Source organism: Glycine max, chromosome 2 (genome assembly GCF_000004515.6).
Source record: "Glycine max cultivar Williams 82 chromosome 2, Glycine_max_v4.0, whole genome shotgun sequence".
In the NCBI taxonomy this organism is placed as follows: Eukaryota; Viridiplantae; Streptophyta; class Magnoliopsida; order Fabales; family Fabaceae; genus Glycine; species Glycine max.
The window spans coordinates 49,764,928-49,821,578 of NC_016089.4; the positions used below are offsets into that span (position 1 = coordinate 49,764,928).

A 56,651-nucleotide genomic window follows, 5' to 3' on the forward strand; every position below is an offset into this window, starting at 1 on the left:
AAAGATAAAATTAAAAATTAATATTTTTAATAATCACATTTTCTCAAATTTTTGTATTTTTTTTTAAAGTTTTCAACACTTGTAAAATTTTAAATTTATCATATACCAAAGATGATTTTTTTATTAAAGAGCAAAAATAAAATTTGGTCATTTATTAAAAATCAAAAACATATTTAAACTTTTTTAGTTGGTTTGATCGCATAATTTTATTTTATTTTATTTTCTTCCAATGTTCGCTAGAGATTTTGTATATGTTTTTCAATAATAAAGATTTTTTTATAAGCTAAAATAATTTCATTGAAAACCAAGCTTGACACATGTAGTGATCAAGTTTGATGAATGATATTTATATTTCTTACTAAAAATTTATATAAAATTCATCAAAATTCATTTTAAACAATAATCCATCAAAATTTATATATTTTTTAATACTAATTTTTGTTAATTTATGAAAAATCTGAATTAAATATCATGGGATTTCTTTGTCCTCCTTAAAGAAAATTGATAATACTAATTGAATACTATAGAACTTAATTTTTTATATAATTTAAAAGTTTCAATAGAAAAAAAAAATCTTTTAAAATACTTCTAAATTTTGATTAATCCAATATACCCCTTAAAAAAAATAGGGTAGAAAACATAAAAGTATACGTACAAAACCTCCCCATCACATAAACTAAAGTAAAACAAAGATATGATGAGATCTTGAAAAGAGCGTGCGAACCGAAAACAAAACTTTCCCCGTAGCCTGTCTTTGGACTTTGGATATCGCGGAGGCCGAGCATTTCGTTGAAAAGGGAAATGATGGCTTTGACGGTGATGATGCCATCGTTGGAGGCGGAACGGAAGATCTTGGCCCATGGAGATGGTGCAGTCGCTGCGATAGTTCTCGAAAGCATCGGAGTGGAGGAGGATCTCCACCACTGCCATGCGGCCTCAACCATCTTCTTTTCAATTTTTCTATTTCTCTTTATATCAAATCATACATTAAAAGATGCATTAATGCTCCTATGCTATTTGAATTTGACACCTTTAGAAAAAAAACAAAATGAATAAATATATGTACGATAAGTGATATAATTTGATATATAAGAAAAGAGAGATAAAAAAAATAAAAATAATCAATTAGGTGCATATAACATTTGGGTGTAAAAAAATTGAAACTCGATCGTCTAAATTATATTACCTATAAAATTTATAATTTTTATATTTTTATATTTTTCTCACTATGTGTCCATCTATAATTTTTCTTAAATTTATGCATTGATATCAAAGTAAAAATAAAATTTTTACAACAACTAAAACTAGATAAAATTACAAAAACTTAAAATATATTTAAGTTTTTTTCTTTCAGTTATTTATGTTATCCACTTCTCTCTTTCATCTCTCTATAGATGTAGATTGGCACATGGATATTAATTTAACTTCTTTTTTCCTGTTCATGTTACGTATGATTACACTTCTCTCTTTAATCTCTATTTTGTTGATTATATATATAGTTTCTATATGTTATTGTGAGACCATAAGCTGTTGTGGGTGTTGAAGAGTAATGGCACCCATCTAACCTGTATGATAAAGAAAGATTGCTCAAAGTCAAACCACCCTTTTCAGAATCAAAACCGCACAACACTCTGCAAGTGCAAACCAAGGACAGCCGAGATTGAACATTTTTCAGCAACCTCGACGACGCTCCTATTGTGTAGCATTTTTCTTCAAAATACGTTGTAATCTCACGGATTAAACAATCTGTAAGAAAATACATTATGGATTGTATAATCCGTAATGCATATGCTATTACGGATTGCATACTCTATAATATGGATCAACTATTCCGTAAGTATATATTAATAACTACGAATTATGAAATCCGTAGCAACATATATACATTATGAAATGCATAATCCGTAATAGTGTATGCATAACTACACCAAAGATGGCAATATTAGGGACCGCCCTGTCCAATAATGTTGCATGCAAAAAGGGTAGAGGACCAATGTGGGAGCCAACAGGGATTTAATAACAGCATTGATTACGATTATTAATGGAGGCAGCGAGGAAGCAATTTTTATGGGAGATAAATGCCATTCAATGATTGGGTGATGTGGGGATTTTACACCGGTTTGAGGATAGGATATTAGGATCTCTTTGGTTAGTTAATATTTTCTCTATTTGCATGGAGTAAGTAAATATGAGCTTACCTTTAGAGGTTAATATTGGCTGTGACTGTGATTGTGTAAAGATACCCTTTTTCTAGTACTCATGGTACCCAGATTTTAATATATTTCTTATTGCCGATTTTTAAAAAAAAAATGTTCCACGCACCGCAATTGCCTCTGCCTCCGTCCTCGTCACGGTCGTGCAACAACACGTCGTGGTGGTGGTCTCAGTAACCGCAATTGCCTTAGAGAGAGGAAGAAGGGATAAGGGCATTTTGGTCCATCCAGGTCTCAAATTTTATTTATGGTATGCACCAACAAAAAATGAGATGCATTGGCTTTCCTCAATGTCAATGCAACTAAATCCAATTATCTTATTATTACAACCCACTGTTTTCCATGGCTTCAGAGAACACCTTCAGTTACTAAATTATATAATTATCATTCTGTAACACATTTATATGACCATTGCAGAGAACATCTTCAGTTACTTCGCTTTTCATGATCATCTTGGTCTAGACCGAATCAAGTGGATCTACTGTTTCAAAATTATCGCATTATAGAAGCAGAATGGTCCCATCCCATATTAGATTGTCAATCGATGAAAACAAGTATGAAATTTTCCATAAAACTACATCTTTCGTTACTTTTGATAATCCATTTTACTTTTTGCCTAGAAAATTACAACAAAAAATAGGGGTATCATTAACTGTTTTGTGATTTTGATCTTCTGTAATAACATTGAATTGTGAAAAGAGTAATTTTAAAACATATATTAAACAACTTTTCAATTAGACAGTTCGTCTAAAAGATTCTGTTTGTCGTGAATCTTAAAATGCCCAATATTTAATAGTATCTTTCTATTCATCCAATGTTGTTGTGGGGTACATTGCCAACAAAACTTGTATAGATTGTTTGTTACAGCTGAAACACCGGGTGGCCGATATTTGATTGCGATGGGATATGCTGGCCCATGTGAGAGAGGAAATCAATCCTTGTATTAAAATTGTATGGGTAATTATTTATTGTGATGGGATATTCGTATGTTTTCATGAGATTTTGAAAATTCATCATTATTTATATCTTATTTTGGTAAAAAAATCGTTTATTTAAATTATACTGTCATTTTGAGCTAACAACTGACTTTAGAATTCTTCATTGGTTTCTTACTTTTGTAAAAAAAAAAAAAACATTTATTTCAATTAATTTTAGCATCATTTTGCTTAAATGAATAATATTTGCACTACTAAAGAATATCCATTTAACATCATCAAATTAAATCGATTTTACCAAGTTAAAAACTAACAAAAAGATTTTAAAGCATCATGAAACACTAAAATGTCCAGCTAACTAATATGATGAACTAATTTGTTTTATCTTTTAGATTCGGGGAAAGATTTCCTGTTACTTTACAAGGCTGCAGGCAAATCCTACTGAGCAAACATTAACTTGATCAATTTCAAACAAACCAACTAATTAAAGTCTCTAACCTCAGTTTCTGGCCATCAAATAAACTCTAGCCTTTACAACAGAGCCATTTCGAAACTTAAACCCGGGACTAACTGAGAAACCAACAACCGTTCCAGGTGGCACCCTCCCGCCAGCAAATTTGACCACAGTCTCCATGTAACGAGGGTGAAACTCAGCTCCACTACTTGCCTCAAACTTACTTGGCAGAGGATCAAACGAGAACGCTAGCAAATGAAGCAACCACACTCCCTTTGCCACCCCCAAAAACTCTTTGTAAAACCGAGTCCTTGGATGGTTCCCCTCAGAGACTAGACTGTGCTGCACCAAATCACCAAACAGTGACTCCTCCATTTTGGGGTGCACAACCGAAAGGTACTTGTTGGAGCAGAATTTGCCAAAATGGCACGTTGGTAAAACTCCGAGGAGCTCAGAAGGGTCCGTGGACTTCATGTCGTGGTATTGGCTGAAGCAATCGCGGCGAAACTGAGCAGGGTTGAGGAGGGAGGAGAGGGTGTTATTGTCCATGTAGAAACTCTCGTGGTCGAATCCTTGGAACATTTTGCGGAAGATGTAGGATTCAAGGGCGTACTTGGCGTGAAGAGTTGAGACCGTAGTGGTGGAGGTGGCAGGATTATTATAGTATTTGTCAGAAGCTGCTTCGATGGAACGAACTGCGGCAGCCATGTCCCATTTTGCATCCTGCATGAGCGACAAGAGTAGAGATGTGAAGGACTTTGATGCTTCCTTTACTTGAGCCATTGTTGCTTCCAAGACTTCTGGGGATGGTGCTGCTACAAACCCTGCCTCTATTTCATGATACCAATTGGTAGGGTAGAAGATATAAGATGCTCTTCTTTTTCTAGACTTTGAACACAGTTTTTATTTTAATATATGTAAGAAAAAAAAAAAAATTAACAATAATTTGTTTTAACAAAATTACAACTAATTAAGAAAAAAAAAAGAGTATGAAATATTATTGTATGATTTGAGACTATAATGTGTCTGAAAAAATTATTACATGATTTCATATCATTATATCAATTTTGATGGGATATAATTGAGTTATATTAATGCTTCTTTTTTTTTTTATACTAAAAATTGACCCGTATAATAAGTTTTCATGTTTTCAATCACATAAAAAATGGTCGCCACAAGGAACCTTGATTTCTCTCATGTTTTACCTTGCATTTGACTATTGCAACCAAGCTTTCTCTTTGTGTAAGGGTGAGGCCTCCGAGCTTTGTTTTCATGACTTGTGAGGGTAGCAACACACCCAAGCTTCACTTTGTGCAAGTCCTTGGCCTTCACTTCCTTCTTCATCACTGTCTCGTAGGGCGCATTCCCTCCTCTCCTTCTTCTACCCTCATCTTCTTCAACAGTACTCACACTCCCATGGAACCCGTCCCTCAACAGAGCAAGCTTCTTCAGCTGCGCCACCACTGCCACGTCAGCCTCCCTCAAGCTCTGTGGGTCCCACGTGCAGTGTGCTTCCTGCAAGCTCACGTACGCACTCTTCATTGCCGATACCGCTTCGAACACCTCCTCCATTAACGCCCTCATCTGCTTCAATTTCTTTTCCTCTCTTGAAATTACCTTCAAACCCATCACCATCTTTTCTTCACCGTAATAACCTTGTTCGTCTTGGGGTTTGTTTCCAAATGAGTCGCTGTGGTATTCCTCCTCCCTATCGTCGGCGAATGAGTGGAGGAAGCAGGAGGTGGTGACCCTTTGGATCAGATCGGAGAAATTCGAAACCTTTCTGGTCATTGCTACGTGTTTGTGCGTGCGAGAGAGAAAGAGAGGAAGCAGAAGAATAAGTAAGAAAGAAGACGGTGGCAGCTGAGGTGGACCGCGGAGTGGGGTCAGTGAATTAATAATGCTGAACAAATCAAGCAATGGATGCTCAGAAATGTAACAAGAACCTGTCTTTTCACATGTGATTTTGGTGTTTATAAATACGGACTTTGTTTGCACTTATTTGTTATTTTAAGAAATTAACAAGATATTAATTTTTACTTTTAATATATTTATGCATGCTTTTATTAAAACCAAAGAATACTGTATTAATATTCAACATACTATTAAGTCATTGCCTAGAATTAAAATAATAAAAATATTCCAATTTATAGACATCAAAAGATTATTTTAGTCATTTTTTTTCTTAATTTCAAAGAAGCAAACCCATTTTTAGTGCTAAAGTAATCTTATTTTTTAAAGTTATTTCAAGTTACAGGAGTATAACACCAAAAACATATACTCGCTCTCTTCCGTCTTTATATTTATATAAGATACAAATTAAAAATGTAGCCTTTTTTTTTTATAAAGTCTAATCCAAAATGTTTTCTTCATTAGTTATTTTTCAGAGAATATCCTTAATTAATGTTAGACCAAGAACGACATGGCAATAAGAAAAGCATAACCCATTAATGATGGTTAGTTTTATTTATGGGATAGTTTTGAAAATATATATTCATTTAATACAAATTTAATGCTTTTAAATTAAATTAATTAATTTTTAAATCTTAAAAAATTAGTTAATTAAATCTTATAATAAGGACCAAAGGAAAGGAAGTATTTGATTCAATTTCTTAATCCTGATTAATTAGTTAATTGAATTTTATAATTAGACTTTAATCCTTATGAATTAGTAAATATTTGACTAATTAGTTGTTTAAAATTGTTCAACGAGATGATTCTCTTAAAGTGACTAACTTAAAAACGAGAATTTGCTTCTTAATAAGGTTTTTAGTCCAAAGAGCTTTTAGGAGTTATAAAAAGTTGACTATATTATACTATTATAAGGAAATATTGCACAAAAAGTTGTAAATGAAAGATAAATGGTTGAGAACCTGAATTACGCCGTATTTTTCAACTATTTATAGAGTACAATGGACATAAGTTGTTTCCTGTGATATAGCTATCCATGTCCAAAATTTATTAGCTTGTCTCGCTTCTAGGTTGTGTTCATTGTTTTCACCCCTTGTTAGCTGTGCCTCCATTCTGCTTCCAAAAGTTCGATTACAACGGTTCTCGTATCATAGAATTAATAGCCAAACCTTAACTGGTAACTTGGTGAAATCGTCCTTCTAGAGGGACTCCACAGGTGAATTGAACATGGAATTGTATTGAAAGAAAAGATTTAATCAATGCACTGACGCCATTCGCGAGCAAGATAATAAAGAAATTTTGCTACCCATTTTTAATAATTGCCACTATACTACGATTGGTGGCCTTTAAAGAAAGCAAAGCAAATTGATTTGCCAATCCAAAGTTCCAAGCCCATAACACCCAAAACTCCATAAATGAGAAACAATGCTTAATAAAAATCAAGAGGTGTACCAATTCCTCCACCTCAAAAAGTTATTAAGGAGTTCGGAATTATAATAGTCCCCATTAATTCACATTAATCCCATACTATTTAATATTTGTCCTCTAGCACCCACCAGTTCCATCAAGTCCGTGCTTGAAAGCTACAACCCATATAATTAATTAAGCTCGTGTATGTTAGAAGTCCATTCCTTTCCTTGAAGTCGTGATTCCTAAGTAGTAAATGAGAAGGCAACCTAGTACTAGTCAGTGCATAGGAAACTTTTAATTTAAAGAAAAAGTACAAGAATGCAGTGCCAACCATGTGATCAGCTTGCTATGGATCATGGATGCCACTCTTTTTTTCTTAACCGGGATATGTGTAAAATAACAATATACAAGGATGCCCTTGACTTTGAGGCATTTATTTATTTTACGTTATTTTCTTCTATTTCTAGCAATACCAAAGTGGAGTATTTATTTTCATATTTATTAAAAGGTTATGAAAAGAGATTTCGAAGTAACTTTTATTTGTCGCAAAGTTACATTCCTATTTTAGCTAACTTTTATTCTCACAAAGAAGAGTGGGAAGATGATATTCCTTAAAACAAACTCCCCCTAAGATAAGGGCACAATAAAGATGCACATCCACAAGGGATACGCAAATCAGGCTAGCAAGAAGAAGGGGGATATGGATCACGTGATTCCCAAATGTGTAGCATATATTAACTACGTACCCACTTAAGCACCAAACGTCATAGAAAGCCTTGAATAAGTTCACTCACTATCAGTCCAAACGAACTGTTGTTTTGTATTTTGAATACAATGAATGGCCATCTAAATTTTCTTTTTTACTTTTTGGGCTTTTTGCCCCAAAGTCGGCCCAGCATTTTTATCATTGTTTTATAACGAGGAAAAATAAAATAAAATAATTGCCAAGCCTTTTCAGGTGCAAGCTACCCTATTTTAAATGGTTATACTTAGTAAACTGTAGCTAGCCATAGCATATTATAGTTGTAGTAGTATTGAAAATTGGGGTAACACAAATACAATGGAAACATTTAAGAAAAAAGAAAATGTTGAAAAATTGAGAATGATATACCTAGAAATTAGAAGAGACCGAGACAAATGCAAGGGGATGAGATCTGAAGTGTCGCACTGTGAGCCAAGTGACAGTCTGAACGGTGCTCATTCAGCCTGTCCCTTTCATCTCCTTCGAATAAAAGAACGGTTCAAATTGCGAAATCGTTTTGGAAAAACCAAAACCCCTTCCCTCAGTCTTGCCCCCCTATAATTCGTTCCTTCCATTTGCATCTCTATTTCTTTGTCATATTTTTAAATTAAAAAATCATCAATCAAATATGTAATAATATCTCCACTACACGGCACATACACATAGTAGCTAACACCATTTGCATATTAAAGAGAGTCACAAGCCAATTCTGAACCACACACTCACTTATTTGTTTCTTTCAACTCACTCACAGAGTAATGGCATCCATGGCGGCTATAGGTTCTCTGAATGTTCCTTGTTCTGCTTCTTCGCGTTCATCGAATGTGGGAAGAAAAAGCTTTCCACGCAGCCTTTCATTCTCTGCATCACAACTTTGTGGAGACAAGATTCACACAGATTCAGTTTCATTCGCACCAAAAATCGGTCGCAATCCTGTAATTGTTACCCCTAAAGCAGTTTCTGATTCCCAAAACTCCCAAACCTGTCTTGATCCCGATGCTAGCAGAGTGCGTTCACCTCCATTTTCTTTCTTTCCTTGTTATTACATAAAATTAGTGAGAAATTTGAAATCCCCATTCTTATATTTCTTAGGGTGTACTTGTTGATCAAATTAGAAACATGAATTTTTTTTTTTTTAGATCACAATAGTGAATTTTGATCGTGCGATATTTGATTGATTCTGGTTCTGATTGTGATTGCAATTTGAAAATGTTTATAGAGTGTGCTTGGCATTATACTTGGAGGTGGTGCTGGGACTCGTCTTTATCCACTGACCAAGAAGAGGGCAAAGCCAGCTGTTCCTCTTGGAGCTAACTATAGGCTAATTGACATTCCTGTTAGCAACTGCTTGAATAGCAACGTCTCCAAGATCTATGTTCTCACTCAATTCAATTCCGCCTCGTTAAACCGACACCTTTCTCGTGCTTATGCAAGCAACATGGGTGGCTACAAAAATGAGGGATTTGTTGAGGTTCTTGCTGCTCAGCAGAGTCCTGAGAATCCTAATTGGTTCCAGGTAATGACCACATTGCCTTGTTTGACTCTAAATTTTGATACCTCGCGATGATGACTTTTCTTGTCCCTTGATTTTATTTTTTAACAAACTTGGTGTGATCATTGCAGGGTACTGCAGATGCTGTCAGGCAGTATTTGTGGCTTTTTGAAGAGCACAATGTTTTGGAATTCTTGGTTCTGGCTGGTGACCATTTGTATCGAATGGATTACGAGAAATTTATCCAAGCGCATAGGGAAACTGATGCTGATATCACTGTGGCTGCATTGCCAATGGATGAAAAGCGTGCCACTGCATTTGGCCTGATGAAGATTGATGAAGAGGGGCGTATAATTGAATTCGCCGAAAAGCCAAAAGGAGAACAGTTGAAAGCTATGAAGGTAAGCCCATATAACATGTATTATATGTTGTTATTTATCTGGAAATTATTACCTGAGCAATTGCTTAAAAATGCCACTAGGTTGATACTACAATTTTGGGTCTTGATGACGAGAGAGCAAAGGAATTGCCTTATATTGCTAGCATGGGTATATATGTTGTTAGCAAAAACGTGATGTTAGACCTGCTCCGTGAGAAGTTTCCTGGTGCAAATGACTTTGGGAGTGAAGTGATTCCTGGTGCTACTTCTATTGGAATGAGGGTATGTGTTCCTTCTGGTTATTTAATATTACGAAAACTTTCTTGTCATTTTCTTGCATAGCAAAATTTAGCATGCAATTTTTTAGAATGTTGTATGGCATGTTTGTGTATATTCACAGGTGCAAGCTTACTTGTATGATGGCTACTGGGAAGACATTGGTACAATTGAGGCTTTCTATAATGCAAATCTGGGAATCACCAAAAAGCCTGTGCCTGACTTCAGGTAAATTATATAGGCTATTTAATATATCCATCATATTGACAAATGTATTTCAACGGTAGTATATTGTGGTTCTGATGTTTATGTGTTCATGCATTTTGGCATATTGATTGCAGTTTCTATGATCGTTCATCTCCAATCTACACCCAACCACGATATTTGCCTCCCTCTAAGATGCTTGATGCTGATGTCACTGATAGTGTTATTGGTGAAGGATGTGTGATTAAGGTAAGTATTTCAGAACCTTCACATTCTACTGATCTGCTCTATAAATGAGATTTATACAATTCTTAACAAAGATGTCAAATATAATGAGATTGATTTATTTATAGGAAACTAACTTTGTATTCCATATTTTGTTCCATAGAACTGCAAAATTCACCATTCTGTGGTTGGGCTGCGATCTTGCATATCAGAAGGTGCAATTATTGAAGACACGTTATTAATGGGGGCAGATTATTACGAGGTAATAATGTGGTTAAACAACTTGGCCAGTTACGCCTAGTATTTCCAAGTTTTAATAGCCAAGTTTTCACGTGTGAAAGTGGTTGAAACACTTGGATATTCAATTCATCGATTATAAGTTTGCAATTGCATGTGAATAAGGTTAATAGGATTGACTTTAGTTAGACTAGCAGTCCTAACTGCAACATTGGTTTTCTGATCGTTGTGTTCCAGACGGAGGCTGATAAGAGGTTTCTGGCTGCTAAAGGCAGTGTTCCAATTGGTATAGGCAGGAACTCTCATATCAAAAGGGCAATTATCGACAAGAATGCTCGAATTGGGGAAAATGTCAAGGTTATAACATCTTCGATCTTTAATTATATACAATTCTGTTCCTTGTTTTACATTCTAAAGCCATTTTTTTCTCAAGACAACAGGTGAGGCGCGGTAGCTTAGGTGATTTTGGTATTGTTTTTTGAATCAAAAATGGAGTTTCACCTCAATAACTTACACAATTAAGGTTGATGGTTATTGAAGTCAAGCTCTAATTATGATTGAAGAAGAGTATCAAAACCACTTAAGAAACTATCTCTTTTACTATATTAACATTGATTGACAAGTTTTTGGTTATGTCCAATAATTGATAATTTTAGTAATGATTGCATATTTAATTATAATTTTTGTTTGATTTTCTTTCTTTTTAATTAAAGATCATGTTAGATTTGTAATTAAATATGAAATCTAAATCATTAATTTTTCTAATGATTGTGGTTAATTATTCTCTTTTCTCACAATGATACAATAATCAAGACTTTTAAGTGATCATGTGACTACTAGCTAACTTTTAATCTTGACCATTTATAGATCTCATTTTTAAGTGATCATGTGACTACTAGCTAACTTTTAATCTTGACCATTTATAGATCTCATTTCTCATAGTAAAAAAATAGTTTTCATTTGATACGTCTATTATATGTTTGTGTGAACATATCGTTCGAGAAAAGAATAAATATTGACTCAGTAAAAAAAAAAGAATAAATATTGACCTATATATCTCTTGAATGATCAAAGATTAAAAAATACAAGTCTTGTGTTTTTTTTATAAAAAAAAATCATGTTTTTTCAAAAAACTTTTAATCTCGATCGTGAGAATGATCACTCATATACAATTGTATGACTTGGATTTGCTCTTCATTGGGATAAAAATGGCTTTCTCACTAAATATATCCATATTTTCATTCATGTGACATGTTACGAGATATTTTAAATCTAATCTATCGTTTGTTTCCAATTCTCAGATTATTAACAGTGACAATGTCCAAGAAGCTGCAAGGGAAACAGATGGGTATTTCATAAAAAGTGGGATTGTCACAGTAATCAAGGATGCTTTAATTCCTAGTGGAACAGTCATCTAAACACCACCACCACCCCAAAAAATTTCTTGTACCCCAAATCCTAATGGTGACTGCAAAGCTCATTACCACCGCTGGAGAGTTTATCAAGCTATGCTTCCTCGTCTAAGATAGGCTTTTGTGTTTCATGATATTTATTTTTGGGCAGTGGCTTGTAAATTATAGCGGGAGAGAAGGCCCGCTATGAGCAATCACGCTGTAAAGTTCATTATTCAATTGAATAAAAGTTTCTTCGTTTCGTACTAATTACAATTGAATCAAAGATGGCTGGCAAAATCAAAAATGCAAATAATTACTAGAGCGCCTAAAACACTATAATATTCCGCCTATGTTATTTGGGACGTCCTCATAATCAGAGCAAGGTGGCCTCCATCAAGGTTTTATCATCTTAAATAATTGAAATATTATTATAAGTAAATATAATATTGCCATGTTAAAAAGTAGAATTTAAATTATATTGTGAGAAAGTATTTGAGGAAGCGTTACAAAGATATCGAAAAATCTTAGATTAAGGAAACAGCAAATTCTATACGGCCCAATTCGGTGATCCAATATCCCCGTCCAACAATCATTCGCCACTCTATCCAAAGATCATATTGAAAAAGAGGGAAAATTTTCTAACAAGTTAACAAGTATTTAATCCTATAAAATAAAAATTTATTGAAAAATAAAAAACAAATATTTATAGTTTTTAGGGGTCAAATAAGTATTTAATCCTATAAAATTTACTTATTGTCTATTATGAAACTTTTGAAGCATATTTAATATAGTACTTTTTAAATTGATTTATGAGATATATCATATACTAAATAGTTGTCTAATTCTTTATTGATTTTAAATCTAAACCTGTAATGTAATCTTTTGTTTATTCTAGGTTTTCTTTATAGTTTTTAAGTTATGATAAATAAAAAAAAGGTTATATAATATTAAAAAATAATAGTTACGTTTAATTAAAAAATCATGAATACTTATTTTATTTCATGTCAGAGACCGCTCTAAACCTTTTTCCTTTGACCCATTTGACTTGGCCTTTTCTCTGTGTATGGACTGCAATACGATATCCGTGTTGGTCTATTGTCTGTTCTGATTTTGAATGTTCATAGTGTATGTAAAGACTGTACTTGGTGTACCTCACTCTGTAAAATGAATTGAATTGAATAGTATAAACAATTTATGTAACTGTCATTTTTTTCTCTTGTCATGCGAACGAGGAGTACGATAAATTTGGCTCCGAATTTTAACTTTCTTGTTAAGTACAAAGTTTATAGTAACATTTTAGAAGCCAAACAGTACTATCATCTTTATTTGTTATGTTGCTTTGAACTATATAAACCAATTAATAATAAAACAACATTATGTTTTTCTTGTTTTATTCTTTTACAAATTTACGATGCAATACCTTTTATTTAAAAACTAAATGCGTGTTTGGTTTCATATTTGACATTCAGATTTAGAAGAAAAATCTTATAAAAAACATGCACAAACAATTATTAGTTTCCCTTGAGATTCACGTTTTACAATTTTTAACGTGTTCCAAACATATTATAAGTCTATGTTTATTTTGATATTATAAATTATTTTTAATAAAAACACAATTTAATGTGAAATTATAGTTTAAGTACATTTTAATAGCTTAAAATTAATTTTATCAAAATTAATCCTACTTAATTTTATAACGAACAGTCACAAATTGACGAATACATCGTGACAAAATAAAGAGTGTTCTTTACATATATACCATGTAGTACGTATTCCGATATCACACATATTAAAGTCTTAGCTGTGCTACAAGGATCCAACAAAAATAAAATAAACCTATGGTACTTCCACTAAATTGACAAATACATTGATGACAGAATAAAGGAGTGCTGTTTACGTAAATAGAAAGTCATAGTACGCCAATATTCTAGTTTTAGCTATGCTACTACCACTATATGACAAAAACTTATCATTGTGCGTAGAATAGATGAAAGTGACTCTGAACATATGAAAACATTTGACAATTTTATATTAATACACAAAGGAAAAAATAAATCATTATTTTGTATTTACAAATAATACTTAAATGGTCATTTTGATAGAGAATGAAAAAGAAAAAGAAAAGAAGAGAAAATTTGAATGAGTCTCACACCTTCATCACAATTTTGAATTAATTGATTGATACACTTTGTGATTAATAATAAAATAAATGTTAAAAGTGTTGCAAGAATATTAGTTATGAAATTAAAAAAACATAAAATAGAAGTGGATTGGTAAAGGCGAAAAAGAAAAAGAATAGTAGTAGTATAAGTATGAATGAGAGAGACAGACGCTCTCTAGTGCCTAGTCTCTCCCCAGCCAGCCCTGCTTGTCTTGGCTCCACCTTCTCTTAAGAAATCTAATCTTTTTTCTTCATCCTTCTCATTGGTCTTTACAATCCCTATTGCCTCTCCTCTCAACTCTCACCTTGCATTGCATCTTCCCACCACTCACAAAACTACATGTGTGTTTTAATAGGTATTACCAAAAGTGATTTTCAAGTAATATAATTTCATATTTCAATATTTTTATTATAAAATCAACTTAAAATTAAAATTTTAGATATTATGTATAAGATATTGAAAATTACTTCAATCATAGTTAATTTAAAATTCATAATTAATTCTGAATTATTTTCTAATATAAAATTAAGTATATAAAAATATATCCAAGATTAATAATAAAGTCAAAATTAATTTCTCAAACATGAAACCAAATCGGCAATATACCACCCACCGTTAAAAGATCCACAACAACAACTGGGATATTGTATTTAAATTGTAGTGATAAATTTTGATACCAATATTACATTAACCTTAATAAAATTGGATTCTGATCGCTTTAAGTCAAGTTTTGAGTTTGTACTTTATAAATATAGTTTTAAGTCAAAATAAGATGTATCATTGAACTTTAGATGACTTAAATGTAAAATTAAATATTACATTTTACTAGATGAATTTTAATTGAATAGATACATTAAAAGTTGTTTTTATTTCAACTTCCAATAGAGCTTATTTATTATAGTTGGTGGTAATTTTCAATGTAAATAGAGAAATACAACACATAAAGAGAGGGAATCAGTGAGAAGAGAAATTGTGAAACAAAGTCACTTTGTTGAGAGAAGAATATTTTTGTGTGAGAGCATTGAATGAGCTACTCGGGTTTGTAGAGTGATACACTATTCTGAGTAGGTTATAATCTTGTAATCATTTTTGTGATAGTGAAATATTTTTTTTTAGTCGGTTCTGTGGACATAAGCAAGAGATGTCAAATCATGTAAATTATTTTTGCCTATAGTGTAATCTTTGTTGTATTCTCACTATCTTTTATTGGTGTGGGTAATTTTATTTGCGAGAGCGTTAATTACCCAACAACAAAAATTGATGCACAGAACCTTATATTAAATTAATATGAAATTTAAAATCTCATTTTCAATATAAAAAAATGTGTTACATAATTACTCTATTAGAAAAAATAAGAAAAATTTGATAAACAATTAAAATCCTACTTGGGTTAGTTGTAGGTGTTCTTTTTTAGTCTTTAAACTTCAAATTGAAAATAAAATTTATTTGGATAAAAAAAGAATGGAAAAAGATTGTTAAATAAATTTAAAAATGTTCTAGTTTTAATTTTTTTAGAAATTATCTCATATTCTTTGATATTTTCCTCCGCCCCTCCTCACCTCTCACTAGTATTCAATTTAATACATAAAGGTGGTAAAATAGTTCGAATCAATTTACCCCACCTGAACCCACGTGTTGAGAAATATATGGTTAAACTTTAAATTTTGATTGTGAATTAATTTGAGCTTTTTTATTAGGTTTAGGCCACAAAAGTCCAAATTTAATAAATTTTCAGTGCAATTGAACCTCATTTTAGAAACTCAAATTGAATTTTGGCTTTTTAGCTCGACTTGTTATAGATTGTAACTCATGTTAAGCAAGTGAATGACCCAACTTGAAGCACGTTTAATGAATTGTAGCCTTAAACTTAAAATTTGAGTACAAATTAAATTTAGTTCTTTTAGCTTAATTTAATCATGGACCAATATGGACTTAACCTATAAAAAATCTATACAAACTGATATTTCAATAGACTTGGACATTAATTATTTTGCAAGTCTTAAATCTAGCTAAACTGTTGGTTTGACCCTTTGTAGCCACAGCTAACTTGATCTCAATTAATGCAATGTGTAGATTGATACTTAAATTTTGAGTACAAATTAATTTAGGTTGTTTTAACATAATCTAGTCTTAATTAGCCAGCAAAAAGCTTATGCAAAACAAGCTTCCACCAACCCAGTCCAGTTAGCAACTAACTTGACCCAAAGATGCCCGATGTATATAGGAATCGAACTTAAATTTTTTAGTATGAATTAAATTTGGAACTTTTTACATTAATCTGGTCATGACTCAATCTAAAAAAAAAGTCATGCGTATATGCTTTTGTTGGATTTTGGCCTCATTTTAAAAAAAATGAATTGAATATAAGTTTTTTTTTTTTTTAACTTACCACTATATCCCATAACTTGCATCAAACTTGCAACATGTGTGATGTGTGATTGTGTAACCCTTTCTTGTTTGATGAAATGCAAACTTAAGCTTTAAATTTTGAGTACAAATTGAATTTTTGGATGGTTCAATAAATGTATGTTTCGGGCTTAGCTCACAAAGGCCCAAAAAACTTAAATATTAACTTAAATTTTATAAACTTTAAACAAAACATTATCACAAAGGGAACCTAAATTCAAGCACGGATCTACCCCTCCGGAATTATATATTGGAATACATATTTAGTCTATCAATAAGTGGTTGTTAGTTCTAGTAAAATCGAGTTTATTTATTTATTAATTAAAGTTTTGAATTTAAATTTTATAGTTAAAAAAACTTAATTGTATTTTATATTTTATCTCAATAAATAAATTTGATACCTTTTATCACTAATTATTAAAAAACTTAAGCAATTTATTGTCTATTATTTATCAGTTAATAAACATAAAAATTGAGGTAAAATTTATAAAAAAATAAAGAATTAGAGTAAAAAAATCGTTAAAAATGAAAATGGGTGTAAAATTTGCCCAAAAGAAAATTAGGGATAAAAATGATAATTATGTTAAGAATAAAAGGATGAAATATAAAATTTATAAATTTCTTAAAAATTAAAGATAAGATGTGTAAAGTTGATAAAAAATTTTAAAAAATTAAAAATAAAAGATATAATTATGCCTTAAAAATGTGAATGATTATCCAGAAAATACATAATTATATATATTAATATTATTGTTATGGATAGTTGTTTCCCGCATGGAACTCCTGTGTGGCTATGAAAGCTGCTCACGAGATGCATTTCAGTGGTCAAGACTCGAGTGATCATATTTTGATTCTTTTCAAATGAAAGAACGATTCGATGGGTACGTAAAAAGAAAAAAAAATACTTTTCACACATGACTGCACTTGCCTCTATCAATATCGTACTTTTTTCAACAGAATAAAGTTTAGATTCAGAAAAAACTCGTCGCATATGAGAGTAAAATAAAAGGTTAATTATATTTATTTTTCTTTTAACCTGTTTCCAAAATAAAATAACTTTAACAACAAAATAAATTCACAGGGATGCGAAGGTTCAAATCTTTATTCATCTATTTAAAAAGAAATAAATGTAATTAAGCAAGGGTTAGATATTAAGTAAATATAAGATGGTATGTATAAGTGTAAGTATGTGTATGTAGTGTTGTTCTGTCTAATGGATGAAAACAATATATTTAAATGTGAAAGAAATATCGCTAGACTCGTACATCAATCAGAGTAAAATTGATTTTAAGTTTAATCAATAATTTTAATTTTTGTATGCATAAGTTTGACGACATTGCTTCCGCATTTGAAGCAATGAGAAAACAAGAAAAAGTAACTTTCACTTAACTGGGCCTTCAACATGGAGAGAGAGAGAGAATGGACTTGCATTAGAAAATTAGTTTCAAACATATACTAAATTTTGGACATGTAATTGTGTTAGATATTCCTAGGAAGAATTTATTATGTGTAATAATATTACTTGATTTGAATATAATTATGTTTTATGAAAGATATATTTAGTACGAAAAAATTAAAAGAAATAATTATAAAAAATGAAAAGTTTGAAGTGAGAGTTTCATATAAAATCAGTTTTTTTAAAATACAGGCTCACACAATATAATTGTATTTAAACTTAAATACTTAAGAAAATGTACTTTTATGAGTTGTGTCACGAAAAAAGAATGACTGTGAAGGGGGCATGAGATTACGTTGTTTGGAGGTATTTAGGATGAGATATATATGGCTGACCCTTCACCCAAGAGAAAAGAGTATAGAATGGAATTTCAATTTCCCATTTTTAATTTTGTTTTTTCTCTTGTGGATGTGGTATTGCTATACGTATGGGTTTCTTCAAGATTTATGCAGGATCTAAAGCTGCCTGAGCGGTAACTTTCTGATACGTTTCTTTGTCAATCAATATCTTTATTTTCCATTGTGTACCTTTGCTTTTCTGGGTTTTATTCAATTGGATACGTAGAACTAGAATATAAAATTTTAAAAAAAATCAAGTAGATATACCTATTCTTGTTTTCTTTTGAATTTATACAGCACTTAAAAATTCTAATTTTTAAATATGACGTTTATTGATGAATGTGTTCATCAATCATCACCACTATTTTGAGATTAAATTTTTGAATGGAATATTTTCAAACGCAAGTCATGTTTCAATGGAGTATCTATAAGAACTTTGAGGCCAGTATACAAAAAGATTATAAATATTAGAGGAAGTACTCCATATTCTAAAGGATATATTTATATATAGTGTAGAATGCATTGGGGGAGATCGAGGAGTAGATGGAAATTATTTGGTTATATATCGACTATATCACATCATATTTAGGGTGTTGCGCTAATCATATTAGTGTGTTGTGCTAATAGTATTGCTAGTAATATCCACATATTGTTTGTCATGACATGTTCTCATGAGATTTGAAGGATGTGCATTTACAAAACAACTTTAATATTGAGAGGATGGTACAATCGTAGCTAAATCCACAAATGTATCGAAGGTCATTGCAAGTAATAATTAAAATGCTAAAAGACTTTTTAGAGATTAGTTAAAGGATGCTTCGCAATTTATCAAGACCATTCTAATAAGAACCGAAATGAATTATTTATAATTGATTAGATTAAAAAAGAATTTAAATTAAAAAAAAGTGTTGAAGTTTTAACTTTTAGGTTTTCTAATTTAGCGCGTACGAATACGAGAAAAAAATGGTTTAATTCAAATGGGGGAAACATTGGGATTACAGTTCGTTCTATTTCACTATAAACTCCTAGCTAATTTGAGTTCTTAATTCAATTTTATTCCCCCCTTTGTGTACTAAATTTTTTAATTTATTGAAATCTCAATTCCTTGAGCGATTAAACCTTTACCTTAGTTAACAAGTTTAATATCTTATGTAAAACTACACGTGAATAAATATTAAGATTAAAAATCTTCATTCGTTTAGAACATCTAATAACTATCCTTAACCAAAATAATTCGTAGGTTTGTATCTCAAATAAAAAGTGTCAAGCAAGTATCAGACTTGACTGAAAAGTAAATGGAAAAATGCAAATTAAAGGCTGTTAGATAGTAACCACACTTTTTTTTTCCTCAGAGAAACTAGCCAAACTTTGACAAAGAAACGTAAATGATTGAAGTGTATAAAGTACTGGAGAGGTCTCAAGTTTTGACAAAAAAATGTTTGAAAGTAAAAAAGGTGTCAAGCAGGTAACGATTTTTGACAAACAGATCAAATGAATAAAATGAGGAGTTTGCTTGTTAATATATTTTAATATACATTTTTTTGTAGATGAATGAAATTTATATTCGTTTTACTTTTCATTCATTAATTTATACTTTTTATTAATGAATTTTATATAATTTTATCTATTAATAAAAAGTAAAAACTATACTAAAAAATGTGCTATTCACATTTGTCTTCCAGCTAGTTCTTTCATTATATCTAAACGAAGTTGGTCACAAAAGTTTGTCCGTAATAAAGTCCTTCATTCATTTTTGCACTGAAAATTCCCACAAGACAATATTTGAAGAAATTTTCACTTTGTGTATTTTAACAACTTTGTAATTATTTTTCATAACAGCAAAAGAAATATATATTTTCTTCATATAAATTGTCCAAAGCCAATGTTTAATTTCAACTGCTCTATCACAAACTTTGTCTTTTTTTTGTTAGTAAGCTAAAATGATCCGTGAAATAGTAATTTTTTCCTTACGCGATTAATATAAATTTGCAGCAGTGACAAATGGAGAACCTTAGTGTTGGTACTGGAATTTTTTTTTCTCCTTCAATAGAAATTTCAGGGAGACAAAGAGCAGAGGGTAAAGATGTTATTCTATTCAAAAGTTTCAAAGAATAAAAGGTAAAGGTGATAGGATTAGAATCTTGACTTCACCAAGATTTTCTAATGATGTAAAAGTGAAGAGACTAGGTCCAATAACGGACTTGAATAAGTAAAAAGGTCCAAGACTTTTTTCTTTCTAAAGGTTATATGTCCACATTCTATTGAAACCTCATTCTGATCAATATAAGTAAACAAGGTACAGAAAAAATTAAGAGCATTACAATAAATCAGGAAACCTTTGTTCTCTGTCCGTGTACTTACACTCAAGAAAACTCAAAGCAAAGGGGAAATATAAAGGACATTGGCCGCTAGAGTTGCAAAGTTATTGATCTTTTTGCTGTTATGCATGTGCTTGGAACATCAAAACCTGAAACCCCATTTTTTTTATTTTTCCAATACAACAAATTAAAACTATCATTGGAAAATATAACTTTTCCCCCCAATAGATTCTATACTCTAGACAGTCAATTGTGAACGGATAATAATCATTGCAAAAATGAGGCAGTAAATTCACGCTCACTTTTTTCACTAGTGTTGTGCTTTCCTTGAATGATCGCATTGCAAAAGTTAATTGTAATTTTCGGAATGAAAGACAGTCAAGTGTGGAAAGCAAGGCCAGTTAGATATTGCACTCTATTACCAGAGAGGTGCTAAAGGAGAAATCTTTGTTCTTTGAATTGTATGAGAATTGATCGTTATTAAATATTTCACTTAAAATTAACATATGATGCTAGTTAATTTAAGATTGTCAGAATTGGTATTAAGATAGCACATTGGAGATAATCAAAGAAATTAACTTCTCTCAATACATATCTTTGATAAACAAACTTAATATCAAATCCCTGATCATATACTTAACAAACAAGATTATTTGTTAATTATTTTATAACTAGTTTATATTTAGTATAGAATTTAGAGTTTATGGTTTATTAACAAGAGTTAAGAATGATAGAACAAATTGTTCATGAATTTATGATCAGTTTAATTTAATTTAGGTTTAATTATTTGTTTGGTTTTCTATTTTATTTTTTTAAGTGTAATTTAATTATATTATCATTAAATTTTTTAATTAGATCGTCTGTTTTTAAAAATATTTTAAGTATGCTCTTTTATTTTCAGATATTTCAATTAAGTCTTTTATTTTTATTTAAAATTTATTTGCCCATGATCGTGAAGATCAGGTCAAGTTAGTTGCATTGAATCTTCCCACCGAAAGTGGGGAATATGTGTCGAATCTCACCTCTCCTTGGTACAACTAAATCCCGACCCATTGTTCCATATGTGGAAAAAAATATATTTTATAAAAAGTGGATAATTTTTAGAAAGAGAAATAATTATTATCGTTTGCTACTAGTAGTAGTACTTTTAACGCCCTCTCTCTCTCTCTCTCTAGCTCATTGGTCTTCTCTAACAAATGAACGCAAAAGCTAAATAATACTCTTGTAAGTTAAGTTGTTATTATTAATACAAAGGTGTTTCTTTTAAATTATGCCTCAAACACCGCCGACAATTTTGTAATACAAACATGCGCCTCATCAATTGAACTGAATTTACTTTTAGATTTTTAAGTAGTGATAAAATTGTATAATGCTTGTATTTATTTCATTTGGATTATTTTTTCATACACTTAAAAGATAAAAAATATTAATTAAATAATTTATTCTGAGTTATAAATATTTTATATAAAAAGTTATCTCACACGATAAAATAAATATTTTTCATTTAACTTTAAAAAAAAGATTTTTTATGCATGAATTAATTTGAACTTATGGTATATATATATATTGAAATTTTAGGAGATTCTTACAAAATACCAATAAATACCATAAATATATTATGTTAGATTATCAAGAAGAGTCTTAGAAATACTTAAATTCATAATGATTGATCAAACAAAGGTAACGAAATTTGAATTCATAGGTAATTTGTGATTTCATATTCTTCCTCATTCAGAACTTTTTTATTCTTTAATAAGACCTTCTCAACTCTTCAGGGAGAAGATTAACTATATGTGACGGTTTGGTATATTGGAATCATAACCTTCATAGTATGTTAACCTAATTTAATAGGGTTCTCATTATCTTTCAATGAATAAACATTGACATCTAGTTCATATCATTTAATTTAATTGTTTAACGTGCTCACTTTAATTGATCATATAAAATAAAATTCACTAATAAATAACTAATATAATTATCTTATAATATTAATCCACATTAATTATTAGAATAGAAAATTCCAACAATATATTCTAGCAAGTATGGTGACAAATTAAATTTGATTGTGTAAGGAGTCCATTTAACCTATTTTCTTAATTGGGTTGAGACAAAAGTATCAATTCATCAACCTGTTTTGGTTTGTCAAAAAGTGAGTTTATAGTTGAGGACACGAGTCAATGTGTTCCCTCTATAACTTTTTTTTTGAATTAGATAAAAAATTATAAAATATTAATATAAAATTTTGGATTTTTATTTTTCTTTTTATAAGAAAGTAGTGTTGTGTTTAGAAATTAATACTATATGTTAGGAGATATTTTTATTTTTTATTCTTTAGATTTTTAATTTTTTTTATATTTTTGTGAGTCAATCCTTAAGCCAAGCAAGCTGGTATTTTTCAAAGTGTATATTAAAAATAAGCCAACTCCATTCCGGCCTGTTTTTGGCAGATTAACAGCGGAGCAAACTAAAATGGGTCGAGTTGTCCATTTTACTACCCTTACTTATAGATATTTACAAAAAAAAAAAAAAAAACTTATTCAAACAATCGGTTTATCAATTTTATAAATATCTACCAAAAAAAATTTATCCAAACAATCTGTTTATACATAAAACTGATTGGAGATAAAAAAAAAAAATGACAAGTTCTTATGTTTTATAAGACTATATGATTAACAAATTAAAAACAAAGTATGGTTTTGTTGTGAACAGGGAAAATAAAGTCTATTTGAGTGTGAATTTTTTGACACCTACAAATTTCAAATACCTAGTTAATATTTTTATTTTTTCTATTATTATTAAATCATATCATATTTTATGACATCTTTATCTTTTTTCTCTCTCTCTCAAGGTGTAACAATAAAAAAAAAAAGTCTATTTTTTTATTATTTATACATACATGCCTAAAACCACTTTCATCATGCAGGTGAGATCTTTCAATTCACATGATAATTTAATCATAAAGAATTTAAAAATAAATTAATCTAGATACACGCCAAAAGTTTTAAAAATAATAATAAATTTGACCAATCGAAAAGTGATCGAGCTTAAAAACAATAAATTAAATTGACGAATCAAAAATGCACTTGACGACAAAGTAGAAGATGAAGAAAAAGAAAAATTGTAGAGAAGAGGGAGAGTTTGAGGAGGACCACAACCACGTTGCATTTGAAAAACACCTGAAGACCATGGCACCGGTTGAGTTGCTATAGCTGGATTTAAAACCAACGCATAGCCGTCCTCACAGTGGGGAAACATCTCCAGAAACCACCAATATCATAAATGTAAAAAGCATATTATAGCAGAGTATAGTATTAATATATTATTACTATTATTATATTGTTAGTAATAATAATATTATTATTTTATTGAAGAGTGGTACAAATTTGAGGGAGAAAGGTGTATGCTGTATGCATAGGTTTGGTTTTTAAAGTGATAGCTAGGTATGGAGATTAGAGATACACAACACAAGACATAGTCATAGTATGATAGTAGTATAAGGAAGAATTCCCAGACACCTCCTTTTGGGTCCCCCACTTTGTGTCCTTATCTCCAACCTTTTTGTCCTTGTTCCTTTCCCCTTCCCCGGCCCACTTTTATAGCCTCCACACTTCACTCACACACTCATGTCTTCTACTTCTTCTTCGTCGTCGTCATCATCATCATCTACTTCTTCTTCAACTCCATATGACGCTGTTGCCCCTGATATCCCTGGCCCTAGTACGAGGAGAACCGGTGGTAGTGGTCAATTTGAAGCTTCTTCCTCCTCTCAACGTCAACGTGCTATGAACGAGGTCTTGCCTGAACCTTTACTTGAAGCTTTGGCCACCCAACTTGCCCTTGATGCTGCCAACTACAATGGTCGTCTTTCTGCTGCTTCTGCCCTTGCCATTTTATTTCAGGTAGCTACTTTCCTTTCTTCTTCTTCTTTGTATATATCCCCCTTAATTTCTTTACCCCATTTAACTATTTTGCTTGCTGTAAGAGTTGTTAATGAAGATAAGTTTTTTTTTATGATTGCTCATATTGGATGGTTGTGTTTGCCTTGCTAAATCTGATGTTGGATTCTTAGTTTGCTTAAATTGAAGATTTGTAGAATCTTCAGCATGTGTAACTGATAGATTTTTCAGTTCCGAAACTGGACAAAATATTGGTCAAGTCAAACGTGAACCTAGCATTGCAACCTGCAGATGCTGATTCTTTTTTTATATTTTATACAAATAATATTATCGACATTATGGATTTAACTTAATTAATAATATTATGTGTGTGTGTATATATATATATATATATATCCGTTTCTTTTTACATATTCGGTATATTTTCTTTTTGTGCTGTTTAAACTTTAGAGGCATCCATACATTGATTCAACTGAACGGATAAGGGGTGATGAGTGCCGATTTAGGTTTTAGTTGAAGATGCTTTCAAGCATCCGAGAAGAAACTGTTCCGCGAAAGCAGCTACTTTACGTGGGTCTTTTTCAAACTAAATGTGTGTCCCTTTCAAAAAAGGGTGTTTTTTTTGTTCTTCTTGCCAATGTTTGTTCTTTCTTACTCTTCAAAAATGTCTAGTTTTGGACCTCCTTTTCACAACCAATGAAAAGGCTTACATTGGCTTCGATTTGCTGTTTCCCTTTCTTGGCATGAACCCTTTTTGACTGAGCTTTTCCCTTCTACCTAGGCTAGAAGATCCATTGTATGCCTTTCTATCTCAAAATATGTAGATACTAGCTTTTTTTACTTTGTTTTAAAAGAAGTTGCTTTCTTAAAAAATAATAACATAAGGAGGGAAGCATATGTAGTTATTTACGTCTCATTCCTAGCGTCCTTGCAAGTGTGCCATTTCCATATATAGTTGGAGCATTAATGTACAATTTTTTTTATCCTGCTTGTTTCAGCTTGGTTGCATATATAATATATAATATTTAGGAAGGACACCATTTCGGAAGCACACCATTTTTTTAATATATATTATCAAGATTAAGATAAGATTGTTGATAGAAGGTTAACTATAGTGTGAAAGTAAATTAGCTTTCTCTAATCATTCGTTTGTGTTCAAAGAATAAGCTTGCCTGGCTAGACTAGTCAGTCAATGTACTTCCAAGCATTCGAAATCGGGAAATAGATTTGAAGTTACATTACTTCGTTCCTTAAAAATAATGATAAATTTTCATTGCATTCTCACAAATAAAGAAGAGATGCATAGTTACATTAATTAGTTAGAGTGTATCCTTCTACTCTATTTATTTTCCTATTGATAAATAAAAAAAGTTCCTTCTACCCTATTAGTAACAATATATATTTTTTCTGAAAAAAATTCAATTGCATTTGGATGCAGGATAAACTTTGCACCTTCTCTAATCTCAATTAGGGTTTGAAACATTTGAAATAACCGGTAATTAGTCGTTGGTTTAATATTCTATAATCTATACTGGCATGTATACATGCGGTCAAAAAGCAGCATTTCTGCATTTGTATAATGCCAAAAGGCACATGGAGCCCTATTCTTGTCGTGGCGACACTCCATTCCTTTTGTTTCTATCTGAGAAGTTCACACTTATTATAATTTTTAGCTTTCTTTCCCAATAAACTAAATACTAATATCATATGATGTGTACTATATACGTTATGATAATTGCACACACACAACATAGTTGGGACATGGGAGTTGGGGCGTGCATATTTTTAGTTGTACTTGGAAACTATAACAGCTCTACCGGATCTTTTTGGATAAAATTATGTACCAAAGCCTCCTATAAACATAAGTTTATAATTGCCCATATATAAAATACTCATAAACATACGATTTTTTTTTATTTGTTAAAAATTTCACCTGTACCTTTATTATTAAAGTATGGAAAATTATATTTAAAATTTATTTAATCACGGTATTTAATTAAGAATAGTTCGTCCTTTATTTAGTTCGTCTAAGTTTCCCTTCAGCGCCCTTGGACTGGTCCTTGTGTTCGTGGATAGAACTAGAGATTCGCTGTTTGGAACAAGACAGACCCCTTGGCGATACCTTTCTTGGAAATGAAAGTGAAATGTTTGTGGGGAAGCACGCTTTTCATACCCATGTTTACATTATATGCACACACATGCCTACACGAACAGGAACTAAGATATTGACTAGTTTCATTATCTAGCCGTATGGACCACATGCATACAAGCCATGATCTGATCTCATCTGTGTCTTCTTTTCACTCATTTGCTAGATCTCTCCACTCTCAATTCTAATCCTTCTACGCATATTTATTCTATTAAATTTTCTTTTCTAGGGCAAGTTGATCCTTTTGACCCATTTGACATTGACTTAACTAGGTCTATGAAATAGTATATCCATAGAATATATTTCCTCTGTGCCGATTCTGGTATGTAAAAATTGCACTTCAGTTATATATATACACTTGACATTGTTACAAATTAATTTGTCTGTGTCGCAATCACACGAGCCATTTGAAATAGAATTTAGGGAATATATATGACAAGGTTATGCTCGCTTATAGATAGGTAATTCCATACGTAAGGTATTGCATATGAGAGTGTTATCATTACTATCTAAGATTCTGAAGTATCTAACTGAAAATAAGTACACTGACATAATAATAAATGAGAAGTCATTCACTAGCTATCCTGTAAGCTTGAATTTGAATGCTAATAATCTCTAGTCCCGAGCATCTCTGTGTGTATTGCTTTGAATCCTGACGCGGATGATGCTAAACTCTCTGCTAGCTTTAGCTAATAGTAGCTAACTGCTTCTGCCATCCTCAATGTTTCTCTCTCCACCTTTTCATCCTTTACTACCTACTTATAGTCAGGAAAAAAAAAAGCCCCACACAAATCAAATATACACACATATTCTTTTGTTTTTATGCAACAAGAAGATTTTATAAACAAATTAAAGAATTTTCCCTGCTTTCTATTTTTGGATAAATAATCTTAGGGAAATGCTTAATTTATCAATCCAGCTCTCGTGCATTGGAAAGCAATTTTAACTTACAGCTAGATTGGTTGCTTCAAAATTGTGCATGCAGGTTTGTTCCACGTGGCGAGAGGTGTCGCGGTCGGATCTGCTGTGGCAGCGGCTCACGAGACGCATCTGGAGACGCACCTATCAACTGAGGGCCACGTGGCAGCTGGAGTACATGTATTGGCATCGGACGGCCAGGAACTTCTCGACAGGGAGACACAGGTTTTTCGACCAAGCAGTGTTCGACCCTTCGGATCATCACCACCATCTGCTCTGTCGCTGCCTCGCCCTGTCCGACACTCACCTGGCGTGCGGCTTCGTCGACGGCTCCGTGCGTCTCTTCGACCTCGAAACCCGAGCCCACGTCACCACCTTCTTGTCTCTACACGGCCACCTCTTTGGGCCCTTCTCGCGCTCCGTCTCGGGCATCGTTATAATCAACTCCAGCATCACCTTCGCCAGGCTGGATGGGGATATTTACGTGGATAATGTGGACGGGCCTGGGCCCATTCAGGCTCGCCGGGCCGTGGAAGGTGACGTGGTCAACAACGGGGTGTTGGTTGGGTTCGCGGGAACGGGGCGGTGGTGGGTTGGCCTCTACGCGGGAATAGCGGGCCGGGCTTTTCAGATATGGGACGCGCGCAGTGAAGAGCGCGTGTTCGTTGGTGGGTCTTTGACGGATCCAGAAACGGTTATGGGGTGGCACATGCTGACGGAGCTAGTTGAAGCCGTGGGTCGCGTGCGCGTGACGGAGCGTGAGTATGTGGTGGCGTGCACGGCTTCGAGGATGGTTTGTTTCAGTTTTCGGAACCCGGAGGTGTTGTTGCGGGACGTGGGGTCCACGATGGGGTTCGTGGTGAGTTCGCTGGACGCGAGTCAGGAGGCCTATGTAGTGTTGGAGAGGAACGGCGTGGGAACGGTTCGGCGAGCGAGCACGTATGAGCGGTTGAGCCGGTTTCGGTTAAACCGGTTATGGGTTCGGGGGTTGTGGGCCTGCATGAACCTTGGCTACGTCTTAACCTATTCGCCTGCGCCTTCTCCTTCGCCTTCCTTGAGGGTTTGGGACATTGAGCAAGCCATAGGACGCTTGTGTGTCACTCTTGGGGTCAGAGCTGGATACGTTAATAGCTTGGTGGCAAATGACAGACACGTCTCTATCTCTTCCAATGACAATAACATTAACTTATTGGATTTTGGTGTACAGGATCCTTAGCTTTAGGAATTATTATTATGAGTACTATGCTCACATTCATTCTAACTTTCCATTCCTTTTTGTACCTATCTCTCTCTCTCACAAAAATCACATCCATTGTTACTGTTCTAATTTAATCTTTCTTTCTTCTCCCATGGTCACGTAGAAGACAAGTAGGCACCTAGGTGTTGATGTAGAGAGTTTAGTAAGTCCAAAAACATGGGAATCTAGCATGCATTCCTTCACTTCGCCCGATCTTCCAATAGTAAATTATACAAATTGTTATTGGACCTTTTTTTTTGGCAAACCGGGTATTGTGAACCTGATACCCCGATGTTTATACTAGTTAATTACTGTATTTTATTTGGCATTGAACTTGGAGGGAAAATAATAGTTTGACACCGTTATTTAATAAGAAATAATAGTTTTATATTTATCAAGTTTCGTTTGTTGAATAGTTTTTAAAATAAAACTATTTTTAACATGGTTCTCAGGAGTTTATTATATTACATGTGTTGATCGCATATGAGAAAATTTGATAATTTTGACCCATAAAATTAAGTAAAGGAAGTTTCTTTAAAAGAACCTGATCAAATAAAAAGAAATTAATTGTTCAGTCATTCAAAAGCAAACTACATTTGTTTTTATTTTTCTTTTTGATCTTCCACTCTAAACAGAGCAAAACACCTTTACACAACTGTCTAATGGAGTACTATTCTTTATACCTATATATCTCAAGCTAGGAATATCTTGTTCTATGCTAGTTTTATAACCTATTATTAATCACCATAACAATCGAGTAAAGCATCTTATCCAATCATTTGAGTATGTGGCAAAGATGGTGTTTGGAATTTACTTGGTTTTAATATGGTGGTTATGAATGGAGAAAATACAAGCAACACATGACAAGTTTCATGGTGTGATTAACATGGTGGCTCAAGGAACTTGTAAACGAGGGTATATCAAAAGTAGTTTTGCTTAATAGTTAAAGTGATTTATGAGAAATTATGAAGGTTCTAGCTTTGAACAATATCATCATAACTTAAGGTGAGTATGACTTGTGATTGAATTTGATGAGTTGTTTTTTTTTTTTTTCTATATTGGTATGTATAAGAACTAAATATTTTTCATATAAGAACCGAATGAAAAAAATGCATAAAGGAAAAAAAAAGTTTTAAGTATACTCCCGTCAGAAATCTAAAAAGAAAACGGTAGTTACTTCATATTTATTCTAACACGTTTATAATACAAAAACAAATCAAAAACGGTTTTTCGTCCATAATTTTTTATAAGTAGATCTATACCTAATCAAAACTATAAAATACATTTATGCTTAGAGATTAATGCTTATGCATTAAGAATCTTCATCTAATCACAAATTATTATTTAAATTATTTTAAAAATAGATAAGTTTATCATATATAATAAGTTCTGATTGAATAAGTGTCAAAAATCTTAAGCTGTGATTTATAATCTTTTTTCTCTTATATTTATAAGAAGCTAATCATCATCTGATTTAATGTTGATCACACGTGTGATTTCTTAAAAATACCCCATCATTTACTATTTATCACAAGATCATCACGTTTGCAAGGGAGGACACCATCATGGTTCCAAACTTGACTCGTTGGTTATAAGCATGGTTCTATTAATTAATTACAAATACTGTTCACTACGTAAGTGTAAATGCAAGAGACGCCGCAAGTGCAAGTAAGCAGGAAAATAATTTGAAGTTTTTACTTATGTAAAATAGCTAAAAATGTAAATGCCGTACATGGAATGAACAGTTACAAAATTAAAAGCTTATTATGATAAATAAATAAAAAATGAATGGCAAGAGTTGTTTATAAGGGCATTTAAAAGAGGGAATGAATGAAGGACAAAGTGAGATAGAGACATGGTGGTAGCCTCTACTACTGCTCTCTGGTTCCTAGTCTCTCCTGCTTCTATGCTTGCCAATGCTTTTCTTCTGCGGCTGGTCTGTCTTTCTGTCTGCCTCTGCTGCTGCTGCTGCTGCTGCATGCTACTGCTGCAATGCATACCTTAGCTATACCCTAGCTATATATATAGACCTGCTTCTGATATATAAATACTAGCTAGTATATATATTGCTGGCTGCACCTTCGATGTTTCTCTCTGCCTCATATTTAATTTTAGGCTAAAGGCCTCTATGCGCATGGCATAAATTGATTGAGAATGGAATGTAACTTTTGACCATGTCTTTCCAGCAGCTTCATCATCTCAAGAAGAAACTATGTCCTTTTGACTCTTCAAGGAGCACTTGAATAATGGATTAGTCACTTTATGACTTGATGGTACAATTCAAATGTAGGAATTTAGGATTTTTTTTATAATAAATTAAAGTACTAGCTAGCAAGAATATTATTTATTCATTCCAATTTGCAGAATATAAGTGGAACTGTGTGAAAGAGATGATTAGCTGCAATTACTTTTCCGCTTATTTCCTTCACTAGAACCCTTTTTACTTTATTTTTCTTCAGTTTTTTCAACTTCAATAGACAATTATCAAAGGACTATAGCGAAATAAGTGAAAATTAGCCTTAATAGAGTTTTGAGCAATAAAATTATAGAAGGGACCTCAAAGATTAATGTAAACCTGAGATGTAGAAATATTGATGTATAAATAAAAGGTTGAAATATATTTTCATTTCTATAAATATTAAAATGTTCAAATTCTATTTGATATGTGATAAAGACCTAAGGTTGACATGCAGGGTTGAATATCCAGAATTTAATTCAACTCTAAATTAATATAACACATTTATATTTTGCAAAAAGACAAAAATATACTCCAATTTTTATAGGGATAAATTTCATACATATCAATATTTATAATGATGAAAAATATATTTTAATTAAAAAAATAACGCCTATTCGCGAAACCAAGGGGACTTCACAACCCCACTAATTATTCTTCTTTATTCTGTACTGTTTAGTGCATTACCTAAATGGTCTGATAGGTGGGAATGCAATGCAAGAAATTGATAGAAATTAGGATTGAAAATAAAAGAGAGATAAGAAATGGAGTCTTTTATAAAGAAGAAATAAGTATGAAGAAAAATAAAAAGATCAGAGTCTCACTATTTTATTTCTCCTTGATAAATGAGTATAAATGAATAGTATTTTTCTTTTATTTCTTTTTTCTATTTCTTTTTTATTGTTCTCAAACCATATATTTTTTATTTCTATTATATTTGTTATCTATTTTCATTCATTCTATTTCTTACTTCTTTCTTTCTTATCAAAGAATCAAGTGATGTGGGTGATAACATGATATAAATAAAAGTAGTGTAATGTTTTTTCATACACTTCACAACCCCCAATCATGTAAACATGACATCCGTGATAATTTTTTCCTATTTTTTTTTCCTCTTATCATATTATATTTACTTGTCACGTCTATCTTTTTCTCTTCTATTTCTTTTCTTTTTGTCTCGTTAGGTATCTAAAAAAGGCACGGAGACTAGAGAAATTATCTTATCGCCTGCTGGGTTGCTGCATATGGTGACTACCGACCAGTGAAACTCAAATCAGAAAATGAATTTATTTGTGTGTGTTTTATTTTAATTAACTTTTAATTCTATCAAAATCAATTTAAAAATCAAGTTAAAAGGCAAAAGCAACAAATAGTTACTTCAGCTTTTTCAATTTTTCATCATAACTTTGAGAATTAAAATTAATTTTAAGAGATATCCAAACACACCATAACATTTGGATTTCAGTTGAAAAATCTTAAATTATATTTGGGTAGAAACTTATCTTCTTTTTTGTTTGATAACTTAAACCGTGATTTGAACATTTCCAAACTGAAATCAAAAGATCTGTATAATAGTGACAAAAAGTTAGGTTCTCATGCAATCTATTAGAACTCTACCACTACGTTTTTTGACTTGGTAAAGCTGGGCTTCATGGAAAAATGAGGAGATCGAATTTTTACAATTATATGATTTTTTAGGCTTAATAACATATTTTATCATTCAATTATCATCATTTTACTAATTTTATCATACAATTTTTTACAAATTTTATCACTTAAGTTTTCAACTTTCACACATTTTATCATCCAAATTTTTATTTTTTGTGCATTTTGCTATCATGTTGATAACAAAACGATTTTATTTTACAACAAATAATCACTTTTTTAGTGACAGTATTTGTAAAATGCACAAAATTTTAAAACTTGAGTAATAAAATTAAAAAAATTAAAGTGAAATATGTAAAATAATGAAAGTATATGGTAAAATATGCTATTAATCTTTTTTTAATGTATAAATTGTTCCAATAAGCCAAAAACTAGTAATCAAGGTTAAAAATAATTTATAAACGACCTCCCCCATAACCTATATAGGCTTGAGGTAAATGAAACTGGATCAAATCGAAATTCAGAACTTAAAAAATACCCAAATTACAAAGAGACCCAATTTAGCCAGCATGCCAAATAAAGAGCCCAATCGTATTAAAAAAAATCTTGATTTAACCCAAAAATTAAATCGAGTGACAATTTTTGGGTTATACAAATTAATCTAAACTGCATGCTAAAATATTACATTTTTTTTTACAAAAGGTAAAACATTAAACTTTATTTTACAGAAGGTAAAATATTACACTTAAATTTCTACTATGACTTGAAGCTAATCGGACACGGCTGCAGTTAATGTATAACTAGAATCTTCCAATACGAATGTTTTTTTGACTGATACAATACGAATGTTAATATTACAAACATGTAGAGCCATAGGTGCTGAGCCTGAGATTTGTTACAGAAAATTCTTTCCATAATATATTACAAGCATCTTATGGCATAACTTGTCTACAAAAATTACAGCGGTCTTTTGTATGCTTGCAGAACCTCTATAGCCGAAAATATAACCAGTGGCACGCCTTGTAAAAGTTTGACTGCAAACGTGTGCACAAGCTTCTCCAGTGTACAGTCATTCACCTAAAATATTCTAAAGATCAAATGTCAGCACCGCGGTAAGTATACCTTGGCCTGAAAGCTACACATCAACGCCAATCCAGCTGAAGGATCCTTAAAAATTACTATAAACTAAGGATGCATTTAAATAAAGAATTTCATTAACCACTTATTTAATAAACTCCTACCAAATAAAAATTTGTTCATAAAATTAACTGAATTACTGAAATAGGTTAAAAAAAAACTTACTTCAACCAGTTTCTCTGTAAATCTTGTTAAAATAAATTGAAAAAAAAAACTTACAAAAGTTCTGAACTACTTTCTCACAAGTCCAATTTTTTTTTTCAAGCACCCCCCAACATATCATTATAATTCTGAAGATTTCTTGTGCTACATATAGTATGCTTGTAAGTGCTTGCTTCTACAAAAATATTTGCTAGCTTGCTAAACGATACAACTATTTCATTACTGAAATCATCTCATTCTTAATCATGAATAATAGAATTCAAGTCCTACTGGCTTCAACAATGTCTCTCGCATCTCAAATCAAACTGCCAGTTAAGCAACTTCAAGTAATCAAAGAACATATACATGCAAAATGCCATAGATAAATATGCAGGACCAATTTTAATATAAAAGAAGAAAAGGCAGGTGAAAGAATCCATTGATCACAGCATAGTTTTTTACTTGTAAGACCCTAATAGAAGGCCGCAGGACATAAACAGAATGATAACAGATGAGCAGGATAAAAAACACGCCAAGCAGAGATGAAAAGAAAGCAGCAATTAGACAGGCCAATTTGAAAATCTGTTACCAATAAATTCTCCTCTAGCATTCCATGGGCGATTTTCAAAGGACTTCCCAATAACATTGCCTTTTTTATTTAGAGTTCCCTCTTGACAGCAGTAGCGTGGAAAATAATCATTGAATGTTTTGCTTCCTAGTTCATCAACTCCATTAAAGAGAAAGCTTCTCAGCATATCCTAGTATAAAACAGGAAGTGAGGATCTGTGGAACTAGGATGTAGAGGAATTAAATAAATCGAGCACAAATTTGGCCTACCTTGGCAAGTGTGTCACCAATCAGCTTCTTCAAAACACCTTGTCCTGGATCCTACTTTCAAGTATGTCCATGAACCAGGTCCATTAAAACTGAATTAGAAATAGATTATGGAGAAGCTTTTTCATTTTTCCTTCTTATTTTCTTCTCCTAGAAGTGTTTTTTAGAGAAGTTTATCCAAACAGGCCCTATACATTCTAAATTAAAGTCCTGATAGGATTGGCTGTCCCTTGTTTATATAGTTTGAAGTTCAAAACTTCATTTCAAACTTATTTGCCAATTTTATTGTTGAGATTTGAATGCAGAAAATAACTGAAGTTAGGTTGGTTTTTTGAAGACATCATATTCAAACAGAACCATCTTTGTTAATATTATCATCTAAATTATCTTCAACCGATGCTAGCTGAATGAGTGAAGATCCTTGATCAATTAGAAAATCCTAAACCAATTATACCTGGGACAAATATAAGTTTGCTTATGGCTAGATCACCAATCATATTTATGATTGGCTGTCAAAGAAAATTTTAGCAAATGTGAACTACCTTTTCAACTCTCCATGTTAGATATCTATGTTGTGCTTCGAGGTTGTGGAAAATCTGAGATTCATCTGTCTCTTTATCTGCTTTGCATATCAATTTCAACCATACCTGCCAGGGTAACAGACATCAAGATAACAAAATTACACATGTACAAGGTCAACTTTATTAAAGTTCACTAAATGTATTAATACTCCCTCCATCCTTATATATAAGACCATTTTCAGAAAATTTCTTGTCCCTTTTTATAAGACCCTTTTCTAATTGTCTCTTGTATTATTTTTTTTACTAAAATACCCTTAATTAATTAACAAACTTTTTAGCCAAGAAAAATAAATGCTGGAAATTAATGAGATAAACTCTCTTATTAGGATTGGAGAAGATGAGTAGCCACAAATTACATAATCATTATTCCATCCCCAAACATTAATTAATTAGGCGAAAAGAAATTAGGTGGAAAGGGAGAGATGATTAATTTTAAAAACATTAAGGAAAATTATAAAAAAATATAAATTATTGACAAATTTAATGTCACTAACTATATTAACCAATTTTATTAAAGAGTGTGAATTAGTTCAAAGGTCTTATATATAGGAACGGAGAGAGTATTTAGCAAAATATGAATTGTCATTCATAAAGTTGATCATGATGCTGGGGCTATTACCTTGTAATATTCCCTAAATGCGGAATACAGAATATCATATTTTTCTGGGTTTGAGGTAAACTTTGTCCAGATGACAATTGGTGAAAAAAAATTTATGGACTCACTTGTGAGCTTCCCTCCCCATGGAAAAAGCTGCATAAAGTCTGTGTTAAGTCAACTCACTAGGTCCTTTAAGAAAGAATCTCTATAATTTACAGAAAAACGGAGATGCATCCATGAGGACTTCAATGAATCAATACTAAAAGGAAAAGTAAAAAATATAGAATTCATATTAAAAGTAAATCCAGTTTTAGAACAATGCATCACTCATGTGGCTAATTAGGTCAATAAGTAGCTGTTATTAACAAAACTTTTCACATTGTTATGCAGTCGAGTGATTAACTTTTTCTAAAATATACTTCTACCAATAATCCTTATAATTTTCCCTAAAATATTTGCAGTTACCTCAGCATATTTAAGGCCGAGAGGAATTAAGCTTTTAAAGTACTTCTCCTTGTACTCATGCTGATTGATGATATCATGCAAGGGGTTAAGGTCCCTGGCACAATTAATTCAAGGTTAGTGCTCTGCATTACATACAGTAATTTGTTCTTAAATAATTTTGAAGCTATAAATAGCACAGTGGGGAAAAACTTTATCACATTACCAGTGATGTCGGTGAACAAATATTAGATTTCCAAGACGTTTAAGGTGTAAACAATATTGGGGAGAAATGAGCACTACAGACTGTCACAGATTTTTCATGGATTTGCTTTAGGCTTTATTTCTTGCCAAAGCTTGGTCTTTTCCATTATGTTAATTTTGGACAAGTATAAACACCCAAGTACCATTAAATTTGCACATGCACTGACAATATGACTAAACACAATTAAATTGAGGGAGAAGTAATGCGACCTAAGAAAGCTAACAGTAGATTATCTAAAAGGATGACACTATAATATTCTTCCACAGCTGAGTAGGTGGCAAATTTTAGTAGACATGCAACACACATTAAATCCTTGAGTTTCTATTTACTGATAAAGAAAGGCATTTTTTTTCTCATTTATTATAAGTTTATAACAGCTTCACCAAATAGTTCTTTCTAAGATTGGATGAAGAGTCAATACCAATCATCCAAAAGCCTATAAACTCAAATTAAAGTATACATCAACTTCAGATCTAATTTTTTTTATTGTAAAGCTATAATACATAAGAAAATGAAAAGCAAACGCTAATATGGATATAACAAGGATAATTTGGTATATATAACATAATTTCAAATAGTCAATCAAAGATGCTTTCAATCCTAAAATCTCCTTTACATAGAATATGACATGATATCTTAAGAAGACAAATATAGCAAAATTTACTGAACTAAGGTTTTAGGGTCCTTTATTTACAAGACCACATTCTAAAGAGAATAAAATAAGCACTGCAACTCTGAAAGTAAAGAACTGTGATCTTTATTATGCTGATTAGGGCTAAACTTCATCTTTTTAAAGGTTCATAGAAAAAAAATAGCAAAACCAAAGGGCTGGAGTAAAACAACTACTATTTTCTCGCTTAAACTAACATTGAGATCTAGGACATCTACTCCTAAAATGGTAACTTCACTCTGCCCTTCACAGCTCGGTTTGGTTCATCATGTGGACAATTCCTCCACATTCAATCTTCTTGTCTGGAAATGCATGCTTTTATTCAATCGGGAATATACCATAAAAGAGACATGAACCCATTTTACAAAAGAATGAAACATCCTTTTCAAGTGATTATGCAAGTAAATTTACAACTAATGAAATATGGTATTTTCTTTTACCAAGTACAATCAAATACCTGCTGCTGAGGCTGGTTGATACTTGATACACCTACTTTGGTGTGTATTACTAGGCAATGAAACATATGCATTTACCACACCCAAATGAAGACATAAAAGTTCTATGTTGTGTGTACCTCTTGAAAGTATATATCCACATAGATCAGAGGCTGGCTTATTTTTTAATTTAAAACTGAATGATTCCCACTTCGATTTGCAAAGCAACCCAAGATAGGTTTTCATAATTAGTGGTGAATTCTTTTTGGATGGGAAAATATTGCATTGTCATACATAAATTTCCATAGCTGAAATGCAGTTTAGGAATAAGTTTAAAAATTGCAAACATAGAACACATTGCTAGACTTTTCCAAAACTAAGAGTTAAATATAAGAACATCTTTTATACATTTATATAAGTGGATAGCAACAGTGGAAAAAGATGCTAACTTACAACACAACAATGTTTGTTTTAGCAGAGGTGAAAAAGTTAGCACAAAATATGGGTATGTCATATTCTGCTTTTGGAAAGACAGTAAAATCCAAAACCTGCATAAGAAGTTGAAGACATAAAAAAAGAGGCAGTAAGCATATTGTAAAACAACCTTTCCACAGACAGGTCACAAAAGACAGCAGAACACTTCAGCAATGACATGTCAATTTTTTGCATGTGTTGTTGAAATGGAATTGCAAAACATAAAACATTAGGAAAATGGAAACTGAGAAATCACATTAGCTAATCCTAAGAGAATTTCTAAGATACTCTAAAATATTCTGAGATATAATATGGATGTTATGAGATATTCCAACAAGTGTTATACCTCATGGGGATCAGAGATTGCATATTGAAACAGATACAACAGGATGCTTACTAATTCTGTTAACATCATAACATGCATTGTTTTAGATGAAGGATCCTTTGTTGGTAAAAGAAAAAGAAAACTGAGACTGGCAGAAATAAATACAGACAAAGTCAAATTTTGAAATTGTTATGGCTATAATAAATTACAAGGTACCATACAAAAGGCATATTTTGTTAAGACATGTCCCAAAATGACTGCAGTTTTAACCTTTGAAAAAATTCCAAATTGACTGATGTTCTCACTTTTCAATGAGATATTAAAACATCTATTCCAATTTTGTCTTGTAATAAATAATGTTGTCTTGGAAGACTTAATAGTACATTTATTGAAATTAAGAGAGAGAGTAAGGATATTTTAGTAAAATTGTTTCCTACTAAATGTTAATTCTCTTGGAATACTTGCTTTCTTGGTCTGTGTGAAAAAACCTTAAACATCAGCCATTATGGGACAAAGGGAGTAGTAGATACCAACCATATATCAATTTGACAATTGATAGGCATTAAAAAAAACACCTGCATTGTTTCTGTCTCAATGATCAAACTTCGTAGAAGCCTAATTTTGGCACCTTCAAATGATAGCATACTAAGAGTTCCTTTACCATCCTTGGAATTCATGAAATTGTACTTTTCCTAGCAAGACAACATAAAAAAGTATAGATTGAAGATCTATGCACACAAATAATGGTGGAGAGCAAATTAAGCAAACAAAGCAGAGGAGTGGAGAACAACTAGGGACAAAAAATCACAATTAAGAATCTGCAAAGAAATTATGTGTTCAATTTAACTAAATTTAAAATAATACCATAACAAAATATAAATGAAATTGAAAGTTGAATAACTCAATACCAAGAAGAAACAAAAGAGTTAATGGCTTATTAATTGAAGAGCTAGTTCTATTCTGAGAAGCCAAGACTTGGTGATTGAAACAGTACACCACATCCTCAACAGGGCAACACAAAAATTTAAAACATGAGGACATGAAATGACACATAGTCATAGTAAAACTCTTTTTCATCTCATTTTTTTCTTCCAAATTCACTGGAAGATGTTTATTAAACATTAACCAAACCAAAGTGATACTTCATTTATGTTTATTAAACACTGCCATCCAAAGTATGGTAACAATCTTTTGGTTTTGAGAACTAACCCAGAGACCTTGTTTTATAGAGCAGTTCATTCAATTTCTTTTTCTCCTCTTCCTCAGGGTCGGCCAAAGGGTAAGCCTACTAAAGTTCAAGTTTTAGGCCTACAAATAAAAAGGCCTAACATATAACTCTCTCATTTAAAATAAAATAAAAAATTCTTTTTATCAAAATTTGCTTCGGTTTTGTACAGATGCATCAGTAAGGTAAGGTAGCATTTGGTATATAGACAAAACAGAATGAAATGTTGCATTTCGTTCAGATGTCCTTGATTTCACACATTGACATTCTATAGAACCCCAATGGGCCTTTGTTTCAACTTTAAGTCCTGTTCTATTTCTAAAATGCAACATAAAAGGAGAATTCACATAATTATGTTTTGTCAGTTTCAGCTGACACATATACCAAACACTGCCTAAATTGGCTTGAAGATATCTGCAAATTAAGTTTTAAAAAACTACAAAGCGGAAAATTCACTTTGGATTAGGGTTCAGTGTCAACAAACGACAAAAGTTCTAAAACAGAGTGGAACTAACTAACCCTAATCAACCATTACAGGTCCAACACACACAAGGATATGGCAATAATTAAAGAAAGGAATAAGAGAAACCTGTAAAGGCGAAGGGATCAAGTGAGTGTGGAGTGTGGTTTCATCCAAAGCAAACTCAACAAACTTGCGATAAGATACTGAACAACTCGGTATGCAATTACTCCTCCTCTTGAAGCCACGAGTGGAAGTGGCTATTGCTGTTAACGGAGGAAGAAGCGTACGTTGCAAACAAAAGCATGATGAAGAGGAGGAACCGCTAATTCTAAAACCCATTTAAGTTAAGCTTAAGCAGCTTCTTCTGCTCTCAATCACTATGCACTGCAACTCACTCTCGTCCAAGCAAGCCACACGTGCTCAGCAAATTACTCTGTTTCTACTTTTAGGATGCTTTGGATTTCTCAACTGTGTGGTCCACCCTTCACGTATATTAACAGCCTATGGGCCTCTTCATATGGCCCAAATGCAGCTGCCTCCAAAGTCCAAATTACCCTCCTGTCTCTCATACACTATTCAGTAGCCTTTCACTTTTCAAATTCAATTACCAAATGAATAAAACTAATTACCAATCATTATTAACTTTCCATCATAATAATATTGGTACCAAGTATTCATTATATCAATTTATGTGACGTTGCTAGTAAAATTTTTAACAAAAATTTGTTATAACAAATTATTATTTAAAGAAATATACCGAGAGACTTTAAATTAAAATGTGTTTATACCTTAAAAGAGATAAGAGGAAAAAAGACAAAAATAATTAATATAACTAGTGCAAGTGTGTGCAAATACAAAATATTGTGATTTCTTTCTTTCCTTATCACTATCACAATTCAAATTAAGTGCATGTTTCGATCCTAATCACTCATCCATGTTTTACCAAATTTTACATCAAAACGTATCAAAGCTAGTTTGTTGGTTTCTTAGATGTGATTTTCCAAGTTTCAAATGTCAAAAGCTAACGATTATAACTTTCACAATCTAAACATAATTCATTTTCTCTTAAAGAAATTCCAAACACGCATTTCTAGTTATTTCTCAGATGTACATCCAATTTGTGTGAATGAAAATCCAAACGTGAACAAGTAACTAATCTCAATCTTCCTACTACATCCGGAGATTTTAATTAGTTAATGATGGCAAATGAGTGTGCTGAGTGAGTGTGCTGTGTGTGTGGAGTTAGAATCAGAGGAAGAAAAATTCTAACGTTAGTTTACTCTTTATCATTATATGATTATAAATAATAAAGTTTGTTGACTGGCTGGAATAGACAAAACACTCACAAAGGGGTAGAAATTGGCACCAAGAATTCTAATTGTTGAGTTGACGTGACAAGCTAATATAAATGTAAAAAATTTGGGTTAAAATTCATAAAAAGTAGAAAAATTTGAAGGTAAGATTTGCTAAAGAATAAAAAAGTGTAATTATTTTAATGTGTCATGTTAACTCAACTAACACAAAAGTTAAATTTGAATGTGTTTTTTAAAAATTAAAAAATAAAATAAGTTAAATTAATTTATTAAGATAAAAATTTTCAAAAAACAAGGATAAAATATACAATTCGCGGAATAAACTATGACCCAATTTTAGACGCGAGAACAGGTAAGAGATTCTCCTCTTACCTTAATAGATCTCGGACTAACGTGACAAGTCCTAAAATTTGCTCAGGTTCATGCTTTGCAAATTACCCTCTTCTTTTTCCTATTGACTCAAATTAGTTAAACCTATTTTTACATTATTTAATGACATTTTATTGAATACTTTCAACTCAAAACTTATAATTGAATTAAAAAATTTTATCATATAGATCAAACCGAAATTATTTGATCTTTTTGATGCACATCAAAATTAACCTAATACATATTTTAAAAATATATGAAAATAAGACATAAATAATTCAAGTAAATCTTCTCTTAGTTGGTAATTTCCTAGCATATATCAGCCCCTTGCCTACACAATTTTTATTCATATAATAATGTCCCGGCACTGCCCTTTCTGTTGGTGCAGTTTTTATTCGCACAAAACAGTTTTTTGTCCACTTTCCATCAGCTTGAATGATTAGGGCTTAAAGTTAAAACTGCCATAAACTAGTGCATACATTAGTATGTAATAAGCTGCAATGCAAAACAACTCTGACTCTCTTTTGGACAGCTTGGGAATTGAATGCTTATCCAGTTATAATTTTACCGTGGGACAATTTAACACTAATGAATTAATAATTTTATGGTTAACAAAGTTTAATTTTGGATCCACTTAATGTAACTTCTTCCCTTGTGCTTGTTATGACTTGTTGGCATCCTCTGAGCCACATAGTTATTTGTTTTTATACTTAACATCAGTGTTTTAAAGATGCCTTGTCAGAGCTAGCTTCTCACTCACGTACCCAAGATTTGTGATAGCAGGCTAGGAATTTAGTGTCCAGATTGAGGAAGTTTCTTCCCTCCCCTTGATCATTGGGAACGAATAATGAGCAATTAATAAATTAGTCCTCAATCCCATGCAAAAGCAAAGACACAAGAAGAAAAACACAACCCATTTAGCTAAATTTTCAAATAAAGATCGGATTCCACAATTACCCACTTCTAGCCAAGAGAGTAGATAGGAGATAGCGTTGATTTAGAGCCCTGGCTGTCATTGCATTGTTTGCTTTCCCCCTCATCTTTCTGTTTACCTTTTACTTGCTTGTTTGCTTGTTCTGTGGATGTTGTTTAAAGCTTTTATCACTAGATACTAGTGCTAATTGATCACAAATCATTATTATGCTATAATATCTGTTCTCTGACACTAATTAATTATAACCTTGTATATATAATATTGATACACCATTAATAACCACACAATACTTTATTAGTTTATTCTTTTAGACAAAAGAAAAAAAGGAGTAATACACAAAGAGAGATACCCAATTGGACGTACTTCAGAGCAAAATAGGCATGATCTCCGGTGGCGATCTTTGTTTTTGTCTTTTTACCAAATTTGTGCATTTTGTTTTTAAAATTACTAAACTAGTGTACTATGTAGTTTTTAAAATTTAACCACATAACATAAGTAAGTCGCACTTCATGAATATGGCTTCCTTTAAACTTTTTATGCAATTTTTTTTACAGTTTATAATAGTAATTAATGTCTGGTAATTTTGAACAGTCATAAATGTTTTTGGCATTTAGTAAAAAATAAATAAATAATATATAAAAGCAAGACTTAACCATATTGATTTTTTTTAAAAATAAACTATATTAGTTTAGTAATTTTAAAAGTAAGTAAACTACTCTAGTCTAATAAAAATCCTGCTATATTCGAATTTAAAAACTTAAACGTCGTATGCAAAATACTTTTTTCTCTCGCTCAATATACATTTTATTACGGGTATGGAAATCGTTTCTATATGTTTGTTTAATTGAAAATTGAAAAAAAAAACAATAAAAAATTACTTGGGAGAGAAGTGGAATTAGAGTGAGATTCTTTTTCGTTTATCAAACCTCTAAATTATAATTTAATTGAGATAAATTATCCAATTATTGATTGACATATGATAGAAAATTGTTCACTTTTATAATAATTAATTGCTTTAAACTATATATTAAACTCTTTATAGATTATAGGAATAATCAAATTTGGTGAGATGAACTACAAATGAGGTATACTCCACTCTTGACAGAACCGTCTCAGTTATTCTTAACCAAACAGGAGCCGGATTGGAAGAAAAGATGTGACTACACATTTTGACCTTTCCTTCATATTTTAAGCATCATATGACTATTATTTCTTTATAGCCATTAGAATATATTTACGATTTACATATTAAATATTCCCCATATGTAATGTTTTAGTTAGCCAGTATGTTACATAATCTATCTACAATATCTTTGAGGATAGATCACAAACGATAAAGAAAACAAGAAACGAATACAGGAGAAAGGTAAGTGAAAAGATGAAATTATATAATCACATTAACAGTGGACCACAGTTCACGGATGATTGGCTCTATAATTGAACTCTGGTATATGTTGACGTATGGTCATGACAATGGTAGAATCTCTGATCATATACTAGCTAGTTGACCAATTACAAGAACAAAGTACAAAGGATATATAGTTGATGGGCGAGATGCATGAAAAAAAAAAATAATATTGGTGAAAAATATTTTTGGTTGCAAACATTACGGGCATCTCCTTGTAGTTTTGCAGTTATCGAGTTGCTAAGAGCAAGAATAGGGAACAGTGGTTTCCCTGGAGTGTGTCCAAGCTAATAAAAACAAGTCTCTAATATTGCAGCACTGAGTGAGTTCTCCACACACACAAGCCTAATTAATAAATCAAATGTCAATTTCAAGCCCCCTAACTAAATGATATTATATTTTATGCTTTCTGTCTCAAAGGACTTGGGGCTTTGCTTTTCCTTGTGCGAGAAAATCCAACCCCGTGAGACATTTGAAATAGTTATTGCCTCACCATCATCTGAAATCCCTTTTTCTTTCTTTGTTGCTATTCAAATTCAACATCAAATTGCTGTACCGTCACTTTTCTATTCGTATGCCTTGCTATGGAAGGAAATTACTTTAGGCACTGCTTTGGTGGAGCATGATTCCATCCATTTATTTACTCAAACCATTCACCAGCTAAATTTCTTTCTAGTTCCAGTGCCTTCTCTTTTTGTTTCTGAACTGCCCCTGTTGGTGTTCAAATGCCAACCCGATTGCAAGGGGAAATACAAGTTCATCTTATTGTCTTCAAGTTAATACAGCATCTTTCTTAATTTCCTGATCTAAGCAAATTATATTATTTGCATCGATCACCATTATATTTGTTCTACTCTACATTAATTAATTAATTAATTGTCAATATTAAGAGTATATTCTATCAGATAATTAATTAAGAAACGCAGTTCATCGTGCCAAATACAAAGATATCCGCATTTTGCGTTGCATATTTATTAAGATTTGAATTTTATACTAAGTTTAATAGAAAAAAGAACGGAAATTATGACATTGCTATGAACAAAATTATTAATTTTAGCCTTAAATACATTTTTAGTCTTTTAAATTTCAATAATTATTTTTTAATCCTTAAAAAGAATTCTATTTTGATTACTTCCTCAAATTTTTGATGATTTTACATTATCATAATTTATTTTAATGGTGTTATAATTTATGATGATTTTACATTGTGTTAAATAGTCACCAAGACACAACTTTATCGCTGCACCAGGGCTCGCCCTCTTTACATTGTCTTAAATATTTTTTTAATTTAATTTTTTTAAATGATTTGTGACAATTTAAAATTACTAAAATATGCAAAAAATTACAACAATTTTATATTCATGTTTTTATTTTTCCTCTTTAAAATCATTAAAATATGTAAAAAAAATCACCAAATCATATAGTAAAATGTTTTGGTGATTTAAAATGGTCAATTTTTTTTAATAATTAAAAAATAAATTTTAGTGGTTAAAAACCATCCCAAAGAATGACTAAAAATAATTTTTTGAAAATTTGAGTGACTAATAAAAGTAAATTTTTTTAAGGATAAAAAAAAACAATTACTCAAATTTAAAAAAATAAAAAAATATATTTAAGCCTTAATTTTAATACCATATCATGAGAATGAAACATTGACTAGAACTAAGAAAAAAAATGTAATAAAATTAATAAATAACTTTATTCTTTAAATATGTGGTTATGATGACATTGGGTTCAATCCCTAATAAGTATGAAAGAAAAAATATATATTAAGAAAAATTAATTTTTTAAATAAATATTAGTATCTCAAGATTAGACATTTATTTTTTATTAAAAAATATACTTTGGTTTCTCAAAAATTAACGGAGCAGACTAATTTGTATATTTTTAAATTACATCAGTCCATCAATTGTATCTTTGTTTTTGTAATTAAATGAAACATTTGGTAGAATCTGTCCAAGGTATAAGTCAAATTAAAAAGATAATTTAACCAAATCTTGAAAACTGATGGAATGCAAAGTTTTGCTTGGAGCGTAGGAAAGGGAAACAATGTTACAAAATTATACAGAGGTCTGATCATAGACATGGAGGTCAACTCTTGGTTGATATTGTACCTAGTTACTAGTTATGCATCGCGTGAAATGCAGAGTTTTCAACTCAAAACGAAAACTATTTCCTATGACTTTTAGAGCATGTGAAGTTTCACCTTGAATGAAACTATAAATTATAACTTCTACATCCTTTATTTGTATTTGACACAATTTTATTAGATAAATACATAATTACAACTACATTGTTTAAGATTCAGATTCTCTAGCAAGCGTCAACCAGTAGCTACAAAGTATATAATTTCTACGTGTGTGTTTATAATAGTGTTGAGTTTAACACAACACATACAGAAACAATTCTACCGATAAAAAAAATATAAAAACAATCCGAATATTGCTTTGGCTTATTTGTCTCGAAATGTCAAATTTTTTCATTGGATGCCATTGCATCCCTAACCACACACAACTTACATCATTTCTTTTATTTGTATTTGACACAATTTCATTAGATATGCATGCATAAAAAGTATAACCAAACACATTCTTAGTTAAACCGGTATTTTAAAGCAAAAATAATTTTATCCTAAAATATCCAAACATTTATATTTTTACAAAATTAAGCTTTACGGAATTCACAATCAATGTTTTCTACTATGAAATGAAACACACTCAATAATAATAATAATAATAATAAGATACGCCAACCAACTTATTCAAGTGAGAGGCTTCTAGTTTATAGGTGCCCAATTTTTAGACTTGTAGGCTGATCTGATAGATCAATTTTTGGTGATGGCATGGTCCCATAGAAAAGGTAGGAACACTTGAGTACTTGACTATAACCTATAGTACTACTTTATTTTGAAAAATGAAAAAATGGTCCAAAGTCTCGTCCAGAAAAAAACACAAAACGTCTGCATAGACTGGGTGACAATTCATGCAAAAGCACGACGAAGCATATATATATATGAAAAAAATTCAAAGTTAGCGAACTCATTTTCTTCTCTCTTTGATGATCCGCAACGGTCCTCAATTGGAAAAGAATGCAAACAACAACAAAAACAACAAACACCAAATCTGCTCACCCCAAAACCTATATAGAAAAGCAACAAGAGGAAAAAAGCACCGCATTGGTTCCAGTTCTTTGGTTTGGACCTTTCTTTTGGCTCCTTCTCTCCCCTCGATACTCACAATTTACCTTCTCTCTCTCTCCATGCACATACAACAAGTCCAACCACAACAACAAACAACAATCCAACGTAGTAACAAATGCAACAAGTTCACGTTTATTCATTCGTTCCTTCTTTCCCCAAAGTCAAAATATACTTCTCTTCTCACCCCCCACACACACCCCTTTTTATCTTTTTCATGAAATCTTCTTTCTTAATCATATTTTTCCTAATATTTATTATTTATTATATTAAAATTGGGACTTTACCTAAAGAATCCAAATACAGTTTCAATGCAACAAACCTAATATCGTTACCCCACATTTGTGTTGCTTCATCTTTCACATGCCACGCTTTCTTCTTAAACCAACGATTCCATTTCCACTAGCTAGAATAAATCTCTATCTCTCTTTCTCTTTCTCTTTTTCTCTCTGTGTCTGAGTCCGCAACTATGGTGCAGCAGCAGCAGCACCGCGTAGAGCAAGAGAAACGACCACGGTTCTTCATAAACGACAACATTGACATTCTCAGGGAAATCCTTAAACGCCTCGACGGTCCCTCGCTGGGAGTGGCGGCGTGCGTGTGCCGCCTGTGGTGCAGCCTGACGAGCAACGACGACTCGCTGTGGGAGCACCTGTGCTTCCGCCACGTGTCGTCTCCGCCACCGGCGTCGGTGAAGGCGGTGGTGGTGGCGCTGGGCGGGTACAAGAGGCTGTACATGGTGTGCGTGAGACCGGTGCTGAGTCGACTCGGAGACTCGGAGCGGGTGAGGAAGCGAGTGTGGACTCGGCACGAGGTGCAGCTCTCGCTCTCTTTGTTTTGCATTGACAGCTACGAGAGGCTCGGGAGTGGAAGGATCCCCAGCGACGCGTCCGCATCGTCCCTCATGTTCCTCTGCAACTCCGTCAACGTCTGATCTCATCTCATCACATCACACTTTTGCTTTTCTTTGATATCATACTAAAAAGTCTTGGGCCCTGTCTTGCCATCCAAATAAGAAGCACCATGCCCCGGTATTAATTTGTCTATCATACACCAAATAAAAAATATCACCAATTTCTTTCTTTATTCTCATCTCTTAATTTCCTTTATAGTAGGACATATCAATAAAAAAAAAAAAGCTTGTAATAAGCGTGGATCAGTGACTCGTTATCTTTTTATATTTACATGTAGCTAGCTAGTTCATTTCAAAATCAATCAATTTTGTTAACCAACATAATTAGTTCAACTAGTACTCTATTTTAAACCTTGCTTAATTACCTCCTTTGAGTCCTACCTTTTCCTTAATTTGATTTAACCGGGAACCTTTTCCCTTTTTTTTAGTTGCCCTTCTTGCTTCCTTCCTTCAAATTACTTACCTTCTTTTTTTTGTAGCCAAGTTAGTAACCAATGTAGCATGGTAAGCATTTTTTTAATTTATGTAAAATTAGTAATTCTTCTACTATTAGAACCGTACGGTTGAATGCTGATATTCTATTAAGACATTCAAATCTAATAATTTATTATTTTTTTAATAATATTACAGCAATTGGGGGAGCTTAAGCCCAGTTTAGAAGTGATATTCGTACATTCTAAAGGCTCATACACGTTGAACTTTTTCAGTAACAATGTGTTTTTTTCCTCCAAAGAGTTTTTTTTCGGTGAATAATTTTTCCTCAAAAGAGTAATGTTATTTCTATAACATAAATTTATCATAATTTTACACTTTCACTTTTTTTTAATCTCTTTTTATTACTTTTCCAAAATTTTAACAAATTAATATTTACTGATATCATCTATTATTTTAATTGTTAAAACAAATAAAATGACATTAAAATAGATACAAATATATATGTTATAAATATAATTTATTTATGTCACTATAGAAAATTAATTTTTGTCTTCGAATTGAAGTGAAAATAGGTTAAGTTTTACCTCGAACCTACCAATCATACCAAATATATTATCAAATCACAGAACATGGTTTATTAACTTTGATATTATAGTCTTTTAAGTTTCAGTATTATTTTTGGGTTTGGTTACATTTTTAAGTTTTAGTTTTTTTTTATAGTTGATATTAAGTATCTACTAATTTTGATGATGATTAATATTTATTAAAAAAATTGATCAACTTTAATAACATCTTTCTTTGAGAAGTTTTAAATTTTAGGATAACTTTTATAAAAGTTGATGCTAAGTTTAAAGAATCTTCAAAAGTTTATTCTATCGCAAATTTTTTAAATAAATAAACAAACCTACATCTACATGCACTAAAGTGGCTAGCGAATCTTAACTTTCACGGAAATTATCAAGATCGACTAAGTTCATGAATAAGTTAATAAGCATATAAATTTGAGACATTCAGAGAAATTTTTTAGTACAATATGAGAATATAAATATTAATATTATATTTTATATTTACTTATAAATTGACTTTTTAACTATAAAAATCTTTTAAATAGCCTAAATATTACTCTTAAAGTTAAAAAGATGATAAAAAAATTATTATCTTATGTTAGTTAGTATTAAAAAAGTCTACGTCAAATTGAAATTAATGTGAATTGAGTTAAGTCCAAATGCTTTGATTGACCTATTTGCATCACTATCTAAACTTTAAATTGAGTTTACTTGCTTTCTCAAATGAAATTAATACCTTTAAAGCTAAGATTCAACTGAAACACTTATAGAATTTAACTCTTTCAAAGTGAGATATACATTAAAAAAAAAGTAAGAACAAAGATGATACTTTTTTCTTCTACTGATGAGACATTCAAATACTTGAAGTTATAAACTATTGAAAATATTTGTAATTAGCAAATTGTACAATACATTTCAGATACTCTTAAAGTGTAATATTTTTACTGATGAATCATGGAAAAAATACGATATTATGTCAAATTTTTAAAAAATATATGTTGAATCAAAAGGCTTGTCAGATTTCAATTTAGAATGTGAAATGTCTATATAATTAAATTAAATTAAATATAAACACATACTGTTGTCATGATTACTTCCTCCATTAAGAAAAAAACGTCTTGAGGGGACGACACAATTAAGGATTTCAAATCTCAATATTAATTTGGATTATTCTCTTCATTTACTCTATTTGACTGGATTATATGATATTTTGTTGTTGTTTTTTCCTGAAAGAAGCCCCTATTAGTGGATAATCATATACTCCTACAATAAGACGGAGGCAAATCAAGGTGAAAAATTCTTTGCTGAATAGTCTATTTTTGAAATGGCTGGGTAAGGCCACCAAATTTTCAAATGTCAAAATCAAAACTTCCCTCTCCTTCGTTGGTAAATTTAATTCACCTCTGTATAAGATTATTTTTACAGTATGAGTAGTGTTCAAGAATACGAAAAAGTGTCCTTATTGATTGAGACAGAGCAAACAAAATCAACCCAGTGGACAAACAAACATGTGACTGTGATCATTGACTCAAAGTATGTATCCAATCCAACCACTTCAATTTTTGGCACAACCAGATTTTTCAAGTTTCGACTGTTATCCGTTTGATTCTGCACTCAACATCATCATTTCATTTCAACCGTTACATTAATTTTATTTTGGTCCATCATTACATTAATTAATTTGGTTGTTACTTTCAGAGACGAATGTTATTGGGCCTTCCCCATTAGCCCAAATAAGTATTTCAGAGACCCCATACTTTTGCTGGTTAAGTCCAGATTATTCGACATTGACAACTTGAAATCAATGTCAGAACTCAGAAGCCTTAAGTAGAACTCGACCTAAAAAATTGCAAGTTCAATTGCACAAAACTGGTTAAAAATTGTAAATCCAAGTGAAATAAAATGGTTTAAAATGTCGCATCCAAAAAAGAAGAAGAAAGAAAGTATTTTTCTTTGTGTGTGTAAGAAAGTAGTAAGTCAAGCACACACAAAAAAGGGAGTTTAGATTACTCAAATAAAAGTAGATAGATTATACACCCAATATCAATTATCACATTAATAAATTCATCTATGACAGCATAAATACGTATTTAATGCTAATCAATTAAATTGTCTACTTAAAATCTACAATAGTGGCAATCAAGTTTGAATTTAATATTTCATATAAACTACTTAAATCTTGCATCACTAGGCTAGTGGGTTGTTCCTCTAAAAAGAAAAGGCTAGTTGGTTGTTTTAAATAATTTTATAATACCTTAAATTAATTCTATTTTTTTATAAGATGGGAAAATATTAAATAATTTATTATTTTTAAAAATAAAATATAAAAATTATCAATGTGGATCATTCACAAGATGCCCAATGTCCATCACTAATAATTCTCCAAATCATCATCCAACCTCACACCAACTACAGAACACAGTCTCTAACTTCTAAGCTCCGCAAAATATATAAATTAAAATAAACTTAAGCAGCAACAAAAAAAAAACATAAAACAAAGGAAAATACTAGTTATTTAAAAAAAAAAACAAATAATAAATTTGCTATGCAGTCATTAGTTATTACGCACCTACGGTGCACGTTAGCTAGTTCCAACCACCTCAGTAATAACAGCGTTTACTTGCTCTGAAAATTATCATCATTTTATTTATAATAATTCCTATTTTTATTTTGGTGCCTTCTCTTTCTGATCGGCGATTGTCGGAAGCTCCTATTCATCGCCGCCACCTTGCTCCGAATCGGACCCACTTCGGATCCGAGAGCCACCCGAATCCTTTGTTCCCAGCTTTTGTTTTTCTATAACAAAGCCTTCACCTTTACCATTTACCACACACACACCACTCTGTCCATACAAATCGGGTTCTGTGTTTTCCTGTTTTTAGCGAAGCGAGATTCACACCTAATTTTGCTTCATCTCGTAACTACACGTGGCGATCTGGCTCTTCTTCAACACCCCATTATCGTCTCCAATCTCAGTTAGTCTTTTTTTTTTTTTAACTGTGCTTATTTTTATTGCATCTGTTTTTTTTAAGAATAAATTTAAATTATGAGTATAAATTTTGGGGGTTTTAGTTAAAACCTTCGATCTATGTGCAAAAGTTTTAGGTTTTGTCAAATTTAAGTGAATTTGGTGCTGATTGAAAGATGGGTCACCTCTCCCCTTTGATTAATGTTTTATTGATTTTGAAATTGGAAGATTTAGGAAAGAGACGGGAAATGTAAAGTTTAATGCTTTATGTGGAAATTCAAAAATGTGTTTCAATCAACTAAATGCTACGATCTGTTCATTTTATTCCATAATTTGGGTCTATGGAATGGAGGGTGTTTGGATCTCAGATGAAAGTTTTGTGAGTTTTAAAATTAAAATTACTTACTTGTTCTTTTTGTTCCAAAACTGTTAGCAGACATGTAAACGAGGTTATATATGATATTGGAAAAGATGTTGGGCTGGGCGTAGTTTCTGTTTCAAGAGTTCAGTTGTGAAGTGATTTTTTGTTCCTACATGGAAGCAAACAAGGAGGAAGCACTTAAAGCGATAGAGATTGCTGAAAAGCGATTTGCTCTGAGAGACTTTGCCGGTGCAAAAAACTATGCTGTAAAGGCTAAAACACTCTGTCCAGGATTGGAGGGTATATCTCAAATGGTGGCCACATTTGAAGTTTACGTTGCTTCTGAGGTCAAACATAATGGTGATCTAGATTACTATTCGATTCTTGGATTAAAACCTTTTGCAGATAAGGAGGCTGTGAAGAAACAGTACAAGAAGTTGGCAGTGTTGCTTCACCCAGATAAGAACAAATGTGTGGGAGCTGATGAGGCATTTAAGCTTGTTTCTGAGGCTTGGACTTGGCTATCAGATAGTGCTATGCGCAGTTCTTATGATCTCAAGAGAAATGTGCAGCTGGGTGGGGCTAACCAGACAAATTTGTCTCCTGCCCATGCTACAGGGACTGCAGGTTATACCAAATGTTCCAATTTGCCAACCCCTTGTGGTAGGCTTGACACCTTTTGGACAATCTGCACCTCTTGTAAGGTTCAGTATGAGTATCTGCGCAAGTATGTGAATAAAAGACTCTCTTGTAAGAACTGTCGTGGCACTTTTGTTGCTGTTGAAACTGGGGCGGCCCCAGCAAATGGTTCGTTTCCATATTGTCCTTGGTCATATGTGGCAGGAAATGGGTATGGAAGTCATTCATTTGATGGAGTTACATATGTTCCAACTAGTGCCCCCTATTTCAATGGGAATGGGGTCACAGGGTACCATTCTGGACATGGTTATGAGTACGTTCCAAATGTTTCATTTCAGTGGGGCTCTGCTGGAGTTGTCAACCAAAATGGATCAACTACCTTACCTGCTGATTCTGTTCATCGGGCCAATGGAAATGTGAAGAGGGGAAGGCCAAAAGTCAAGTTGGGAGCTGATAAGAGGCATCACGTGATAGAGACTATGGTCAATACAAATTCAGATGTACCATTCTCCTGTAGTGAACCACAGGAAGATAAACTAAGTAGACCTGACAAGAAACAGAAAGTTGTTGTGGGAGCCAGTTTCAGAAATGGCTATGAAGAAAAGGGTTCAAAATGTGCTTCAGAGTTGATAGTGGCTAACGGAAATGATAGCATGGGACATGGCCAAAAGCCTTCCTGCACAGTCGAAGTTCAAACCAAACAGTGTTCCATGGCACCAGCATTTGACGCAAGAAAATTATTGATTGAGAAAGCCAGGAAAGAAATCAGGAAGAAACTGGAGGAGATGAAGTTGTCGTCTGCAGCAGCAGCTGCTGCAGCTCTGAATGAGAAAGAAAAATCACAAGCTGAAGTTGGTAAAGTAAAAAGAGAGACATGTAGAAAAGCAGCTCCGAATGTTTCTGGTCTACAATTAGAGAATGGGAAAACTGGTCCAGTCTCAATTACTGTCCCAGATTCTGACTTTCATGACTTTGACAAAGATAGGTCAGAGGAATGCTTCAGGCCAAAGCAAATATGGGCCTTGTATGATGAGGAAGATGGAATGCCACGGTTGTATTGTATGATCCGTGAGGTTGTGTCTGTCAATCCATTTAAGATTCACATCAGTTACTTGAGTTCCAAAACTGATAGTGAGTTTGGCTCAGTAAACTGGCTTGATTCAGGTTTTACCAAATCTTGTGGAAATTTCAGGGCTTTCAATTCAGATGCTGTTGATCAAGTTAACATATTTTCTCATGTTCTAAATAAGGAGAAGGCTGGTCGAGGTGGTTGTGTCCGAATATATCCTAGAAGTGGAGATATTTGGGCTGTGTATCGAAATTGGTCGCCAGATTGGAGCAGATCTACTCCAGATGAAGTGAGGCATCAGTATGAAATGGTTGAGGTGCTGGATGATTACTCTGAGGAACTTGGTGTTTGTGTTAGTCCTCTTATTAAGTTGGCTGGATTTAAAACGGTATATCAGAGTAATACAGACAAGAGTACCATAAAATGGATACCCAGAAGAGAGATGTTGCGCTTTTCACATCAAGTGCCTTCTTGGTTACTGAAGGGGGAAGCTAGCAATTTGCCTGAAAGGTGTTGGGACCTTGATCCGGCTGCAACTCCAGATGAGCTTCTTCATGCTGCTACAGAACCAAATGCTTTGTAGGTTTATGCAATAGTGAAACAATTATTTGGGTTATGCTTTAGCATTCTTCCCAGAGTATTTTAGATTTAACTGTACACTATGTCTCACTTGGTTAGAGACCAATGAGATATTAACAACGGATGTTTTAGAAGGTGAAATTTTATTTTGTAACATTTGTCTAGTAGACTTTAAGATCTAGTGATTGCTTGTTCGGTAAAGTTTCTTCTCTGTAACTCGTGATAGAGGTCAGGACAGATTGTCTGCTTGTAACTCTATTTCCGACCAGTTTTTACTGGTTGGTAAAGAATTCATTCAATTAAAGGCTGAAATCAATTTTAAATCCAACAACTTCAAAGAGAGAAAAAAAGAATTAAGAGGATTATTGTATGCAAGTGAGCAAGTATACAGAAAATTGTTAATTTGATGTCACTGATCCTCCTTTTCAGAACCGAATGCCAACAGCTTCCAAAACAAATTGTTGAGCTTAATATAAAAAACGTTGATAACCTTTTGAGTGATGACTACCAAAGTTAATGTAATTAACTCTTGTTGAAACTACACTTATAATGCTACATATTATATAACAAACTTTTCAATTTGTCAACCTCGTGATTGGCTTTCTTGCTATTGAAACTATGGCAGTGCAAGCAAGCGGTCCATTTGGTCATACAGTCATACTCATATGTGCCTAAAATGGACTTGAAATCCATTCATTTGATGAAGTTACACGTATTTGTTCTAACTAGTGCCAGTAAAATGGATATGAAAGTATGTATTCTAGTTAGTGCCAACTATTTCAACGGTAATGGGGTCACAGGACGGACATGGATATGACAATGTTCAAAAGTTTCAGTGGAACTATACTGGATTCGACGATCAAAATGGACCGACCACCTTACATCATGCTGGTATGACAATGTTCAAATATGGCTCCGACTGCGGTCAATGGTCAATATAAACTCAGATGTATCATTCTGTCATTGTGTTAGCTTATAGGATACATTCATCAATAAGATGATCAATCAGCTTACAAACTCAGATGTATCATTCTATCACTCAGATGATCAAACCCGAGGCACATATTGTTTACGTGAGTTCAAGGGATAAGAATATTACATGATATATACAATACGTTCATCAATCAAATTATAGGATACCTGCAGCAATATCACTTTTAAGGTAAAAGCTGCAACAATGCATGAGTTTATTAGTATAAGTCTGCTAAAAAAACTCCTGACATTTTATTTTGGCAATTTGATTTATTTTAGAAGCATGACAGTGACTTAATGGTTATTGATGTTTGATGTGTTACATATTATTTTCATGCCAGATATAAAGCACAAGAGTTCACGTGAATACTCCAGAATCAAGATTTTGCTTCTAAAAGACTAAAACTGAGTCATGCATGCGTTGATGATCAATTGTCAATGTCATAATATATAGTCACTGGCTTTTGTAAAGTTCTATTCGATACAAGATTGTCATTCTTAGCTAATATAAGTTGGATAGTCCGAGAACAATGTTGCTTCAGATGAACAGAGAGTAGGGGAATATACAATGCTAGGAAAGCAGCACATGTAGATTACAACAGTTTATGTAATTCAGTCTCAGCACTCTTGTAAAACAACACAGTATTATCAAGGTGGAGCTTCAAAAGAGATTGCAGAAAACAATAGTCAATTATTTGTCATAGTCAAGGAATTTCTGGGGATTGGTTGATCAAGCTTGCATTGAGATTGC

At 32.1% G+C, this 56,651-nt stretch overlaps 6 protein-coding genes across 13 annotated transcripts; 4 read left to right on the plus strand and 2 right to left on the minus strand.

Annotated features, from left to right (window-relative positions):
• Positions 1-3,498: 3,498 nt before the first annotated feature.
• On the minus strand, positions 3,499-5,549 carry LOC100780566 (protein GRAVITROPIC IN THE LIGHT 1). 2 transcript variants are annotated; one of them, XM_006575668.4, is made up of 2 exons: positions 4,808-5,547; positions 3,499-4,432 (listed from the first exon to the last, which is right to left on the minus strand). In XM_006575668.4, the coding sequence occupies exons 1-2, from the start codon at positions 5,391-5,393 to the stop codon at positions 3,648-3,650; spliced, it is 1,371 nt and encodes a 456-aa protein (XP_006575731.1). In that variant the 5' UTR covers positions 5,394-5,547; the 3' UTR covers positions 3,499-3,647. The 2 variants fall into 2 exon arrangements, with proteins under 2 accessions (XP_006575731.1, XP_040865793.1); XM_041009859.1 differs by having other exon boundaries at positions 3,506-4,426; positions 4,808-5,549.
• A 2,523-nt stretch (positions 5,550-8,072) lies between these two features.
• LOC100790187 (glucose-1-phosphate adenylyltransferase small subunit 2, chloroplastic) lies at positions 8,073-12,139 on the plus strand. The gene is made up of 9 exons (XM_003519606.5): positions 8,073-8,672; positions 8,885-9,181; positions 9,289-9,558; positions 9,639-9,818; positions 9,937-10,040; positions 10,154-10,265; positions 10,405-10,503; positions 10,716-10,835; positions 11,780-12,139. The coding sequence occupies exons 1-9, from the start codon at positions 8,424-8,426 to the stop codon at positions 11,894-11,896; spliced, it is 1,548 nt and encodes a 515-aa protein (XP_003519654.1). The 5' UTR covers positions 8,073-8,423; the 3' UTR covers positions 11,897-12,139.
• An 11,817-nt stretch (positions 12,140-23,956) lies between these two features.
• Positions 23,957-28,935, plus strand: LOC100781108 (transcriptional regulator STERILE APETALA). Its single transcript, XM_003518521.5, has 2 exons — positions 23,957-24,451; positions 27,583-28,935. Exons 1-2 carry the CDS (start codon positions 24,176-24,178, stop codon positions 28,729-28,731), a joined length of 1,425 nt encoding a protein of 474 aa, XP_003518569.1. The 5' UTR covers positions 23,957-24,175; the 3' UTR covers positions 28,732-28,935.
• A 4,466-nt stretch (positions 28,936-33,401) lies between these two features.
• On the minus strand, positions 33,402-40,669 carry LOC100791053 (phytochromobilin:ferredoxin oxidoreductase, chloroplastic). Of its 6 annotated transcripts, none has more exons than XM_006575670.4 (9): positions 40,308-40,669; positions 39,069-39,185; positions 38,148-38,242; positions 36,350-36,443; positions 35,906-36,037; positions 35,248-35,352; positions 34,709-34,759; positions 34,461-34,629; positions 33,402-33,680 (listed from the first exon to the last, which is right to left on the minus strand). In XM_006575670.4, the coding sequence occupies exons 1-9, from the start codon at positions 40,518-40,520 to the stop codon at positions 33,667-33,669; spliced, it is 990 nt and encodes a 329-aa protein (XP_006575733.1). In that variant the 5' UTR covers positions 40,521-40,669; the 3' UTR covers positions 33,402-33,666. The 6 variants fall into 6 exon arrangements, with proteins under 6 accessions (XP_006575733.1, XP_003519656.1, XP_006575732.1 ...); XM_003519608.5 differs by having other exon boundaries at positions 33,402-33,670; positions 40,308-40,640; XM_006575669.4 differs by having other exon boundaries at positions 33,402-34,629.
• Positions 40,670-47,145: 6,476 nt separating this feature from the next.
• Positions 47,146-48,484, plus strand: LOC100791579 (F-box protein SNE). Its single transcript, XM_003519609.5, has one exon. The coding sequence runs from the start codon at positions 47,868-47,870 to the stop codon at positions 48,330-48,332; it is 465 nt and encodes a 154-aa protein (XP_003519657.1). The 5' UTR covers positions 47,146-47,867; the 3' UTR covers positions 48,333-48,484.
• Positions 48,485-51,921: 3,437 nt separating this feature from the next.
• On the plus strand, positions 51,922-55,256 carry LOC100792639 (uncharacterized). Of its 2 annotated transcripts, none has more exons than XM_006575673.4 (2): positions 51,922-52,287; positions 52,714-55,256. In XM_006575673.4, exon 2 carries the CDS (start codon positions 52,815-52,817, stop codon positions 54,930-54,932), a length of 2,118 nt encoding a protein of 705 aa, XP_006575736.1. In that variant the 5' UTR covers positions 51,922-52,287; positions 52,714-52,814; the 3' UTR covers positions 54,933-55,256. The 2 variants fall into 2 exon arrangements, with proteins under 2 accessions (XP_006575736.1, XP_006575735.1); XM_006575672.4 differs by having other exon boundaries at positions 52,717-55,256.
• The last annotated feature ends 1,395 nt before the right edge of the window (positions 55,257-56,651 follow it).

Bases quoted from the DNA above. Each gene is read 5' to 3' on its own strand.
- LOC100780566 (XM_006575668.4), bottom strand. From the start codon at position 5,393: ATGACCAGAAAGGTTTCGAATTTCTCCGATCTGATCCAAAGGGTCACC. The intron at 4,433-4,807 runs GTAAAACATGAG...ATCATGAAATAG, and splicing joins TTGCAATAGTCAAATGCAAG to AGGCAGGGTTTGTAGCAGCA.
- LOC100790187 (XM_003519606.5), top strand. From the start codon at position 8,424: ATGGCATCCATGGCGGCTATAGGTTCTCTGAATGTTCCTTGTTCTGCT. The intron at 9,819-9,936 runs GTATGTGTTCCT...GTATATTCACAG, and splicing joins CTACTTCTATTGGAATGAGG to GTGCAAGCTTACTTGTATGA. The intron at 10,266-10,404 runs GTAAGTATTTCA...TTTGTTCCATAG, and splicing joins GTGAAGGATGTGTGATTAAG to AACTGCAAAATTCACCATTC.
- LOC100781108 (XM_003518521.5), top strand. From the start codon at position 24,176: ATGTCTTCTACTTCTTCTTCGTCGTCGTCATCATCATCATCTACTTCT. The intron at 24,452-27,582 runs GTAGCTACTTTC...TTGTGCATGCAG, and splicing joins CCCTTGCCATTTTATTTCAG to GTTTGTTCCACGTGGCGAGA.
- LOC100791053 (XM_006575669.4), bottom strand. From the start codon at position 40,520: ATGGGTTTTAGAATTAGCGGTTCCTCCTCTTCATCATGCTTTTGTTTG. The intron at 36,444-38,147 runs GTAAGTTAGCAT...TAATTGTGCCAG, and splicing joins AAAACAAACATTGTTGTGTT to GGACCTTAACCCCTTGCATG. The intron at 36,038-36,349 runs GTAACTGCAAAT...GACTTTATGCAG, and splicing joins TCGGCCTTAAATATGCTGAG to CTTTTTCCATGGGGAGGGAA.
- LOC100791579 (XM_003519609.5), top strand. From the start codon at position 47,868: ATGGTGCAGCAGCAGCAGCACCGCGTAGAGCAAGAGAAACGACCACGG.
- LOC100792639 (XM_006575673.4), top strand. From the start codon at position 52,815: ATGGAAGCAAACAAGGAGGAAGCACTTAAAGCGATAGAGATTGCTGAA.